Source organism: Lynx canadensis, chromosome B1 (genome assembly GCF_007474595.2).
Source record: "Lynx canadensis isolate LIC74 chromosome B1, mLynCan4.pri.v2, whole genome shotgun sequence".
NCBI lineage: Eukaryota > Metazoa > Chordata > Mammalia > Carnivora > Felidae > Lynx > Lynx canadensis.
In genome coordinates, this window is record NC_044306.2 from 34,663,325 (window position 1) to 34,734,630 (window position 71,306).

Sequence of the window (71,306 nt, forward strand, 5' to 3'; positions counted from 1 at the left end):
AGAGAGAGAGAGAGAAAGAGAGAGACAGAGCATGAGCAGGGGAGGGGCAGAGAGAGAGGGAGACACACAATCCAAAGCAGGCTCCAGGCTCTCAGCTGTCAGCACAGAGCCTGACGCAGGGCTCGAACTCACACTGCGAGATCATGACGTGAGCCGAGGTCGGACGCTCAACTGACTGAGCCATCCAGGTGCCCCTGAGCATTTTTAATATGTCACGTCAATACCACATTTTATTATAGTTGTTTTACTGTCTTCCTACTAGATTGCAAGTCCCTTGGAGCAAGTACAGCATATTTTCATCTTTGTATATTATGCCTGGTATATAATCAATGCTTAATAAATATTTATAAAGTTATTATGTGCAGTGCTAATAAACATTTTAGCATTGTCTGCTATTGGTACTCCCCATTATATATCTCTTCCTTCCAGATTGAGTTTATTCCTATCCAGTGGTTCTTAACTCTGATTCATAATAGAATCGCTTTTAGCAAGAGATTTTAGTTTAGTTTAGTTTAGCTTATTTATTTATTTTGAGAAAGAGAGCAAGAGAGAAGAGGGGAGGGGCAGAGAGAGGAAGAGACAGAATCCTAAGCAGGTTTCACGCCGTCAGCAAGGAGCCTGTCATGGGGCTTGAACTCACAAACCGTGAGATGATGACCTGAGCCAAGATAAAGAGTTGGATACTTAACGAACTGAGCCACCCAGGTGCCCCTAGGAAGAGATTTTAAAATATATGTTCAGTCTATAGAAAAGATTGTCAATATGATTAGAAAATAGAATATCTCAGCACAGAAATGGCAAGTATAAAACAAGAATCAAAAGGAAGATTTAGAATTGATAATTCCATTATCTGAAATGAAAAATTTAGTTGGATGTTATTAACAGTTTGAACATTGTAGAAGAAAGAATGACTGAACTTGAAGAGAGATCAATAGGAACCATTCAATCTGAAGAACAGAGGCAAAAAAGAATTGAGAGATAATAAGGAACAGAGTCTTGGTGACCTGGTGTGTGGGGGGGGGGGGCCATATCATGCAATATATGTGAATTTGGAGACTTAGAAGAAATGGCTTAACAAATGAGAAAAAATTGGCTGCAATTTTATCAAATGTAGTGAAAAACATCAATTTACATATTCAAATAGCTCAGAAAACCCCAAAGAAAGATAAATATAAAGAAAATACCACCTGTGCACATCATAGTCAATGACAAAGAGAAAACTTTGTGCATGAAAAAAATTTTTTTGCATTCAGAAGAATGAAAACTGACTAAAAAAAACCCTGAAGCCCAGAATCTTCAAAGTGGTAAAAACAAAACAAAACAAAACCCTATTGCCCCATTATTCATTTACGTCCAGTGAAAATATCCTTTAAGAAAAAAGCAAGGGGCACCTGGGTGGCTCAGTTGGTTAAGTGTCAGACTCTGATTTCAGCTTAGGTCATGATCTCACAGTTGTGAGATCAAGTCCCACATCAGGCTCTGCACTAGGCACGAAGCCTGCTTGATATTCTCTCTTTCCTTCTCTCTTTGCCCCTTCCCTGCTTGCACATGCACTCTCTCACTCTCACTAAATGCATACATACATACATACATATATACATATCTATGTGTGTGTGTGTATATATTCATACATATATATATATATATATATATATATATATATATATGAAAAAAAGTAAAATGAAAAATTATGGCAGATCATATTTTCCAAATATGGCCATAACAATAAATGTAACTAGAATAAACACTAATTACATGATTGAAATTCTCTGAAAAAAAAATAGCAAGCTGAAATTATAAGCTGTCTAAAACATACACACTTTAAATGCAGAGTCCCAGATAGATTGAAAGTAAAAGATGGGAAATGATATACAGTGCAACCAGTAAGCATAAGAAAGCTTGGTGTGGCTATCTTAATGCCAAATAAAGTAGATTCAATATAGGGCCTATGTTAGCAAAGGTAAAGAGGGATAAATACTCATAAAAGGGTCAATTCATCAGAATGACGTAGCACTCAATATGTATGTGCTTAATAACAGAGTAAAGACGTGAAGCAGAAATTGACAGAATTAGTGGCAGAAATAGACAAATCTACAGTCACAGAGATTTTTAATACCCCTTGCACAACAATTCATAAAACAACTTGTCAGAAAAAAGATCAGTAAAGTCATAGATGTGAAGAATTCATCAATCACCTTGATCCCACTAGCATTTATGGAGCACTATACCCAACAACTGTAGAATGTTTATTCTTTTTGAATGCACATAGTACGTTCACTAAGGTAAGCCATATTTAGACTATAAAGCAAGTCTCAAGTTTTAAAGAATTAAAATTGTACCACAGTACATTCTCTGATTGCAATGGAACTGAATTAGAAATCAGTAGCACTAAGATATAAATAAAAGACCAGCATATTTGGAGTTTAAAGAGCATACTTCTAAATAATCCCTTGGGTCAAAGAAGAAACTTACATGGAAATTAGAAAGTATTTCCAACTGAATGATAATGATAATGTAATGTATTAAAATTTATGAGAAGCAGCTAGAGCAAGTCTTACAGAGTGTGAATGTTTAAATTAGTAAAGAAAGGAATATAATCAGTTATCTAGTTTGCTACTTAAAAAGCTAGAAAAAGAAGAGCAAAGTAAGCCTAAGATAAGTAGAAGAAAAGTAATAAAGAGAAGAAATCTATGAAGTAAAAAACAGAATAAACTGAAAAACAGAGAAAATTAACATAGGTAGCATAGTTATTTGAAAGATTAATAAAATTTATAAATCTCTAACAAAATTCATCAAGGGAAAATACAAATTACCAAAATCAGAATTAAAAAAAAAGGATATCACTATGATTATTAAAGATAACAAGGGAATAGTGTGAACAACTCTATGCCAATATATTTGACAACTTAGATAACGAATTCCTTTCAAAACTTCACTTGTCAAAATAGACACATAAAGAAATAGAAGATGTGAATACCACCACTTCTATTACAGTATTTGAATTTGTTATTAAAAATTTACCCCCACCGTCTCTCTCACACACACTCCTCCAAACAAAAACAACAAACTTCTAGGTCTAGCTGGTGGCATTGGTGAATGCTGTCAAACGTTTAATGAAAGCAAGGAAGAAATAATACCAATCTTATACAACTCTCAAGAAAATTGAGCTTATTTTGTAAGGCCAACATAACTCTGATACCTAAACCTTACAAAGACATTAGAGAAAGAGAAAAGTATAGACCAATATCCCTCACAAAAGATACACAAAAAAATCCTTAGGAAAGTGTCATCAAATCAAATTTAGCAATATGTATAAAGGACATATTGGCAAGTGAAAATCTCTCCATCCATGTCATCCCAAATGGCAAAACTTCATTTTTTATGACCAAATTAATATTTCATTGTATATATATGTATATACACCACATCTTCTTTATTCACTCATCATTGATGTAAATCCATCAATTTGATTTATCATTTTAGTAAAGGACGCAAGTCATATAATAGCTCAATAGATTAAGAAAAATATCTGGCAGTAATCAAGACAATGCTATATTGATACACATAATAGATCAATGGAACAGAATACAGAGTCCAGGAATGGACCGTATAGATGGTCAATTGAATTTCAACAAAGGTGGTAAGACTATTCAATGGGGAAAGAAAGTTTTTCAATAAATGATGTTGGAACAACTGGATAAATGTATGAAGACAAACGAACTTGAACTCCTACTATCCTGGGACACACAAAACTGATATGAGTGGAGCTGGAAGCTTCCTTGGGTTCCCTTCTCTCCTACCCCCTACCCACCCCTTAAATCACTCTGTGAGCATTACAAAAGCAGGATCTAGACTTGTGTGGCTTTGAGAATACTGGACCCCACCACCCCCACCAACTTGGGCCCAGCAGAGCGCTGAGTGGGGACAACTGGTAGAGACTGACCCATGAGGGGACTCCCCTTCTTGGCCCACTGAGTTTCATATGGCAGTTAGTCACCAGCAGTTCTACATTCCAAGAGCTTTAAACAGTCTAACAGGGAAGGAAATCCAGAAGAAAGGCGGAAGTGGGTTTTTCCAGTTTAAGCAGGTGCTGTAAGGTTGAGATGAGAACATGAAAACCTGAAAGACGGATGATGGACCTGGAAGTACCCAAATGTGCAGAGTGGTGATTGGGGAGATGTGAAAGCCTACTGGCCATCTGAATTCCTAACCCACAAGTCATTGCCTCTGTGTCCATTCCAATCACCCATCTGCTTTATGCCAGGCAACTCCTATTGAGATACTAAGATCAAGCCTCTGACTGAGAAGCCTCACACTGGGACAGAGCTGCAAAGTGACTCTGGATAAGTGACATCCATGCACCTGGTCAATGAGGAGCAGAAGCTGAGAGTGAGCAGAAAATGGTAGAGGAAGGGAGGAAGTTCAGGGTTTATGGGGTCTAGAACAGGAAGGGCCTTGAATGCTGACCTTGAGCCTAATTTCCCTGCTCAGACCAGAAGGTGCAGCACCTCCAGTTGGCCCCACACTGACTGGGTAATACCAACTGGTGTGAAAGTAGGTGAGGCCAATGGGCTCCTGGCATTCACATAGAACCCACAGAGAACAGTGCATGGGGATAGAGGCAGCTCCTGACTGCCAGGTGCCTGATGGCTGAGTGGCTGGGACAAAGAACACTCCTTAAAGGCTTGGAGCAGTGGGGACTCAGAGCACACTGACAGCCTTGGACACCCAGGGAAAGGTGAGTCCAGATGCCATTGCGAACTCAGGAGGGTGGGGGGCAGGCCTCCACATTGGGGCGCCAGGACCGTTGTCTTCCTTGTTTTCAGTGTCCTGCTGCTGGTGAGCCCCCACCGTGGTTCCTGGCCCAGGAAGGTGGGCCTGGTGGCCAGGAGCTGGCAGGGGGAGTGGGGGACATGGTGTGGTGGCAGTGCTTGCCCCAGTCATCAGCAGCAAAGGCGAATCAGGGCAGGACCAATAGTGGGCAGACCCTGGGGAACAGCCTTCTGGGCAGCAGAACCTACCTGGACCCATAGAGAGAAGAACTAACACCGCCCCCCCCCCCCCCCCCCGCCCTGTATCCTGGTCCCAAGCAGGTCTGGCTGCCCCAGAATGAATTCCGGAATCCAGGAAGACTCCACTGTGTGAAAGGTGAAATAAAATGGACTCCCTTATGTCAAGGGGCTTTAAAATGGAGTTAGAAGGCCTTTCAGGAGATGCACCTCCTTATAATCCTTAGTAGGTAGAACCATGAATTTTTTAACTGGAGCAAATTGCAAAGATTCCAAGGATTCTGCAAGAACACCTACAACTTGTTATAGTAAAGGACTTTTGCTTATTGATAGCCCTAGGAACCAATTATGTTTAGCCAAGATTAGCTTTCTGGCACCAACACTGTAGCTGTGGCCCAAGGGTGCAAGATTCAGCCACTCCCTGCTAACAAAATCCAAAGGCAGAGAGACCGGGAGTGGTGAAACAAGAAAGGAATTTATTTCAGTGAGACCCAACACTAGGAAGGTAGTGACTAGTGTCCCCAAAACAGTCCCCAAAGTGCTTAAAATTCTGTAAAGAAAATGTGGGACAAAGGTTAGTGGATATGTTCATGTCTGTGGTAAAGGTCAAGTCCATCACTTTCTTGGAGTCAATCACATGGAGTCTTTATTGCTTGAGGGGTAGATTGGTTTTTGTCATGGGATGCTTAGCCAGTGGGGTCTTTTGCCTGAGTTAGAAGATAAGCTGGGGCAGAAAAAGATAAGCTGGAAAGAATTTAATCAATTAGAAAGTACAGACAGAGGTAAAAATGGAGTTAGTGGAAGTCCTTTCAACACAATAAAAATTCTTGTAGGCAACAAACACAACTTTTTCTGTTTGTCTTTAGAAACCCCTAATTTTTGCTCCCTAGTGGGACATTATTGGGTTGTTACCCAAATATGTGTACCCCGAATGGCAATTCTTTGATCCTAAATAAATTCTTTTGCTTAAATTATTGCTTCTTGACAATTTTAGGTTGACATTAGCAAGACTTGATGTGGCCTTTCTCTTCCTTTCCCTTTCCTTTCTTCTTTATGCCTCTGTTTTGTGAAAATTAATAAAGGGAAACCTCACTAAAATGGAGTCAGGAGGTTCAGCCAGAAAAACTCTCATGCCCTACCACTCCTCCTTAACTGCAGACTCAACAGGAAGAGACAGACCTTGAAGTGGATAGTAGTTCACTATTCCAGTAGGAGGATGGAAGGCAGCCCACCAGCCTAGCCAATGAGAGCCACAACTGATGGACAGCCACTATACTTTCAGCTCCCAGTTTACTCCAGTAGTCTTTGCATTTATAAGAACTTTCCCAACTTCCTGCTTTCCTCTATAAAAGAGCATTCTCCAACTTTGTTGGGGGAAGCTGCCTATGGTTTTACCCTGGCTTTCTTGTTCTGGATTGCAATTATCTGTTATCCTCAAATAAACCCAGCTTTTGCTGGTAAAATAGCTAATAGTTTTATATTTAAGGTTAACAGTTTAAATTCTAAAACATGCAAACTGTGTCTATTTTTCCAATCAATTTTTACAGAAAAGCAACTTTCCCACCTACTTTTGATTCAGTTCCCCTGAGTGGCCACTGTGAGCAATTTACCGATTTTTTTCCAGTCACTTCCATCCATAGGAATGCATACAGGGCTCACAAGGTAAACCACCAATAATCATACAGCAGGACCCAAGATCTATCTTAGTTTAGGAGGCTGGTGTGAAGCTCTTGTTTTGATTTTGATTTTGATTTTGATTTTGAGAATGCAACTGGTAAGGATGTGCATCCTGAAGACACTTATTATGGAAATATATGCATACTTGGAATTATTTTCCAAGTTAGTGGAAACTCCAGCCAATTACCCTTTTCAAGGTTACTTTTATGTTAAAAAAAAAAAAAAAGATAAACCCAAATCAAGGTTATAGAAATCATAAAATTGTAAATGTTTTCATTGAATAAATCAGCAAAAAATTCAGAAAAGCAGTAATATTTCAGAATTTATTTTTAAAATATCAGTTTATATTAGGTAGGGCCTGTGTTTACACTGCATGATGAATGGCTTATTTTAGTAAAGCTGTATTACTCCAGGATAAATGTAAGGATGACCTATGTAGACAAGGTCAAAAATCTGGATTTGATGGTTTGGGGAATGTAAGCCCAAACACGCCTGTTAGCCTCCCATAAGTCTTGCCTTTTTCTATGCATTTAAGATGCACTTCTTAAAGCTAATAACAAATTACATTAGCTGTTTTATGTCAGTACATTCATATTTATCTTCATTTTTTAAACAGTGGTATTTTATTGCGTGATAGAACCAAAGATTATTTTATTCTTCCCTTTTATGCATAGCTGCTTAGATTATACACTGGTTTTGGTTTTGCTAATTCCAACGTCATGATAGTAATTACACTTGTATTGATATGAAAAATGATTTTAGGATTTTGTTTTTATATCGGTAAATTCTTCTCCAAAAGAAAGTTGTTCCAGTTTTACACTCACATCACACATGCATAAGTGTAAGCATCCAGATCGAGGAAGCACCGAGAGCCCCCAACAAATTTAACCCAAGGGGGTCCACACCAAGACACATCATTAAAATGGCAAAAGTAGTGATAAAGAATTTTAAAAGCAGCAAAGGAAACAGTTACATACAAGGGAAACCCCATAGGGCTATCAGCTGATTTTTCAGCAGAAACTTTGCAGGCCAGAGGGAGTGGCATGATATTCAAAGTACTGAAAGGAAGAAAAGCCACAATCAAGAATACCCAGCAAGGTTATCCTTCAGAATAAAGGAGAGATAGGGTTTCCCAGACAAACAAAAGTTAAAGGAGTTCATCACCACTGAACCAACCTTACAAGAAATGTTAAAGGGACTTATTTGAGTGGAAACAAAAGTTCATAATCAGGAGTAAGAAAGCTATAAAAGGAAAAAAATTCATAGGTAAGTGCAAATATATAATGCAAGTAGTAGATTAATCACTTATAAAACTAATATGGAAGTTAAAGCACAAAAGCAGTAAATTCAATTATATCTACAAAAGTCAGTCAAGGGATCCACAAAATAAAAAGAAGTAAAGTGTGACATTATATACATAAAATATGATGGGGGAGTAATAAAATTTAGTGCTTTTAGAATGGGCTCAAACTTAAGTGACATCAATTAATATAGACTGCTATACATTATATATGAATCTAATCTAACCACAAACTCAAAACCTATAATAGATATGCAAAAATCGAGGAGAAAGGAATCCAAGCACAATAAAGGAAGCCATCAAACCACAAGGGAAGAGAGAAGAAAGAGAAGAAGAAAGGAACAGAAGAACTACAAAAGCAACCATAATACAAGTAACAAAATGGCAGTAAGTATATACCTCTCAATAATTACTTTAAGTGTGGATAGACTAAATGCTCCAATCAAAAGGCATAGAAGGACTGAAATGGATTAAAAAGCAAAACCCATCTATGTGCTGTCTCCAAGAGACTCACTTCAGACCTAAAGGCCCATGTGGATTGAAAGTGAAGGGTTGGAAAAATATTTGCCATGCAAATGAATGTGAAAAGAAAGCCAGGGTAGGGGCGCCTGGGTGGCTCGGTCGGTTAAGCGTCTGACTTCAGCTCAGGTCATGATCTCACGGTCTGTGAGTTCAAGCCTCACGTCGGGCTCTGTGCCGACAGCTCAGAGCTTGGAGCCTGTTTCAGATTCTGTGTCTCCCTCTCTCTCTGCCCCTCCCCTGTTCATGCTCTGTCTCTCTCTGTCTCAAAAATAAAATAAAATAAAATAAAATAAAATAAAATAAAATAAAATAAAATAAAATAATAAAATAAAACGTTAAAAAAAAAAAAAAGCCAGGGTAGCAGTACTTGCAACAGACAAAACAGACATTAAAACAAAGACTGTAATGAGACAAAGAAGGACACTACATAATGATAAAGGGAACAATCCAACAAAAAGTTGTAACAATTGTAAATATTTATGAACCCAATTTGGAAGCACCCAAATACGTGTAACTACCATTAACAGACATAAAGGAAGGAATTGACAGTAATACAATAATAGTAGGGAACTTTAACACCCTACTTACATCAGGGGATAGATCATCCAGGCAGAAAATCAACAAGAAACAGTAGCTTTGAATGACACATTGGACCGGGTGGACCTAACAGCTATATCAGAACATTTTGTCCCAAAACAGTGGAATACACATTCTTTTCAAGTACACATGGAACATTTTTCAGAATAGATCACGTTAAGCCACAGAATAACTCTCAATTTTAAAAAAAGGAATGCATAATTGTGCCTGATTCCTTTTACCCTTGTTACACTAAACTTTCATTCTTTGCTAGTCTAAGAGGTACAAAATGATGCACTACCGTTGTGGTTTTGATTCCTTGGTGCTAACAGAGGTTTACAAGGATCCATGAGATTTCTGGGAGAAGATGATCAAGATACCTTGATTAGGTGGCGGGGGAGTGGAATCCCAGTCGTTCACCTGAACTATGTCACCTGGGGCCAGTTACTGGCCACAGCTCTACCTGTAATGAGATGTCACCCATGTCCTGGGGCTGTTGGAAGGATTACATCAGTTGGGACCCAATGCTGAGCTCTTTCCTAACCCTGCGTCTTTACTCTGCATGTGCTAGAATGGTCCCACTTCTATTCTAGGTCTTTTCCTTCCAGCTCCCTCTCTCTATGACAGTAGGAATTGTGAGCTTCAGAGGCTCAGAAGCTCAGTTAGGCTGAATGGGCTCTGATATTGGAGCTGGACACAGTGGCCCTGCTCTGCTCCTTTCCAGCTTTGGGAGCCTGGTGTGGCCCTGCTTCTTCAAGTGTAGAATGGGGAGGAGAAGAAAGCCTGCAGGGCCCTTTGTTAACTGCTGAGGGCTGTGTGGGCACTTCTGTGAGGCTGTGTGGGAGTTCAAATCACATCCTCAGGGAGGTGTCAGTCACTATGATGTTGACAGGGTCACAGGACCACATGGTTTCCACCCCGGCAGTGGCTGCCACCTGCTTGTATTGGCCCCTTGGTATGGGCTCCCTGAGGTGGAGGCAGGAGCTTCTGAAAAGCTTCTGAGGGCTGCAGATGACTGGCCACCAATTATGGCAGCTTAAAAGTCTCACAGTCTGATGACAGTTAACTAGAGAACCAGGAAAGCAAGTGGTTTAATTCAGTCAGAGTTTGAAGCCCTGAGAACCAGAGGAGCCAATATGTAGAGTCTAGTTTAGATTGAAGGCCTAAGGACCAGAAGTTCCAAGAGCAGGAGAAGACGGACATCACAGCTTTAGCAGTCAGGACCTCGAAAGATTACATGATGCTCACCCACTTTGGGAGGGCAAACTGCTTCACTGAACCACCAATTCAAATGTCAGTTTTGTATGGAAACACCCTCACAGACACACACAGAAATAGTATTTAGCTGAATATCTGGACACACTGTGATCCAGTCAAGATGACACATAAAATTAACCATCAGAGTGTGGTTTTCTTTATATTGCGGTTGGTTGGATTTCTTAGACCTTTGGCTTTATAATTTATATCCAATTTGGAAAATTTTTGACCATTATTTCCTCAAATATTTTGCCCATTTTTTCTCTTTACTGGGTCTCCAATTGCATGTATGTTAAATCCTTGATACTATTTCAGAGCTAATATAGGATCTGTTCGTTTTTCCCTTATTTTTTCCCTTTGTTTCATTTTGGGTCTTCCTATTGCTCTGTCTACAAACTCACTGACATTATGCAGTATCTAATTTGCTGTTAATCCCGTTCAGTGTATCTTTAATTACAGACACTGTACTTTTTTAATATCTAGAAGTTTCATTGATGTTTTTAATACCAGCCATTTCCTCCTGATCGTATTCAGGAGATTTAATACACTGAAGAATATTAAAAGATTTAGATTAGCTGTTTTAAGTTCTTCATTTAAATTCCATTATTTCTCTTATTTTTCTTGATTGTTTCTATTGATTGAATTTTTCCTGTTTATGGAGATATTTTTTTGCCATTTTTGATGTCTGGTAATTTTTTATTAAATAGTAGACATTGTTAAATTTACTTTGTTGGGAATTGAACTTTGTAGTATTCATTTAAAGAGTGTTGCGTATTATTGTCATCAAAATTAAGAAAACTGAGTATCAGTTGGATCATCTGATACTGCCTTTTAAACTTTATGGCTTGGGATACAGTTACCTTACTTGGGCTAATTTTAACTACTAAGACTCTAATAATAAACTTCTGATAACCAGCTGGCATCCCTTTATGCAGTTCATCCATTCTGATGAATGGGAGCAAAAACAATTCCAAGACCTGGGCAAGCCTCAACCCTTGTCCAGCCTGCTGATTTCTTTTTTTTTTTTTTTTTTTTTTTAATTTTTTTTTTTCAACGTTTATTTATTTTTGGGACAGAGAGAGACAGAGCATGAACGGGGGAGGGGCAGAGAGAGAGGGAGACACAGAATCGGAAACAGGCTCCAGGCTCTGAGCCGTCGGCACAGAGCCCGACGCGGGGCTCGAACTCACGGACCGCGAGATCGTGACCTGGCTGAAGTCGGACGCTTAACCGACTGCGCCACCCAGGCGCCCCCAGCCTGCTGATTTCTGATGGTCTCTTCTCTGCCTGGGTGGGTCCCTGTCATGCATGCACAGATGAGCACACATCCAGACACTGGACATCTGCAGAACACTTTCTGTTCAGCATCTTCTCCAGCCCTCTGCACTGCATTCAGCCTCTTGGAACTCCTGCCTGTGTCTCCTCAACAGAAGTCACAGGGCTCCCTTTGGGTCCCCTCCCTGTGCTGCAGCCTGGAAACTTTCCTTAGGGATTGCAACAAGGCCATCCCTAGGCTCACCTTCTTTGTTTCCTAAGAGAAGGTGTTCTTATTAACCCGCCAAGCAGCTAACAAGCCCTTTACTCAGGGAAAGTCTGGGCCCTTGGGGAGGGAAACAAATGACCCATGTTTATCCTAGTCCTGGGAGCTCACAGTGTGGTGGAGGAGATGAGATCAAGGACCTAAATAACTAAAGGAAAATAGCATGGGGTCTCGTCATCCTCACCTTATCCCATCTCCAGAGAGGCTGCGATGGTGTTGGGGAATGTTATTCACCTGTATTTGGACTCTGACAGAGTTGTTGCAAGATCCCAGGTTATAATATTGCTGGCCTGGAGGATGTGATTTTAATTAAAGTCAACCTTGTGGCTAATGTTTATACCAGTCACAACATGTACTTACAAACAGCACTTAACATGTGCCAAGCTCTGTTTTTCTGCCTCCCTCTCTTATACATACACTGAACCATGAGCCCACGTCTACAGGTTGGCACAGTCGATCTCTGGCTACACCCTCGGTCTCCAGAAGCAGAGATAACCACAAACTAGAATGGCTTATCCTCTACTCTGCCCATTACTTTGACTTCTCTCTTGTCTGATCCTGTTCCTGTGGACTTTCCCCTCTATGTCCACTAGTGTCCCTACACCCGTGGCATTGTCACCTCTGCCTGGGCAACCCCTCCAAGCCCTTTTCACTGTTGTCAACCTTGTTATCTGTGTGTCTGCCTCAGCTCCCTGTGACCTGGATCTTTCGTAAGGAAAGGAAGGCCCATGTCATGTCACTGATGCTCCTTCTACAGTGTTGATCACCAGGCTCAAGACATGCCTTCCCCAGGTGAGTGGGTGGCTTGGGCTCTAATTCTCTGTACTGACACTGACATGATCTTGTCCTGTTGTAGAGTATATTTAATGTGGGTGGTGGGAAATATGACAGGTAGGTTGAGGATAGAAAAGAAGTCACTGAATATCATCCAGAGGAACTGCCCAGATCCATGAGCTCCAGGAGCCAGGTGTCAACTTTTCAGTGGGTGAGCCCTGATCACACTAGCACCATTACAGATATTTGTTTATAAAAATAAAATTGTTTGCTCTTTGGATGGGGGACGAGATGTGTGAACTCAGATGTGCCCTGAGGAGCATTTGGTACATGTCTTAGTGGTTAGGGTAAGTGTTTAGGTTGTATCAGCCTGAAAAGGAAAGTGGCAGGTGACACTGATGTGAGGGAAACAATTATGATAACACTGGCAGGGGATGAATTGAGTTCAGTAGCCCAGGTTTCCTAACCTGAGAGGTGGCAGAGGTCATTAACAAAGTCAAAGAGCACCTGGGTGGCTCTGTCAGCTGAGCATCCAACTTCAGCTCAGATCATGATCTCACAGTTTGTGGGCTGAAGCCCCCACATTGGGTTCTCTGCTGTCAGCATGGAGCCCACTTGTCTCCCTCTCTCTCTGCACCTCCTGCACTCACGCTCTCTCTCTCTCAAAAATAAACAAAAAAACAAAGTCAAAGAGTAAATTGGTAGAAAAGGGCTTAAGAATTAGGACTATGAATGTGATTTTGGAGACAGTAGTAGCATTTCATTGCCAGAAGACTGATTGAAGGTTTCAGGTCGAACAATGACAACAAATGGAAATGTACATGTTGAGAAAGGAAGAAAGATCACCAGAAATAGAAAATATGAACCAAATGTAAAGGACTGTTATATCCTCTTAATTTCTTAAAAATATATACAAATATTGTTACATTGTTTGTGTGGTTTATAACATGTATATAGGCAATTCCTAGAACAGCTACTGCAAAAAGAATGGGAAGCAGTAATGAATTGATCTATCTTGTAAGTCTCTTACTTTTTACACTAATATTATGCTATGAAATTCAGCAATGAAAAGGCATGAAGTATTAAAATACAGAACAACATGTATGAATTTCAAAATAATAATTTGGAGTGAAAGAAAACAGAGAGAAAGGAATACATCCTCTCTGATTCCACCTATGTGAAAATCTACAAACTTCAAACTATTCTATTGTGACAGAAAGTAGATCAATAGTTCCCTGGGTCCAAAAGGGTCAGGGCAGAAGGGAGGATTATCAACGGGCAAGAGGAAACTTTAGGGGTGATGACATGGTCATTAGGCTGATTGTGGTGGCATTTCACAGATGCATATGTCAAAATCTATCAAATTGTGTAATTTAATGATGTGCAGTTTATCATATGTCAATTATTCCTCAATAATCTCTTTTTAAGAGCCTGTCAATAGACTGAAAACAATTAAGGTCGTGTATTTTACTACCTATACCAATTGTATATTCATGATGGAAATATGTATAGTGGCACCTGGTTGGCTCAGTTGTAGAGCATGCAACTCTTAATCTCAGGGTCATGAGTTCAAGCCCCAACTGGGTATGGAGCCTACTTAAAATTAAAAAAAAAAAATAGAGATGATGAAAATATGTATAGATGAAAAGCCAATACACATACAAAATGGAATTCTAAAAAATAATTAACATCAAAGTATGCAGGGAAGGAGGAACATGGCGGGGGGGAAAGACTGGACAAACAAAACAAATGGTAACTTATACAGCTATTTCAACCATATTAATTTTTATGTTTACTATAAATCCCATAAACACTGCAATTCAAAAGTAGAAGAGGTTGGAGGAATGAGAGTGAGACCAACTACATAATGTCAATTAGAGATGCAATTTTTTTTAAGTTTTTATTTATTTTGAGAGAAAGAGTGAGCAGGGGAGGGGGAGAGAGAGAGGAGAGAGCAAGAATCCCAAGCAGGCTCTGTGAGTGCAGAGCCCAATGGGAGCTCAATTCAGGACTCGAATTCACTAACCGTGAGATCACAATCTGAGCTGAAGTTGGATGCTTAACCTTAACCAACTGAGCCACCCAGGCATCCCTAAAGACACAATCTAAAAGCATGACACAGATATATTGAAAATAGAAGGATGGAAGAAGATATACCATTCAAATAGTAGAGGTAAGAAATCTGCTGTGGCCATCTTAATGTCAGATGAAGTTGACTTCAAGACAAAGAATATCCTGAGAAAAAAAGAAGGAACTTTATTTGTCCTAATGGAAGGGGAGGCAGAGGGTGTGGACACTGAAGCCAAATGCGTGGGGAGATTCCCTGAATGGAGCCCATGGAAGTTTTCTACAGAGAGCTACTTTCTCCCTGAGGTAAAGTCATTTGCTGAGACTGAAAAGCAGTGAGGAGGTGCTGGAGGAGAAGAGTAAGTGTGAAATGGTTTTTACAAAGCAGGAGAGTAAGGGGTCTGGGGACTCAGTGGCTCCAGAGCAGCAACAGGCCCATGTGTGGTTGCTGCATGTGTGGTGGTGTTTTGTTTTTGTTTTGTTTTTAATTGAGAGATCATTGACACATGACATTATATTAGGTTCAGGTGTATGACATAATGATTTGATATTTGTGTATATTGTGAAATGATCGCCACAATAAGTCTAGTTATCATCCATCACCACACATAGTAACAATTTTTTTCTTGTGATGAGAACTTTTAAGGTCTACTCTCTTAGCAACTTTGAAATATGCAATATTGTATTATTAACTATAGTCACACTGCTGTACATTACACCATCAGGACTTATTTTATAACTGGAAGTTTATATCTTTTGACCATCTTCACCCATTTCATCCATCCCCCATGGCTACCACACTTCTGGCTACCACAAATCTGTTTGCTGTGTCTGTAAGTTTGTTTTGTTTTGTTTTTTAAGATTCCACATATAAGTGAGATCACATGGTGTTGGTCTTTCTCTGACTTATTTTGTTTATCATAATGCCCTCAAAGTCCAGCCATGTGATCACAAATGGCAGGATTTATATATATACATGATATGTATACAAGATAATATACGTACCTCAATTTCGTATTCATTCATCAGTGAATAAGCACTTAAGTTGCCTCCATGTCTTGGCTATTGTAAATAATGTTACAGCAAACATGGGTGTGCATATGTCTTTTCAACTTAGCATTTTCCTTTTCTTTGGAGAAATATCCAGAAGTGGGATTGCTGGATTATATGTTGCTTCTATTTTTAACTTTTAAAGGAAATTCCATACTGTTTTCCATAGTGACTGCACCAATTTACAGTCCCACCAGCAGTACACAAGGGTTTTCTTTTTTTCTCCACTTCCTTGCCAGTTCTTGTTATTTCTTGTTTTTTGTTTGTTTGTTTGTTTGTTTTTATAATAGCCATTCTAACAGGTGTAAGGTGATACCTTATTGTGGTTTTGATTTGCATTTCTATTAGTGATGTTGAGTATCTTTTCATGTCTCTGTTGGTCTCTGTCTTTGGAAAAATGGTGGTTCAGATGCTCTACTTTTTATTTTACTTTTTGAGAGGGAGAGAGGGCGTAAGTGAGCGAGGGTCAGAGATAAAGAGAGAGGGAGAGAGACAGAGGTAGAGAGGGAAAGAGAGAGAGAGAAGCGGGGCTCACCCAGGGCTTGTGTTTTACCCAAAGCAGGACTCTTGCTCACCCAATGTGGGGCTTATCTGTCTACTTTTTAATTGGATTGTTTGTATTTTTGCTATTGAGTTGTATGTGTTCTTTATATATTTTGGGTAATAACCCTATATCAGATATATGATTTGCAAGTATCTTTTCCCACTTGGTAGGTTGCCTTTTCATTTTCTTGATAGTTTCCTTTACTGTGAAGAAGCTTTTTAGTTTGATGTAGTCCCACTTATTTATTTTTGCTCTTGTTGCCTTTGCTTTTGGTGTCAGATTCAAAAACTAATCACCAAGACCTATGTCAAGGAGCTTACCACCTATGTTTTCTTTAGGAGTTTTATGACTTCAGGTATTATGTTCAAAGTCTTTAATCCACTTTGAGTTAATGTTTGTGTATGGTATGAGATAGTGATCAAGTTTCATTCTTTTGTATATGGCTGTCCAGTTTTCCCAATATTATTTATTAGAGACTGCCCTTTCTCCGTTGTATGTTCTTGGCTCCTTTGTAGTAAATTAATTGATCTTATATGTTTGGGTTTATTTCTGGGTTCTCTGTTCCATTCCATTGGTCCATGTTTTTATGCCATATCTGTTTTTATACCAATACCATACCATTTTGATTTCTATAGTTTTGCAAGAGTGAATTTTTTGTAATATTAACAAGACTAATTCATCAAGGAGTCATAATAATCATATATGTATATGTAACTCATACAGTTTCAAACTACATGAAGGAAAAATCTACAGAATGAAAGGGAGATTATAACACCCCTTTATAAGCAATTGATAGAATGATTACATGAAAACTCATTGAGTCATAAGAAATCTAAACATTATAAAGCATGTTGATTTAATTAACATTCATAGAGCACATTTGCAGTATCTACTTTAGATTCATTCTTTTCTAGTGAACATGGTACATTGGCTAAGATATACCACGTCCTGGGCTATAAAACAAGTCTAAATTAAATGTAAGCGCATGAAATCATACAAGCACCATTCTCTAACTCAATGAAACTAAAGTGGAAATGAGTAACAATATCTAAGAAGACCCCCAAAATTTGTATATCAAGCAACACACTTTTAAATTATCCATGATTCAAAGAAGAAAAGGAACTTTAAAAACTCCTCTCAATAAATGCCAATGAAAATATAACACATCAAAATATGTCAGATGCTGTGAAAACCAGCAATCAGATTAAAATGTATAGCTTTCAGTGCCTTTATTAAAGGGACAGAGTGTTGGGGCAACAGAGTATGATTACTAATGGTTTCTTTTGGGTGTTAAAGAATATTCCAGAATTGATTCTAGTGATGGTTGTGTAACTCTCTAGATATAACAATTGAAATGTATACTTTAAATGAGTGATTTATATAAAGAATCATAATTATTAATTGTGTGAATTATATCTCACTAAACCTGTTAAGAAGAAAGGAAGAAATATATAAAATCTGTGACCTCAAGATCAGCATTAATCAGCCATAGAGATAAATATAAATATAAACCAAGTGAAGTAACAAGCATAGAAATCAGTGAAATAGAATATTCTGACACTGATTACCAGGAGTTGGTGCAGACTCCACAGGTTAAGGGCTTGGTCCCACATGACCATCCCCACTTCAGACATCAATCACAAGCAGTGGGCTCCCACGTGATCCACACTTTTGTCTGACTTGGCTGTAAATTGGGGGTTCCCATGACCCTCTCCTCAGATTCAATAATTTACCATAACAGCTTAAATAACTCTGGGAAACATGTTTATCGATTTATTATAAAGGATACAAATGAGTAGACAGATAAAGTACATTGGGTGAGGTCCAGAAGAGTCCAGAGTGCAGGAGCTTCTGTCCCTGTGGAGTTGATATGTACCACCCTCATAGCACATGGATGTGTTCACCAACCTGGAAGCTCTCTGAACCCCATACTCTTGGGATTTTATGGAGGCTTACTCACACAGTGCACTGTCAATTATTATCTCAATCTCTACCCCTCTCACTTTCCCCAGAGAATGGGGGTGAGAGGCTGAAAGTTTCAAACTTCTAATCATGGCTTGGTCTTTCAGTGACCAGCTTTCACCCAGAAGCTGTCCTGGAGCCCACCTAGAGTGGCCTCATCAGAAAAAAAGACACTCCTATCGCCCCCATCACTGAGGAAGTCATAAAAGTTCCAGGATCTCTGTTTCAGGAACTAGGGGTAGAGACTATACACACACACACACAACCACATGCTTCCATTATGCCACAGATACAAACAATAAAAAATACTACTGACAAAATGGAAAGTTGGTTTTCTGAAAGATCATCAAAAGTAATAAACTTCTAACTAGACTAACAAAGGAAAAAAGAACACAAAATTCCAGTATCAGGAATTAATGATTAATGTCACAACAAATTCTGCATCCATTAAAATGATATCAAGGGGATCTAGGGCACCTGGCTGGTTCAGTTGGTGAAATGTGCAACTCTTGATCTTGGGGTGGTGAATTTGACCCCCATATTGGGCATAGAGATTACTTAAAAATAAAATCTTAAAAAGGGGGGTCTTACAAAGAAATTCATGCCAATAAATGAGACAACTTGGATAAAGTGTATAAATTCTTTGAAAAATACTACTTAGCAAAATGGACACAAAATGAAAATATAATCTGAATTATCTTGTACCTAGTTATGAATTGGGATTCATTATTTAAAAACTTACCACAAAGAAAACTGTAGGCCTGGGCTGTTTCACTGGTAAATTCTATAAATATTTATGGAAGAAGTAACACTAATCTTACACAAATTCTTTCAGAAAATATAGGAGTTCTTCAGTGGTTTATGAAGCCAGCACAGCCCTAATGCCAAAACCTGACAAAACATTTCAAAAGAAGAAATATACTAATTAATATCCCTCCTGAAATTAGATGCAAACATCCTGAACCAAAGTGAACTAAATTCAGCAATATTTAAATAAGATAACATGTCAGCCAACTGGGGTTAATCGCAGGAATAAGTGTTGGATTAACATTTGAAAAATTAATCAGTGTTTTTCACTATATTAACAGTATAAGAGGAAAAATTATATGAATAGATGAAAGGATGCAGAAAAAGCATTTAACAACATTGAATCCCCCGTTCATGCTAAATGCTCCTATTATGTTAGGACATCTGATAAAGACCATTTTCTCATGCAGTCATATGGCAGATTAGGATAAGATGGAGCATGAGGCAATTTTCTGAAATAATGCTTATGTACCATGACCTCATAGGGCATTTGGGCTACACACACGATTGCATTTTTCAAAGCTCTTTGAGTGGTGCCCTTAAGAACTGGGCATTTCTCTCTTTGTAAGTTTTACCATGAAGAAAACTATCAACAAATATTGAACCCTAGTTATTGAAATATATGATGAAGTATTAAGAGAAATGTACTGATATCTACAACTGAGTTTCATTAGCTGAATGGGCAGAGGGATGGATATGGAAAGAAATATGGAGTAAAGCAGATTTGGCAAAATCTTGGTTATAGAATCTAGGTGGCAAATATATGGGAGTTCATTATATGTCTTTAAACTCTACTGAATTCTTGAAAATGTTCATAATAAAATACTGAGGGAAAGAGTCTGAGGAGGAGAACCGGGAAAGACAGGAGGGAAGAGCATTATGGGAGAGGAGAAAGGAGACCCCGCATTCCATGGACTCAGAGGAGGCTCAGCCTGGAACAGGGAGGACATGAGGGGCACACGGGAGCTTAGATGTCACCAAATGCTTGGCAGGCTTTATGTGGGAGAGGTCTGCATTTTACCTTGTTTAGATACAGTCGATTGAACTGGGCTCAAAATAAGCTGTTGTTTTTTTTTTAACTTTTTCTTTTCTTTTCCTTCCTTTCTTTCTTTCTTTCTTTCTTTCTTTCTTTCTTTTTCTTTCTTTCTCTCATTTAATTTAACTTTCTAATTTAAAACACTCTCATGTTAAAGGAAAGTTCCAAGACCCTGACCCAATTTCCTGTGTTGCTATTTTCTCTTTTTCTGTATGACTCTTTGGTATTTTATGAGACACTGGCAAGCTCCTTTGGGGTGAGCTTGTCAGGTTAAAGTCAGAAGTTCGTTACTTAACATGTGATCCCATATCCCATATCCCAAATAAATATATTTGTTTGTTTGTTTGTTTTTAAGTAGGCTCCATGCTCAGTGTGGGGCTTGAACTCATGACCCTGAGATCAAGGGTCACATGCTCTACTGACTGAGCCCACTAGGTTCCCCTCTATGTCCTGATTTTTAAAAAGTGTGCTCATAATATAACCCTTAAATGTAAATATGTGTGTGTGTGTGTGTGTTGTGTGTGTGTGTGTGCAAGAGAGAGAAAGAGGAAATGAATTCACACATAAGGTCAAATAAAACAAAAGGAACAAAATAATGTTGTCTCTAATTGAGGACATCACATGTGGTTTCATATTCTTATAAAAACTTTCCTTGCCCATGTTTTCTGGAATAAATACATTTTATTGTATTACAAGAGAAAAAAATACTGGAAAAATTTTTCTGGTGTGAAGTTAACTTGTTAGCACCGAAGGCCAAGGGACAAACATGAATACAAAAGAAAGAGAGTATAGAGCAGGAGGAAAGGTCCCAGTCTGTTTGCTTTTTTTGGCTGGGGTGGAGAGAATGTGAGAAGCATCCCAAGAGGGAGGAGAGTCTGGCTGCCACTCATGCCTGTCTTTACCTTGTCCCCACAGGCCCTAACTTCCTCAGCCATTCTGCAGGGCAAGACAGAGTTCACCAGCAATTAGCTGCCCCACAGAGACGAGAGCCCAGCCCCTGGGAGGGGTTGTGTCCAGCAGGTACTTTGGAAGACTGATTTCCAAGCCTTACCCTGCCCTTGTCTTCATGTCCCTCTGGTCTTCTGTTGCCTGCAGGTCCTGGTCCTTTATTTCCCTGGTGTTTATTGGATGTCTCCTGTGTGCCAGGCACTGTGTTAGTGGAAGACATGGGGCCCCTGCTTTCTGGAACTCTCCTTCTGGGGTGGCATCCAGACAGACAGAAGAATGTGTCAGTTAAGACATACTAGGAACCCCAAGAATAATTGGGTGACGGATGGGACAGAGACTAGGAACCCCAAGGATAATTGGGTGATGGATGGGACAGAGACAGATGGGAATGGTGACTTTGATACAGAGCCACTGTCTCTGGTGCAGGGAGCCAGGGAGAGGTCCTAAGAGGGCCCCCAGGAACTATTGCCCCTGAGTGCAGGGACTGGGCTTCTTTGAGCAAAGCTGGAGGGCAGCTGGGGTGAGTGGAGGGTGAAGAAGTCAGAAGGACAGGTAGAGGCAGATGACATATCCTGGACACCATGTAGGGAGCATGGGTTTTATTTTTTGAGTGAAATATTAAAGAAAGTAAAACATCTGAATGTTTTATATGGATTACATATTGAAATGATACTATGTTGGTTATTTTAGGTTAAAAAATATATTGTTCAAATTAATTTGACCTCTCTCTTTGTACTCTTTTAGAGTGGTAACTATGAATTCGAATTTAATGTGTAGCCTATAATGTACTTGTGTTGGCAGTGCTGGTCTAATGTACATGGTAGATGGAGGATCAAAAAGACCATGGTCAAGTGCAGGAGAGTTGCTTGTTCAGATTCCACTGGCGACCAAAAGCTGAGTGCCCAACCAGCACTGCCAGCCTCCGGGAATCCTGTGGGGATTCATTCACCAGCTTCCCCTCCTTCCCGGACCCATGCATCAGAAGAGAAGAGAGATTGTAACACATGCACACAAGGAGTGGGTTTTACCAATTGTTCGAATACTCCCTTTTCTGCATGCCCTGCAAATATGTCACTCAGGCACAGAACCTGTGGGCCCCATGCCCAGAGGTGGATGCAAGATGGTGATTGCATGGCAGTCATGGCCAACCTGAAACCTGGATTCCAACTGGGTCTCCATCATGCCCTGTTATACAGTGATGCATTAGGTCCATAAAATACAATAAAAACAGAAATTACTTTTATAACGCATGCCTCCTGGTAGGGAAATCTTCTAGAACATCAGCTGGACAGAGCTCATCATTGGAGCTGTATAGGTGCAGCTAGGCCTGGCCAAGTGGAAAAGTGCTAGGTTTGAGCCATGAGGTGGGCCTGGGCCTGGGCCAGGCCCCACTTAGCCCCATGCCTTGTGCTCGGGGCTCTCTCTGCCTTCACAGCCCAGGGCCCTGTGCCTCTCCAGTAGGGCTGGGCTTGGGGAAGCCACCCAAGGGCTCGTTTCCAGCTGGAGCCCCATCTCTTGCTACCGCTCCTGTGATCTAACAGATTCTTCACCCCAATCCTGATGTAATAAATAATGAAGAGTCGTACTTTTTATACATCTGTTAGTGACAGGTGAGTGGTGGCTGTCCTTTGTGTGCCCCATGTATGTTGCTGCAGAAAATGGCTCCCTCAAATTACTTGGTCAACTGAGTCAAGCTGAGTGGAAGAGGGTTTGAGTGGTGATGAAGGATTGAGGGTCGTGAGGGAAACATATCACCAAATATTTATCCCTTGTCTCTAGATGAGACGGTTAAATCCATGCAGCAGGACCACAGGCATGGAGTGTCCATGCAAACCTGGTTACTCTTCTTGGAAAAGATTCTCCTGAGTTCTGTCAGAAGTGCCTCACTAGGTGAGATGTGGGGGCCTCGGGGGCTCTTAACCCACAGAAGACCCGAGTTTCCTTGTACCCCTTTCTCCATCCTGGTTTCATGCAGCCCTGCCATCCCCTCAGCACCTCCCTGTTCCCTGAGCCTGCAGTGGTCCCTGTCTGTCCATTTTTTTTTTTTTTTTTGCATGGCCCCACACTGCCCCCAGCACTGGCACCTTCCCACACCTCCTCAGCACCTTTTCCTCCTGGCCAGTTGAGTTTTCCACTGGGCACAGTAGACCGCTTCTTAGGGCACTTGATGATTTATTTCTTTTTGAAATATGAAGCAAAAAATTGAATAGAGTATGACCTGGTTTATGTTCATCTTTATTTCAATTCAATCATAAGATTCATTTTTAATACTTCATTATTCAAGAGAAGGCCGACAAGGACAAACGTGGCCACAGCCTACAAAGTCATAGTAGGACTAAGCTTGTAGCTCCCAAAGTTTCCTCATCCCAGGCCCCCTTCCCTCTTTAAGATGCGTCTCTTCCCCACTTTTTGGATTCAGGGGCAAAGTGTAATTGTTCTTCTCTGACACTGCATTTCTGGCTGTGATTGTAGGAACAGTCAACGGGTGGGGGACAAGAAATTCCTGCACTAAGACTGACTGGAGGATGGGGTTCAGCTTGGGAACAAAGGGGCTTCTGATCCCTGACCTGGAGAGATTCCCCTTCACAGGGGCCCCCCTACAGCCCAGGGAAGCTCCATGTAGGTCTTGAAAGGAAGCCCAGCTCCTGAAGGTGCAACTCTGAACACTTAACAGGGCCCTAGGGATTGAAGCGCGCAGGCCCAGATCCCTCCCCACCCAAACAGGGGGAGTGAGGGGACCTGGCCCTCCAGGCTGTTCTTCCCCCACTCTCTTGTCAGGGACACTGGGCCCCTGGAGCTTGCTCCCCCTTCCTCCTCAGCTTTCCAGCCTTCCCTTGCGGATCCCCTCCCTGTGCCTGTACCCAGGTGCCCGATGGGATGGTCCAGGACAGTCCCTGCACCCTCAGGAGCAACCTCAAGTGTGTCAATCAAGAGTCCAGTACCTGGCCCGTGGGGAGCCAGTGACCACTGGCCTGAGGCTGCCCACCACCCTGTCTCAGGTTCACGCTCACCTTAGCTCCCCGACCACATCCAGGATGGCAAGCTGGTTCCTCAGGTCTTCAGGGCCCCCAGCTGGGACAGAGAGGTAGTCAGTATCTTGAATGAGTGGCAAGAGTCAGGAGGAAAGGGTCGGGGGCTTATACAGCTTTGGTCAGAGCAGAAACCAACAGAGATTTTGTGTTTATTTTCACTTCATCCCTCCCCCCCTTTTCTCTCCCCTCCCTAAGCGTTCACCAGAGTTGGAATGCCCCTCCCTGTCACCAGGTCCCAGGGGCTCCTTGTTCAGTGTCTGAGGCCCCAGCCCATACCATGTCCTCCTACCATCCTTGTGGAGAGAGATGAGGCAGAGAGGGCCCTCCCCTCTGCTAAGGTGAATGCCCCCTGTCTTCTAGGCTGTGAAGTGGACCCCAAGTGCACAGACAGAGTGAGTTAGTTTCTCCAGGACCCGTTGGCATGAGACTGTCAGGATCTGCTTGCTGCCCACAATAAGGTCCTGGGTGGATGCAGGCCTCATCTGTCCTGCACTGACCCTGGCTCTCTAAAGTGGCCTGGGGGCTCTGGCTGGCTGTATGAGGGCACCTGGCCCATTGGGACCAGCCCCCAGGCCAGTTGGCCATGCTGAGCCATGTCCTTCCTCGTGCTTGTGAAACACCTTCACCCTACAGCCCTGCACTCTGGAGCATGGAAGGTGTCAGGCAGGGGTGCTGAGCGTCCCTTAGCACAGGTTCAGAGTGTGGTGTCAGCTCTGTGCATAGGTGCCGGTGCAGTCCTGGGACCTCCCTCTCACGATCCATGTAGTTTCCCTCCTTTGAGGACCTGTTGCTCCCACAGGCTGTCCTACCCTCTGACTCTTACGACATTCTGCTTTCTCACTCCATAACCCATCTATCCTCCCAGATGGGCAATCAGCCCTGCCTTAGGGCAGGATTATCTGTTGACCTTGACTCCCCCAGGGCCTCCTGCTCAGGTGAGGCCCAGGCAGTGTGGCCTGATTTTCTGCTGATGGGATGCCCATAAGGAATGCAGAACAGCAGGCTCACCAGTAGGGGGAGCTCATTAGGTTCCACTCCTGGGTCTAGGCTTGACTGCACATCATCTGTCCTTTCTGAAATGTGTCCCAACTCACTGTCTCTGTGGCTTTCACCCAACCTAGGCTGAAACTCATCTCTGATGACTTTGCAAACTTGTGTTCTTTAATTCCTGGAACCTACTCATGCGGCAGAGGGACCTCCAGGACAATGAGATCCCTGCGGCCAGGGCTCTTACTTTAGGCCATGCAGGGTACCTTGTATGAAATGCTGGTGACCTGGCTCAACAAAACCAGGCAGGATGTTTCAATCAACACCCTACTGCAGAGAATCCAGGACTGCCTGGTAGGCCCCAGAAAGTGCATCTATGAAGAAGGCGGGACAGGCTCTGCCGTGTCCTGAGTGGAAAGACTTTTTAAGAATCTGAGCTTCCCTTTTTGCCTTTTCTACTTGAAGGGGAAGTATAAGTGGACACCAACCTGGAAGAAAGAGCAGATACTTGATGAATACTTGAAGAAATTGTAATTCAAAACCATATAGCTCTTCACAAGAGACTCTTTTTAAAATGTTTATTTATTTTTGAGACAGAGAGAGAGAAAGCAGGCTAGTGCATGTGCACCAGCAGGGGAAGAGCAGAGAGTAAGAGAGAGAGAATCCCAAGCAGGCTCTGCACCATCAGCACAGAGCCCAGCACAAAGCCCAACTTGGGGCTCTAACCCACGGGCTGTGAGATCATGATCTGAGTCGAAATTAAGAGTTGGATGCTTAACCAACTGGACCACCCAAGAGTCCCCACAAGAGACTCTTAATGATAGAGAACAAACTAAGGGTTGATGGAGGGGAGGTGAGTGGAAGATAGGCTATATGGATGATGGGTACTAAGGAATGCACTTGTTGTGATGAGCACTGGGTGTTGTATGGAAGTGATGAATTATTGAATTCTACTTCTGAAACCAATATTGTACTGTATGCTAACTAAAATTTAAATTAAAACAAACAAACCATACAGCTCTTGGAATATTCTAGAACTTTTTCAATGTGCTTGGAATAATTTTTATGAAATGTTGAGTGTGATAAGTGAACTGTGGTAATGTGTACAGTAAGATTCTATGTGGATTATAGTTATAGGCATACCTTATTCTACCATGTTTCCCTTTATTGCACTTAAAAGATATTTCATTTTTTACAAACTGAAGTTTTGTGGCAACCCTGAGTTGAGCAAGTCTATTGGTACCAGTTTTTCAACAGCATTTTCTGACTTTGTATCTCTGTGTCACATTTTGATAACTCTTGCAATACTTAAAACCTTTTCATTATTACTAATTTTGTTATAGTGATCTATGATCAGTAATGTTTGATGTTATTACTGTAATTATTTTGGGGTGCCACGAATTGCACTCATATAAGATTGTGAACTCAATTAGTAAATGGTGTGTGTCTTCTGACTGGTCCACCAGCTAGCCATTCCCCAATCTGTCTTCCTCTCCTTGAACTTCCATATTCCCTGACTTACAGCATTATTGAAATTAAGCCAATTAATAACCCCAAAATGACCTCTAAGTGTTGAAGTGAAAGTGTCAGTCACATGTCTCTCACTTTAAATCAAAAGCTAGAAATGATTAAGCTTAGTGAGGAAGGCACGTCGAAAGCTGAGATAGACCAAAAGCTGGGCCTCTCGCACCGAGCAGTTAGCCAGGTTGTGAATGCAAAGGAAAAGTTCTTGAAGGAAATTAAAAGTGCTTTCCGGTGAACACACGAATGATAAGACAGCAAAGCAGCCCTGTTGCTGTTACTGAGAAAATGTGGGTGGTCTGCGTAGAAGATCAAACCAGCCACAACATTCTGTTAAACCAAAGCCTAATCCAGCACACCCTGACTCTCTTCAATTCCGTGAAGGCTGAGAGAGGTGAGGAAGCTGCAGGAGAAAAGTCTGAGGCTGGCAGAGGTTGGTTGACGAGGTCTGAGGACAGAAGCTATCTCCGTGACATCAAGGTGCAAGGCGAAGCAGCAGGAGCTGATGTGGAAGCTGCCGCAGGTTCTCCAGAAGATCCGGCTCAGATAATTCATGAGGATGGTGACACTGAACAACAGGTTTACAACGTAGTGAAGCAGCCTCTGTTGGAAGAAGATGCCACCTAGGACTTTCACAGCTACAGAGGCAAAGTCAATGCCTGGCTTCAAAGCTTCAGAGGACAGGCAGCTGGTGACTTCAAGTGAAGCCAGTGCTCATTTACTATTCTGGAAGGCCGAGGGCCCATAAGGATGATGCTAAATCCATCCACTCTGCCTGTGCTCTGTACATGGAACAACAAAGCCTGAATGACCACACTTCTGCTCACTGAGTGTTGTAAGTCCACTGCTCGCTGACAGTGCACGGGTCACCCATGAGCGCTGATGGAGATGGACGACGAGGTGAACGTGGTCTTTGTGCTTGCTCACACAGCATCCATTCTGCAGCCCATGGGTCAAGGAGTCATTTCAACTTTCAAGTCTTATTATTTAAGAAATGCATGTTGTAAGGCTATGGCTGCCGCAGACAGGGATTCCTCTGATGGATCTGGGCAAAGTAAATTGAAACCTTCTGGAAAGGAGTCACCATTGTAGGTGCCATTAAGATCATTCGTGACTCACGGGAAGAGGTCAAAATAGCAACATGAACAGAAGTTTGGAAGAATTCGATCGCAGCCCCCATGGAGGACCGTGAGGGCTTCCGGACTGTGGTGGCGGAGGTGTCTGTGGGTGTGTGTCGGGGGGAACGGCGAGAGAGCCGGGACTGGAAGAGGAGCCTGGATATGGCACTGAATTGCCGCCGTCTCGTGAGCAGACTTGAACGGATGAGGAGTTACTCCTTCTGGATGAGCAAAGACTATGGTTTCTTGAGGTGGGAGCTACTCCTGGTGGAGATGCTGTGAAGATGCTTGAAATGACAACAGAGAGGTCAGAACATGACATAAACTCAGTCGATAGAGCAGCGGCAGGGTTGGAGAGGCTTGACTCCAATTTTGAAAGAAGTTTTGTTGTGAGTAAAGTGCTATGAAACAGCATCGCGGGCTGCAGGGAAATCGGAAGACTCGATCAACACGGCAAATTTCATTGTATTATTTTCAGGAATTGCCGCAGCCACCCCGACCTTCAGCAACCACCGCCCTGATCAGTCGGCAGCCACCGACATAGGGTCAAGACCCTCCACCGGCAAAAAGATTATGACTCGCTGGAAGCGTGGATGATGGTTAGCATTTTTTAGCAATAAGGTATTTTTTAATGAATACATCGTTTTGGACATAATGCTATTGCACATTTCAATACACTACAGTATAGTGTAGACATAACTTTGGATGCACTGGGAAACCAAATAATTCGACTCGCTTTATTGTGATCGTCACTTTATCAGGGTGGTCTGGAAGCGAACCTGCAGTATCTCCAAGGAATGCCCGCTCAAGTTTGCATGTGCGCTGCAAGTTGTTTTAGGGTGGCATTCTTTTCAATTCGTGGCACTTTGTCCTCCTAACAGCGTTGCACGTTTTACTTGCATTTATTATATTGTAAGATGCAGTCATGTCGGATGTGTGCATTTATGTGTAACTATTAAGGCTACAAGATGTGTATCTTCCGTTTTTATATTTTTGTATAGATTTATATGAGCATAAAGAACCTTTTGAAATGTACTCATTAGTTGGATTGCCCAAGTCACCTGAATGGGAGGAGGCCACCATGAAATGAGGAGGAATACAAAGGGGGAAGATGAAAAAGCCCACTTCTAGGGATGGCACTGGTGGGTTCGGTGCTCCCTCATACCCAGTTAGCGCTTTCCAGGATTAGACAACCAGAAACTTCTAAAGTGCCCACTCTTTTCAACATGATACTTTTGTGGCTGTATGAGTATTTATGTTATTGCTAGGCAGATGTGTCCAAGTAAGGAGAGTGAGGGGAAGTGGTATCCACGTGTAGCCCTGTGTTTGGGTGCTCCCAAACACACTGAGGGCAGTCAGGCGTGGGCCTCCTCACCTATGGATGGGGTGGGGGCAGGGGATGTGTTAGATCTGAGTGGCAAATAGGTTCTATGTCATGTGTCACTGCACATCACAGGAGTAACCCTTCAGCCCCATTTTCCTTCTCCAGTCCTTCCAGCATATCTATATTCCAGTCGTGGCGGGATAATGTTATAGAGGTCATGCTCGGGGCTCTTGTTTTTTTCCATTTCAAAGGTCTGTGTGTCCCCAGACTGGTATGGCTGGACCCAAACTGGAATCGCCTGAACGTCTGGGTACTTTCAGGGTCTCGGTGTTCTAGTAGAGTTCTGTGGGGGCACAACCCTCACGGCCTTGCTGTTTGTCTCTCTCCCACTTCCTTCCAGAGGCCCCGCCCTGTCCCTTCCCTTTCCTGGAAGACATGAGTGTTTCCTGCCTCTGCTGTCCCTTCTGTGTGGGGCACTGTATCTTCAGGAGGAGCCAGGAATCTTTGTCAGTCAAGGTTCAGCTCACCTGTCCCTTTCCCAAGAGGACTTGAGCGCCCATCCAAAGGATTAGCCTCATCAGTGTTTGTCATGCTTACTCATTTAAGGTAAGCTGTGTCAGAGGACGAAGCCGATCCAGTCCAAATGGCACTTGGCGCTCAATAGGCACTTGATACGTGTTTCATTAGTGATTGGTGTTCTTTCGTGCTTCTCTCCAGTGGAAGGTGCCACCTTTGAAGAGGTTGTTGGACAATATCAAACAATACAAGGAAGGCCATTAGGTACAAAATACTCATGTATTTATGAATTCATGACCAAATTAAATATGAAACCTTATATAAAAAGAGGTGTGTGTGTTTTTTCTCCCCCACCCTCCCAGTCTCCACTAAAGCAGCTTTGAGTGACACAAGTACAGGGGTGTGTTCTTGTGACTTGCCCTTCCTGTCTCCCGGGGGGGACTGGAATTAAGCCCCTCCTCCCTCCCTTCCCCCTGGGAGGACACTAGCCCTGGTCTGGCTCCCCCAAGCCTCCCCAGGTGGCATCTCTGGCTTGCCCCTGGGCCTGCTGGGTTCCCACAGAGCAGCTAGGAAGAGGCAGCGGGTCCCTGAGGGGTGAGCCCACCCTGGTTGCTGGGGTGGTCCTGTGGCTCCTCTGCTGTGGGCTTCCTGCACCTCCTGGGCCACCCTGACTTTCCCTCCCCTTGGCCTTCCTGCATCCTCATCAGTGGGCCACACTGCTCAGCCCTGCAAGCTCGCAGACACCCATTTCCCCTCCCCTCGGACGTGAGGTCTCTGTCCTCCCTCTCATCAAGAGTTCCTGGGAGGCCCCGGGCCCCACCTCTGGCTCCCTTCTCCAAGAGCCAAGGTGCAGAGTTGCACCCCCCTTGCACACTCCCTCCTGCCCCTGCTCATTGGCTCATCAAGTCAACCTCGCCCTGAAGCCAAGGGTGAGAACTCAGCAGGCAGGAGCACAGGTCTGGCTTGCCAGCCAGCCAGCCTAGAGAAGGGGAGGCAGCCACGGCTCTGGAGAAGTCTGCAGCTCAGACAACAGAGGTCACGGCCACTCCAGACCTGCCACGTCCTGCTCCTTCTCCTGATGACTTACCATCAGATCTCTAGGTCTTGGCACCACAAAGCTGTTGCAGGCTTTTCCTCGGTTTCTGGGTTTGCTTGATCCCAGACCTAAAGCCAGGGTCTTGCTGGTGGAGCCCACCCCAGGGTTCCACCCATCATCAGCGGGACTCTGGCTTTTAAGTCTAAAAATGGTGTGGGGGGTGAAATATGGGTCAGGATCACAAAATAGGGAGAGGTCAATTGTGGCCCAGCTTTTCCCCATGGAGCTGCAAGCTGCTGTCTTAACCCCCACAATCCTCCAGTCTTGCCCCTCTCTTCCTGGGACTGACCTTGCTTTGCCCCCTCCTTCCCTTTTACCCCAAACCACTGCTAAGTGAGGTTATGTCCTATGCTCCTTCATTACAGGGACTCCTATTCTCCAAGTTGGTGTCCTTTCCCTTGACCTTTGACCCCCAACACATTCACATCCTGTGAAGTCACTCTCTGAAGTCGAGGGGGATAACTGATTCTCAAGATGGGCAAAGTAGGGGTCCAATGCCACGTTTGAGCCCTGAGACCACCCCGCCCCTGCCCCTGAAGCCTCAATCCCAGCATGTTAAGTCAGAACTTCTGCTGTCCTCTGAGCAAGCCTGCAGGGCCAGGGCATCCTCAGTCACAGCCGGTGACAAGTCCTTGCCTGACAGGCACTGAATCAATTCCACAACCTAAACTTCTATGTCATCAAACATGGAGGCCCCTGTGCATAAGCTATACAGGATCTTCTTGTATTTTTCTTCCTTTGAGGGAATAGAGAGGCTAAAGTGTTTTGGTGGGTGGTGATTTTGTTGTTGTTTGGGGGTTTGTTTGTTTTTTTGTTTTTGCTAATTTGGCCCCACCGTGCTAAGAAGCCATGCTAACCAGAGGCAGGAGGAGGAGCCCAGGAGAGCCTGGGGTTGCTGCGCCCAGACCCCACCACCCACGTTCTCCTCTCCCCCTGTCCCAGCTGTTTCCTTTGGCTCCCACCTCAGGATCTGAGTGGGGAGGGATGGGGGAGGGAGTTTCCCACTGCACCAAGAGGCACGGCTCCGAGGCCTGAAGCTCTGAACAGTCTCTGCCATCCTTTATCAGGCCCAGACGCCTACCGCCTAGGGAGGGCGGGATGGCTGCAGAGTGCAAGCCTTCCACCTGTGGCCTCGGCAGCTGCACCCCAGGATGTGGAAGCCTGGAGTTGGGCTGAAGGCTTAATTTCTACCCTGACTTCTCCAGTGAGGATCTGAGTAGGCGCCATGCGGAAATGCCCACAAAACATCTGCAACCCTCAGGTCCATTGATGGAAAAAAGTGGCCAAGAGAGACAGGACCTTCCCTGCGCGCTGCCGCGTCCTGGGAGGGGGCCACCTCCGCAGACCAAGACACATAGCCTCATGGCCGGGAGAGTTTCGCTCGGGTGCCAGCGTTCTCCAACCCAGAGTCAGATGCCAGAGCTCTCCATTCCTTCCCTGCTCCCCACCTCCCAGCAATCGTCCGCCTCCTGCCCTGTTTGGAACTGGGGACCCCCGCAGGGGTCCCTGTCCTGATCCACAAGGCCCCCCTCCTCTCTTGCTGAGCTGTGTTGGCTGGTGAGAACAGCCCTGCCCTTAGGGTCCTGGTTACGCGGGTCCCCTTGTCCCTGGGAGGTGGAGGGGGCGATGCAGAAGAGCAGAGGGGCGAAGGCGAGTGGGGAGAACAGCAGCGGGATCAGGAGAGGGTGGCAGCGTCTCAGACCACAGCCGAGGAGGAAGATGGGGACGACGAGGAGGCCGCAGAAGAGGACGGTGAGGACGGACTGTTCCAGAACAGCCACCGCCGCTTGGGCTGCCGTTTCAGGTGGAGATAGTCCTCCTTCTCACGTTCCTTCCGTGCCCGCTGGTAGTGATCTTCTTCCTTTAGGTACCAGACAGGCGGCCACCGGTGCTTCTCAAAATACTCCTGGTTTTCTGGAGCAGAACAGTAGGGCCGTAGTTAGAGGGCAGGAGAAGGGGAGAGAGGAGGGCTGGGGCATGGAGGGTGTCCAAGGGATGCCCGCAGCGGCCCCCACACTGCCATGGGGACTTGCAGCGGCCCCCATCCAGGTATCAGCCCTGCCTTCAGAGCCCCCAGTGCAGGTGCAGGGCTTCCTGAAGAAAGTCAATGCCAGCAGTGGGGCCGACAGCGTTGGGAAAAGGTCCTTCCACTATGCTGCACTTTAAAGGCAGAGGGCACACCCAGATGGGCTTCACATGCCCTGGCAATGAACTAGGCTGGGACGGAGCACGAGGAGGGAGGAGGGCAGCAGGGTGCTGGGCATGGCACAGGCAGTTGGTGGAGCTGGGTTCTGAGGGAAGCATCGGGAGGGAGGGCTGCAGGAGTACAAAGAGGGTCAGCCTTTAAAGGAAAGGCTAGGCTGAGGGGTTCAGACTGATCCTGGAAGGCGTGAGGGGGCATGCAAGGTTTAGACCAGGGCAGTGATGTGGTTGGAGCTGTGCCCTACACAGAAAATGCCACAAGGGTGCAAAGGAGAGACCAAGGGTAGGAGGACGGGAGGGTGCAGGGACAGCCTGGCAGCAGGGAGGAGGGCACCACAGCGTGGAGGGTGCCCAGTGGAGACCTGAAGAAATGGCTGGCAGGAACCTGGGGAGGCCAAAACATCTCTCCCCGGGGCTCGGGCAATTCCTTTCAGGCGCCAGGACTTCGAGACATTCATTAAGCAGAGGTAGGACCGCAGGGACCTCAGAGGATACCAGGACCTGTGTTGTCCAAGCTGTGCCCTTTCTAAGTTGTGAAATCAACGTGGTGGGTCATGAGCAGCATTTAAAAACAATTTGTATAGTTTTTTATATGTGTACCAGCTCCCAACATAAAATGCATTTCTTATTGTGGAGTCTTGTCTGAAAAATACCAACTCTGGAAAAAAAAAAAATCAAGTCTGAAATACCAAAATACCAAAACAACTAAAAAACACACAAAAAAACCCAAGTCTGAAAAACACCAAAAGTCCAACACCCTCTTTGTACTCGTGAGAAATAGAAGCCCAGAGAAGTTAAGTGAATTGCTCGACGTCCCCAGCTGCCCTGCCCTTTGCCTGGGCTTCCCTCTGCTTGGCTGGATACACCTTTGCAGGCTGCTCCCCACCCGCAAGGTCAAGTTCAGCCCAAGGATCTTTGGCAGCCGTCAGATGCCCTCGGGTCGAGTCAGAGATCTGGACCCAGGTTGAAGCCCCTTCAGCAGACGGGTGGAGCAAAGGTCCTGTGGGAGATGCTTACCTGGGGACATGGCCTTCATGTCTCGCGGGAACTTGCGGCACACGTTGTTGTAATTGGTGCAGATGTGGTGAAGACACCAGTCCGCCAACTGGTACGCACAGTGGAACTGGGGACAAACAGGAGAGCATCTGTGCTGGAACCCCAGGGCAGGGTCTGCACAGACACCTAGTGCTGTCTTCAGAGACACAGCTTTGGTGTAGACAGGCAATGGCCCTGCAGTTGTAAAGGGCCCATCTCGAGAGGCAAACCCACGCAAAAGTGTAAGAAAACATTTACTTTGCTCTTTGGCACCACCACCACCATCACGTCACCTCTGTCCTGCCCCCAGCATCCAGGACATCCACAGCTGTGTGTGGTGCCTTCCTACCGTGTCCGTCCTCCTTAGATCCCACCCCAGAGATGCCCCCCTCCTCCCGTCAGGGACCAAAGCAGTCTCCACTAAGGTGTAGACACCCAGGCTTAGAGAGCTGACCTTCCCAGCTGCATCTAAATGCCTCACAGCCACAACTCCAACTTCATCAACTAACTTCTGGTGGTAGAATTTTACACTCAGAGGGCCGATGTGGGAGATTTCGCTTGTTTGCATGGGGATGAGGAGGTGGGCAGCTAATATTAGAGGAAGGGTCCTCAATGACCGAAGGCAGGCTGAAACCATGTCTACACGTGAGACTGGGCTTCCTTCCCCTGCCTTATGGTTGCACGATGCCTCAGTCCCTTCCCGCCATGGCCAGCCTCTCCTCTCGGCATGTCAGAGTGTATCCTCTTGCAGGAAGGATGAGACGGGCTCTGCCGAATCAGGGAACCAAGTCTAAAAATGGGCTCCCTTCCTGCCCACCGCCTCCCAGGCTTCCCCAGTCGCTGCCAATGAGCATACAGAGCCCAGAGTCAAGAATGTTGGAGAGATCCCTTCCCCAGCCGTCATACCTGAGCCAGTTCGAGGAACACAAGGACATCTCCATCAATGTCCACCATCATCTGAGTTGCTTCCATCAGCCCGGTCACTGTGTACTGCTCTGTGACACACACAGCCAGGAATTAGCCGAAGAACCACATGAATGGATATGTACTCATTTATACCCCCCGGCAGGGACCCCACTGCAGGGCAAAGAGAGATGAGGCCAGGTGGAAGTCCCAACAGGCCGAGAAAGGCCATAGCCAATTTAAGTCTGCTCCCACCAGTGAGGAAATTGGGATTACAGCAAGACTTTCCCAGTGCAGTGCGGATGGGGAGTGAAGGTGGATGTCAGGATCATGTAAGAGAATTGTTCAAACTACGTATGTCGCACCCAGTAGTCTGATATATGTAGGGTAAAAGCCCCCAGTGGAACCAGCCATTGACACGGACGGGAGACGGCAGTAAGTCTCAGAGTTCTCTCTTTTGCCAAGAACTACAAATTAGAACTATGGATTAAACCTAAGTGTTTGTATTAATTTAGATTTTAGAACAAATTGTGTACTAACCTTACATTTTATGTTAAAACATTTACATTGAAAAAGTAAACACTATTAATCCTGAAGTTTAACTGTATCAGTATAGACTCATGAGGTATCTTTAAAATATACTTCCCAGCTCAGTCCATGGAAAAAACCTAGAAACAAGAGCTCGAAATGATACATTGGTAATGGGCATCCCTCATGCACAGATTATAGCCTGGAAATACCATTTCCTATAAGAAGCAGACTTCTTAGAGAAATGGCTGATTCCAGGTCCAGGGCAGGAAATGTACAAAACGAACCTGGAACATCTTGTCATTCCACATAACCAGAAAGCTCACTCCGATGCCAACTTGAAGAGATCCCTGCTGGCAAAAGGTGCGGTGCAGTACTTTAGCGTTAATAAAGTAACTGCAATTATTTGAAACCGATCAAGTACATTCAAATCTAAAAGTTGGTAATAATCCTTCAAAATAAAAACTAACGGGGCACTCTCCAAAGGTGATGGGAACCAAATGTATCTTGAAATCTGGTCAGTGAAGAGGAAACAGTCAAACATACACCTGCCCCTCCTGTATGAAACCATACTACTCGGAAAAAGTAGGAGGGAAGCTTCTCTCCTTTTAGAAGGATTCCAACAGATAAAGAAGGAATGCCTGAATTGGAATATTACCATTTCACAACACCTAATAAATCAGCGGACCCATTGACACTCAGTGGCTGCTAACATCGCAAAAAGAGAGAGAGCTTCTTGATGAGAAACAGAAATGGGGCACCTGGCTGGCTCAGTCAGTGGAGCATGTGACTCTTGATCTTGGGGTTGTGAGTTCGAACGCCACGTTGGGTGTAGAGATTACTTAAAAATAAAATCTTAACAAACAGACAAAACAAAAACAACCTATGAAGTAGTCTTAGCAAAAGAAAATTGAATACGAATCTGATCTAGCCTGTAGAACCAATGACCAATCAGTGAAATCTAGATTTTCTAGAACATCAGTGGGCTTTTCCCAATAGATAAGTTGCAAGGGGGGAAAAAAATCATGGACAAGGAACCTCTAGATTAGAAGAAACTTAAAAGGCATATAAAAAATAAGACCATGCTATAGTGTTTAAGGGTGCACACTTAGAAGATAAAACTATGAAGAGTAAGGCAGTGAGGCCATAAAAAATACCCTACAAAAGACTGATAGGTAAAGTGTTACTCCTGAGGAGGGAGAAGGACCCGGCACTCGGGTGGACAGGCAGGGGGCTTCTGCTGTGGCTGGCAAGGGCCTAGCTCCTGATATGGGTCATTTGAGTCTATAATAATTCATGAAGCTAAACATATAGTTCATGTATTTGTGTTATACTGAACAATAAGAAGTTTTAAGCTTGAATTAATAACTTCATAGAAAGCATACTTCATGAAACATAAAGCATCACCAACTGTACCACATTCAACACTTGCTGCTAATCCGTGACAAGTACATACACAACACATGCTTGTATGTTTTGTAGTGTTTATGGGCCATTTCCCAGGACGAGTCATTCAACGGTATTTTCTACAAGCCTTTCCATGTGGCAGTGCAGTGTAACATTTTTGATGGCTCACTTGTTTCTGATTGCCCACCATGATAAGGCAAACTTACAGAAATATCTTTACACATATTTTGCCTTTGGGTCATTTCTTTGGAGATAGTCTTTCAAAAAAGTTGAATTACTCGGTCCAAGAGTTCGGGAGCTGTCTGTGCTCTGTGAAGACCACACCTCTTTTCACAGGCAGTCCTGGTGGACTTACTGTTTCAGCTGTGATCTTTAGAAGCCTCTCTCTTGCTCCCCACCCGAAAGCCCTCTGTGTCTCCAACTAGGCTCCCAACTAACATTCCAATTCTTTTTTTTTTTTTTAACGTTTATTTATCATTGAGAGACAGAGAGAGACAGACCATGAGCAGGGGAGGGGCAGAGAGAGAGGGAGACACAGAATCTGAAGCAGGCTCCAGGCTCTGAACTGTCAGCACAGAGCCCGATGTGGGGCTCGAACTCACGAACCGCGAGATCATGACCTGAGCCGAAGTCGGACGCTTAACCGACTGAGCCACCCAGGCGCCCCTAACATTCCAATTCTGATCGGCGACTTCTTCCTTCTTCCTACGACCAAGCCCCATCTTATTTATAACTAATTTCTCATCACGGTTTTGCCGTTTTCCTCATCTGTAAGTCCCAGTCTTCATCACCTGTACAGTGCCCCAGCAGCTCTAATGCTAGGTCCTTCCCTTAGTCTCAGCTCAATATCTTAGGCCCTGCTCTCTGCCCCCTGACCTGCCCAAGAACATGAACCCCGATATCAACACCAGCACAGGCACCAACACCAACACCAACACAGCACAAATGCCAGTTCCAACCTCAACGGGAGCCTTCTGCCTGCTTGCATCACTGGCCCCAGACCCCCTTCATCTGGACCATTCCTGTCCTGCAGCCCCTGGGCCCCCAACAGCCTGCTGCTCAGTGTCCCTGTTGCCTCAGGCCCTGCTCCATCCCGAGGACCTCTGCATTTGGCCTTCTCTAAAAGCTGAGCTCTCATGATCTTTTCAAGGAACTAGGCAGGTCAATGTTTATTGTCTGTTTCTGGAAGAAGAACCAGAAAGCGAAGGTGGAAGAGAAGGAGGAGGAAGAGAAGAAGGAAGAGAAGAGAAAAGAAAGAAGGCAGAGGAGGAGGAGAAGGACCCAAGAGGGGATGGGGAGTGAGGAACTGCGTTCTATTCCTCTTGACTTGAGCTTGCCAGAGTGAGACCCAGCTGGGAGAACACCAGGCGCTGTCATCTGCCGGAGACAAGACGGTTGGGCCCAAAACCCTTCGCGGAGAGCCTACAACGTGACACCACCAAGCACGTCTCTCTCACTTCTTTACATCTGTGTCCTCTCCAAACCCCAATACGCATCGACATATTTCACTGGGTGTAAACACATTCCCTTGGTGCTAGCAGCCTGTCCCTTGGGAGGAGACAGGTGAGAGAAGAAATAATGACTTCTGGGGGTTTCCCTGGCTTCTCCCCCAGGGAGATCCTCACGTACCTGTGAGGGCAACCAAGTGTGGCAGGCAGAGGCGGTTGGCCAAGATGATGAGCTTCATGTCGTCCAGGTCGGGACTGGAGGTGAACATGCCTGTGTAGAGGTATTCCAGCACTGCCCTCATGCAGCTCTTGCTTGTGTAAGGAAACACCACCTGCAGGGGGAAGGAAGACAGAGAGCCTCAGTGAGGTCCAGCTTTTGGGAAGGAGGAACTCAGGTCTGAGAAACTCAAAAGGCCCTGGTCCTCACGGGCCGGGCTCCCCCAGACTGGCCAGCCATCCCGCTGCTGCCCCTGTACCGACTCGGGAAGCCCTCAAAGGCCTGCATCCCAGAGCAAAACCCTGCATGGAGCCCATGTGCTGACAGCACCAGTGAGCAGGGCTCTGACAGCTTTTAACGGGACCTAGATTCTCACTGGCATGCTTCCAAAGCCATGCTGGCTTGGAAGGTGTTTGAAGGAATCCTTCCTTTCACCTGAACCCACACCCCAGCCCCTCCTGGCCTTGCAGAGGGCAGTGCGAGTGGGATCGGCTTCTCTCTGGCTGCCTGAAGAGGCTGCTTTGGGCCCCTGGGATCTCTTCAGAGCAGTGCTGCAACAAAAACTGCTTTCTCATCAGGCACAAGTCTCCCCAGGCGGCGTGCAAATCGTCTGGAGCTTTGAAGCTGCTTCTATGGTACCCAGAAGTGCGCAGGGCTGGCCGCCCCTGGGGCTCCGGGGAGCGCCTGGTCTCACACTCACAGAAGCCAATCCCACTCACACTTCAAGGTTCAGAGACCAACTCACATCTCAATCCCTCCACTTAGCCTTCCGGAAGGGCTTCCTTCCCAGAAATGTTAAGAAATTCCTATTCTGTGTCACAGGATGCTATGCTGTGTTAGTCCTAGCGCAGTCTTTCGCTCAAGTGTTTGGTGAGCTCTACTGAGGGACCAGTGTGGATGGGGGGTAGGGTGGGGTGGGGACGATTTGGCGCAAGTGCAAGACCCGGTCCCCACACTTGAAAGAAATCCCAGACCAGTCGAGAAAACTGTGTGGATACTCCGAACCTCGTGCGGTTGCACAAACTTGTACCTTGTTAACTGCGAGGCTGAGTGATGGACAATTAACGGTACGGGAGCTTAAAGAAAATAGAGAAGGGGCTCCTGGGTGGCTGAGTCGGTGAAGCGTCCAACTTTGGCTCAGGTCATGATCTCACCGTTTGTGAGTTCGAGCCCCACATGGGCTCTCTGCTGTCAAGACGGAGCCTGCTTCAGTTTCTCTGTCCCCCCCCTCTCTGCCCCTCCCCTGCTCTCTCACACGCGTGCTCTCTCCCTCTTCTCTCTCAAAAATAAAAAAATAAACCTTAAAAAAAATAATGGATTCATTTTAGGACACACAGAACTTTTTCCAGTTGGTTCACATGTGTTAGGGAGAAAGCAAAATACAATGTATAGAGCCAAGGAATTGGAAGTCTCAAAGTCCGAACCTCTCCTTTCTACTTATGTAACTTTGTACCAGACTCTGAACTCCTCAAGGGCCTCACTTTCCCTATAAAGTGGGAACACTATGCCATATGTGTGAGGTGATACAGGAGATAATGTATCAAAAGTGCCTTCTAAACCATAGAGTGAAGATGTTACTATAATTCTTGGCTATGGGAACCATCTCATCATAAACGTCTCTGGAGTTGGTCACTCAGCGGTTAGCAAGCACACAGTCGGTGCTGAAGAAAGTACCAATAAATAGCAGCTGCCTCAGGTGCGAAGTGTGTAGGTCTGGCTCTCCCTCCCACCCAGTCCCATCCTGGCCTTACCTCCCTGGTGGAACTCTCCACAAATGGCCCCCCAAACATGGCAGCCATCCAGTCACAGCTGGAAATCAACAGGGGCTTATGGGCGCTGATGGTGCCATCATCCAGGATGAAAGTCACATCTGTCCAGGAGGAGAAGAGGCATCACGTGAGGATGTGGTGAAAGAATGTGGGACAACCAACCCCAAAGATTGCCACCGTGCCCAGACAACCCACTTCCTTCCGAAGCCACGGCTGTGGAGTGCTACGTGACCAAGCTCTCAGGCTTAGGGGACTAGGCTTCAGGAGCAGAGCCACCACAGCTCCAGGACATCAGCAGCTGAGATGAATGACTCAGAATGCTAATCAGACCAACCTGGACTCTTGAGAAGGCAAACTAGAGGGAACTTCCCTGCCTTCTGGCAGTCAGTTCCTAAGCACAATCCGTACCTGAGAAGGTGCCCTTTGCCAAGCACTCCTTAACCCGGTTGGTCCGACGGACATGGAAGGCCTTAGTGATCTCTTGGTTCATGAAGGCCTCATTGTTGAGAATGTTGGCCACCATCATGCGTAAATCAAAGACCTCAAGCAGTTCAGCAATGTGGGCGATGTGCATGAGGTCCCGCTCGTTCTCATCCAGCTCCCCGGTGTACAGGTACTTGAGAACAGCCCGGAAGGGCCCCGGCTGGATGGAGTTGTCCATTTTTACCACCACCATCAGCCGGGATTTGTAGGTCAGAGGATCTTCAGCCATCTCTTCCTGGATGCTTACAAAAGCTCGGCTCCAGGAAGACAGTACTCGACCCCTCCCTGGCAGATACCCTGTTCCATTGCCCCGCAAGATCCCATCGCTGGTTGAGGCGCGGAGCCCAGCAGGACCCGAGCCCCCGCCCTCCTCCACGCTCTCGCATACGTCAAAGCTGGCCGCCCGAAGCAGGAAGTCCCGGCCATGGTGGTGGTGGTGGTGATGGTGGTAGTGGTGATCAGGATGACCCCGGTGGTCCTCTGGGCGGGGGCCCCCTGGCCCCGAGGGGCCCCCCAGCTCCCCCTCACTCAGGTCCATGAGGAACAGGTCGTAGAACTTGGAGGAGGAGGTGGAGAGGTAGATCTTGTGGGCAAAGATGCGCACCCGCTCCTGCAGCACCAGTATGACATCCGCGCACAGCGGGTCCTCCAGGAGGTGGGCGGGGCACTCCTCGCTGCTGGAGGGGGGATCTGGCACCACGATGATGGGGGGAGGCGGCTTGGGAGGCAAGAAGGGCGCCTGCAGCAGAGGCCGCTGCACATTGCGGAGGTGGGATTTCCAGAACTGCAGGTGCCGGCGGGAGATGAGTGCGGCGCGGATGGCGTTGTCAAAGACGTCCTTGATGCCGAACTGGGCCACCACGCTGGTCTCGTAGTAGGGGATGCCCAGCTCCTTGGCTACCTCCCGACCCTTCTCTGGGGGAAGGATCTCATTGGGCTTGATGGGCCTGGGAGGTTCAAGAAGGAAAACTAAACATGTTGGTGGGGGAAGAGAGGAGGGGCGGGGCAGGGAGAGGCAGCTCTCCAGAGCCTGCCTGTTCTCCAGGGGGCTGGAGATTCTCTACACAAGATCTGTCTCTGCCCCACTCCTGCCCTTTCCTCCTCTGTCTAGTCAAATCTTACTAGTCCTTCAAGTCCCCTTCCAATCCCCTCTTCTTGCAGGACTTCTGCCAGAGCCCCCGTCCCACCCGCTGCCAGAAACTTCTGGCAATGAGCATGCAATGTTCCACATTGGTTTTTAACATGTTCAAACATCGAGTTCATCTCTCAGCATGATCATAAGTCCCTTTCATGCAAAGACTACCTCTTTTTCACCTTCTCTCCCATAGTGCTTAGCCCAGTATTACCCACACAAGGTATAAGAGATGAATGAATAAATGAATGGATGGATGAATGAATGAATAAATGAATGGGAACTCTTTCTGGCCCCCTATATGGCTTGCTTCAAACGGAGGGTAAGGTGTGAGGCTGAGTGGATTCCATCAGAGCTGAACTTGGAGCCATGGAGATGCACCCCCTCCCTCTGTCTTCCTCTTCCCCCTCCCTGGGCACCCACACCCCTCACCTAGCCAAGGGTCGCCTGGCCCTATTGACAGCCTCCAGGTCAGCATAGCGCAGGTCCAGCTGGCAGCCCACCAAGATGACAGGTGCTCGGGGGCAGAAGTGCTTGATTTCTGGGTACCACATGGTCTTGACATGGTGGAGGGAATTGGGGTTGGCAATGGAGAAGCACAGAACCACCACATCGGATCTGGGGGCGGCAGAGTGAGGTTATGGGTAGAGAAAGCTAGTGGTAGGTTACCTGCTCCTGGAAAAAGGGAGAACACACAACCCACCCCACCGCTATGCTACAGTCCCACATCTGCCATATGTATCTGCTCACATGACTTTACACAGAATGCTTAGCATTTTAGAGCTTTCAAAAACCCTCGTTTTGACCTCACAGCTATCTTACAGTTTAGAAATTACCATTTCACAAACCATGGCTGAGAAAATCATTTAGAACAGTTCCCCTAATTGCTCATAGTCACAGAGCTGATAGGTAGCAGGGCTCAGAGTCTAACCTGGCCTCCTGACTCCAAACCCAGCTCCTTCCACCACCCCGGGCTGCCTCCCCTGTGAGGGTTTGCCATGCTGTTTTCTCTGCTCCCTCCTCCCAGGTTAAATTTCACAGTGTTGCTCCCTCCTTGGGAAAGCAGAGAAAACCTACCCACTTGGCTTCCTGTAGGCAACCAGAGGCCTTACCTACCTCCCATAAGCAAAGCGGCGGTCTTTGTGGTGGTCTCCAAAGGTGTCCCAGAGGCGGAGGGAGACGCTGACATCATCTACCACATCTCTGGAGCGTTCCAGGACCTGTGGGGTGGGCCAGGGGAGAGGAGTGGGAATCGAGGGCAATAGTTCTAGGGGCCCCCACAAGTCAGCTCAGGCTGGTGCCAACTCAGCCCTGAGGGTCCCAGACAGCATGGGGGTGGAGGGACAGAGCTAATACCTCTGTCTGTGTGTCCTGCCCAGCACTATATCCAGGGGCTACCTCTGCAGACTCAATGGCAAGAGCGGCCTCTAAGCCGGCCAGCCGGGAAGGGACTCTAAGAGGGCCGACTGTCATGGTGTGGAAGGGGGCCTGCCCCATTCCCAGCTTTAGCTGCAAATAACAAGCCTCTGATTTTAGTCTTGGCCAACAGCTTCTCTCTTCCTCTCTGCCCTCAGCCCTCCAACGCCTCCCTCCCCTCAGTGCTCCCCATTACTGGGGGCTGTGATTATACAAGATGCTGCGTCCCAGGCAAAGCTTGGGTCTTAGGCACCAGCCTGGCCACACAAACCCCAGATGGTTAAGGATCCCTTCGCTGGGGTGGGCTCACCTCAGACCTTTCTCCAGGGGCTCCTTCCTCTTCAGCTGCCTCCACCCCATCCCCGGGGGCCTCCGTGAGCTGAGCACAGGCCCGGCCGAGTTTGGAGACACTGAGCCATGGTTTGGGAAGAAGCCCAGATACGCAGGGTGGGACCCCCAGCCAAGTGGTTGCAGCCTTACCTCCTGGCACACCCGATACTGGTCGATGGCCCAAACCGTGGGCACATGGGTGGCAAGCAGCTGGTACTGGGTGAGCGTGGCATTGCAGGCCCGGGCACAGATGAGCCTGGTCTTGCCCACCGCGTTGTCTCCCACCACAACGCACTTGATGGTCTCTACGTTTGGCCTTTCATAATCCATGTCAGAATCCATTAATTGGGACCTGAGGAACAGGAGCATAGTGGTCAAGGTGGCTCCACACACCAGCCCCCTGAGGGCCAGGGCCAGCGGCTCTCCTCAGCCGGGACCGGCCCCTCTGCCAGCATTTGAGCAGAGAGGGAGAGAAAGGAGCAGGCAGCCATCTGGGCAATAGTTCTGTGGGGCCTAAGAAACGGGGGGCCCATTCAGGCCGAGAGGAGTGGTTCCACCACATGAACCACTGGTCTGCCTCCTGTTGCCACCATCCTCCCGCTGGGCTCCTGGCTGGGGGAGGCCTGTGAGAGAACCCTAGGCAGAACCTGCCTCGGGCCTGTCCCCACTCTCCCAGGAAGAGGAGAGTCCGCCTGGGAAGCGCACTCATCATCCGCTCTCCTCCTCTAGGCAGCAGAACAACAAACAGCTGAGAGAGGCAGAGTCCAGGCCAGGTCCCCACCCCTTCCCAGCATGCCTGAGGGTAGGGCCACTTTAAAATTTAATGGACTTGTCAAAGCTGGGTGGCAGCTCTCCTGGCCTCCACTTTTGCCTGTCTCCCTCCCTGGTGGTAGATTTTCAAACCCTGGCTTGTCTGTGGCTCCCCTTCAACGCTAGTCCTCAGCCTCTTTCAGGGAGATGCCAGAGTTTTTCTTCCCAGTCCCTCTGGGTTGAAGAGGCTCCTGGACGCACCTGGGCAGCCCGTGGGCCTCCCCTCCCCTCCTCTGGGCCTGTCATGTTGCCTGGATGGCTCGCGCGGCTGCAGGCCCAGTTTTGAGATGGCAGAGGGGATAAACATGGGCCTGTGACTGTATACTCCATGGTCAGGGGGCCTGGCCACCCGTACTCAGGTGTGCCCTGTAAGCACCTGCAGGCAGCCTCAGGGAAAGGGAGATACACCCCCTTCCACACTCCCCATTCCTAGAGAGGAGGGCTCTCAGGCTGGAAGCCCCCAGACAGCTGGCGCTCCTGGAAGGGTGCTCGCTCAGTTGGCTGCATGGGTGATGGGACTGCTGGGAGATGCAGAGGACCAGAAACTTGGACCGGAATGTCCAAGCAAATGCTTGCCTCGGTTTCCTTCTGTGTTGGGCACAGAGGGAGGGCTTATCCACCCACAGAGAGGGATGGCTCAAATTAACAAACAGAATGCCCTTTGGTAGTCGAAGTGTCATATCAGTGTTTAAAAGCTGTCACCAGGAAGGGCCCCTCAGCTTGAGGGCTTAGGGGGCTTTGGGTGGCAGTCGCCCAGTGGTATCTACTCTCCTGAAAGGGGAGAGGGGAGGGGGATGGGGTTGGGCAAGGCAGGCATTATTAGGAAACTCAGTTTCACCTAGGTCACTGGCCTGCTCACAGTCCCTGGGTGCACGAAGTCAGCCGGGGGCTGGAGCACACTGGAGGACTCCTTCCTAGGCCAAGGAAGGCTGAGCTCATAAGAGTCCTGGAGGCAGTCCAGGTGCCCTCACTGCTGAGCCATCCAGCAAGAGAGCAAGGCCACCAGCAGCAACAAAGCAGCTCCATTCCTGCCGGGCTGTAACTGGATGCCAGCCTGCAGGAATGCAGAACTGAAATATCCAAGTAACGATGGCAACTGGGATTTGCGCGAGTAGATACATCTCAGCAACCTAAGCAAAAAGTGCAGCAAGGACTTTTCAATGAGACAAGCACCCCCTCCTTCTTGGAATTTTACAGGAACTGGACTCTAAACAACAAGGGGTCTCCATGCAGTCCCTCCCCGCTCTCCAGAGCAGGATTCCTCCTGCCTCCTCTACCCACCTCACCCTCCTCAGGGGCAGCCGTTATTCTAACCACCACCTTGCCTCCGCCCTGCTCTCTCCTGAGCTGAGGACCAGGAACCCCACTTTGATGGTTCCTGGTCTCAAGTCAGACAACTGGGAAGGAATCATCCGGGCTGTAGTTTCTGTTCCATAAATTGAAGAACAAAACTGACCGAATCCCAAATACAAATACGATTAGCTGTAGGAGACTAAAACCCACTAGCCCATAGAACTTCCTTCTCAAATTTAGGTTCTGATGCCATGTGGGTGTGTAAGCAGAAGGGGGGATGGGGAGGCATGGAAGAGGGGCATCAGTTCTTCAATTCAGGAGCATCTGGAAGGCGAGGAGGATGCCAGAACACCAGCAGAGCAATGCAAGTTCAAAATCAGAGAGTTTATGATAAAAATACCCCTGCACACCTCATGCACCTCGAGGGTTAAGTAGGGGACAGCCAACCAACAAGTAGGAGAGGAACACTGCTGTGACTTTAGACAGCAGACCTGCTGGGTGCTACTCAGGCTGGACAGCCTCTCCTCATCCCTTCTTCAGCCGCTCTGCAGCCTTCCCCTGCTTGTCCTTGGACCTCCTCCTTATTTTTACCATTTTCACCCACTCCACCCCTGTCCTGACTGCGGGACTTCATTTCTAGGAAACTTCATACCTAGGAAAGGGCAAATCACTTCACTTCTCTAGGCATCAGTCTGCCCTTCTGGAAAATGGGTATGAGGGCTTTGGAAGAAAGTTTCCCAAATCGTGGTGAGTTCGTGCCAAGAGAGTCTGGGCAGAAAGGAGGTATTTGTCTTCTTATGTAATCTGGTATTATATAATGCTAGATTACATATCTATATATGTAATTCTCTCTCTTTTTAAGATACAGACTGGCCCAATTAAGCCAGCAGACAAAACTCTTAGTCGAATCAGGCCCGTCTTAAAGGCGGATCCTGCACTGGAGACAGCATGCCAAAGCCACCAGTAATGTAATTTTTTTTGCTCTAGAATATTGCTACTTTACTGTACCATTGCTGATGTATGATGATACAACCCATTCAATGAGCTTCTCAATTTCCGTTTCCCTGGCACTCTCCTTCAATGACTCTAGACTTTTCCACATCCTCATTCTTTCCGAGCCTCTAGACTAACCACCATAAACTATGGCTTCCTTGCCATCCAGCCCTGGGTATCACAACCCCCAATTCATTCCTCTCCTTCAGTGATCCCAGAATCACATAGATACTCCCTCCCCACCCTGTCCCATGATCCCTGTCCCTCTCTCCACAAACAGCCTCCTATCCACTGTTCTCCTAGATCTTTGTACTCAGGCCAGGCCAAAAGGCAAGGTGTGCTCAGATTAGCTACAACCCTCAGCGGCTCCCAGTCCCACCCCCACACCCCTACACACACTCTTTGCAGAGCCCAGAAAAGCCCCCCTTTCCCTCCCACAGCTGATAGGAGGCTTGTTCATCTGTAGCTGCCCTAGTCTGGTTGTCAAGGAAACAACAGAATCTCCCTGGGAGCCTGGCTTGTCTCCTAGCAACCAATATCCCACATCCTGCATCTTACAAAATGCAAAAGGGAGGAATATCCTGAAAATGAAGGTAAAAATCGAGGAGGATGGATAGGAAGGGAGAATCGGGAAGAGAAGACCAGAGAGGGTGGCCTTGGAATTAAAAGAGGCTGCCAGTGGGTTGCTGACATTGTAATATCGGGAAAGGTGGGGAGATGAATCCCTCCTGCAGATCCAATGGGCAGCAAGACTCAAAGGGATCTTGAATGATCGTATTAACAAAAACTGCAAACCTAAACACATGAAAAAGCCTTCTCCGACATCAACAAACAACGCTAAGCATCTCTCCCATAGTTTGCCAGAACTCTGATGCACAGACTGCAATGGAGTTGGGTTGAAAGAAACATGTCCGGAACGGCGAGCAAAACATCCAAATTCCATTGGTTTTTAACAGAAACATTTCCACCACTCTGGACCTTTTTTCCTGACACGCTGCTCTGCACACACACACGAAATAAAAATAATTTATTTTAAAAATGGGGAGAGGGGAAGGCCACGACACGCCAAGGCAATCAAGTCATCCGCCTTTCCCTAGAAAAGCCCGGAAAAGGTTAGTCCCACGCCCCCCGAGACCCCAACAGCCAAAGCTATACCGAAGGGGAGAAGGGGAGCGGAGGGAATGTCAGAAGGGAAGCAGATAGGGCCGGGAGGGCACAGGAGGGCGAAGCGGCGCGTTTCCAGGTAGCTTGCAACCCGGCCATAACAGAAATTAATCATTTACTTACACCACTACATGTGACGGGGTAATTTCTAGTGTAAGGAACACATCTCTTCCTGCTAAGCACGCTCATTTTAGTGAAATGTCTGGGGGTCACTCCGCGCGTGCAAGTTAGGACGATGCCGGCGCCGCCGCCGCCGCGCTGCTGCTGCTGCTGCTGCTGCTGCTGCTGCTGCTGCTGCTGCTGCTACAGGCTCCGGGCCCGGGTCGCGCTAGATCAGAAACTCTGACAGAGCAGCCCAGGCCGGACGGCGGGCCGGGAGCGGCCGCGCGCGCGGCACTGCAGCCATTGCCTCTTCCGGATCAGCATCTCCCCGCGCCCCGGGCGCCCAATGTCATGGAGGCACGCCGGAGTGGGCTGTGCGCGGCCGCTCAGACCTCGGGCGGTTGGGCCGCGCCGCCGCCGCGGGTCCTCTGGCTGCGGAGGCTGGAAGCGACGCGCAGTTGAGGAGAGGGGCGAGGCCGCCGCCGCTACGCGCCCGGCCCGCTCCGAAGGCGCGGCCGCGAAGACGCCTAGCGCTGCAGTCCCGGGGACCGCTCACGACCTCCTTTTTTCATTCACAAAAAAAGGAAAGGGAAAAAAAAAAAAAAAAGAAAGGGAGGAAGAGAAGGGGGAAAAAAATCGCACCCAGGGCGACGGCCGTGACAGGCTCCGCCCACCGCGGAGCTCGGTTGGTGGAAAGGGGTCTGGGGGCGGGGAGGGGGCGGGGAAAGAAGGGGATTGGGTGCCCTGCGGTCCCGCCCCCGGCCCCGCCCCGCGGGGGCCTCTCTCTCCCTCCCGCCCTCCCTCCCTTCCCCCCGCCCGGAGGCACGCGGCTGGGAGGGTCTCGGCTCACCACCGGTGGCGGTCTCCTCCCTCTACCTGGCAAGGGGCAATACCTCGCTGGACTCCCACGGGGTTTTCCCCTTTCCTCCGGGAGGCTGACAAAGAACTCTGAGACGCATCTTAGCCCTGGAAGGGATGCCGGTTAGGGAAGGGGAACTTGACATATTTTCCTTGTCCCTTAAACCCAGGCCTCCACCCCTTGCCCCTGGGGAGAGGAACACAGCGTTTCCATACAGGCCCTACTCTGGCTTGAGAGTTTTCCTGGCACTTGAGGGCCTTCCTCCCTTGATCACCACCGTGCAGCTAAAGCCTGTGCCTCCGAGTGCTGTGGCACATGAGTTTTAGAGTGGGTCACTGTATCGCCTGTATCTTTTCCCATCGAGATCTTCTCCTCCTCTTCAGCAGTCTCTGCTTCCATCCCACCCCCATCCTATTGCCACCTAGAGTTTACCAGTATCTTCTGACCTCTTAAAAGAAATGCCATGAAGACACTAGCCCCAGAGAAGTGCCTAAGACACCTTTGAGTTCTCCGTCTCGATTTACTCCTCTGTAAAACAAAGAGATTATAAGGGGTGACATCTGTAATATGAGCAGTCCCCAAAGGAAGTTTATATGTTCAAGGCTGGTTTGATTATGATGATCTTGACTACTGGTAATTACAGCAGCCAGCTCAGTCCAGTTTGATCCATCTTGTCATAACCTCTGGACAATTTTTAAAGTCGAGACTGACATGCCTCCCACCTGACCCCCTCCAACTTGTGCTCTGAGAATGCAAATCCACTTTAATACTAGTTTATGCAAGATATGATCAGGAAGAGAAATCCATTGCCAAAAAAAAAAAAGCCGAATAAAACATGAATTTTGTATTCTCTGAAGCATGCTTTCCATCCATGAATGCATATAATTGGAAGCAGCCCATTAAGGTATTTTTGATAAATGTGCTTTCTGGCCTGGTCCATGTTCATTCAATAAGTGCCTGATTGGTGGGGGATGCTACCCCTGCTCCTTTTGAATCCACCCAGAGCTGGAGAAGAGGTTAAGAATGACTGAGGGTGCCGCTTGACCCCTCTAGTGAGGATTCAGTCTCCATACGAACAGAAAGTATTGGTTGGAATACACGCGTTGGAAAGAAACTTAACCATGTACAGGTGTGTTCTTCCCACATGTTTGGCATTGAAGAGCCTCAGCCCATCTTCTGTGTGCTAGAGGTCCCTGCCCCAGAGGACAGCCTAGCATGACATCTCTGTGTGGGTGCCACAGAGGCCATGGCCTCTCCCACTGACACCCGCTTGCCCCCACCCAGCTCCAGAGCGCCAGCCTGTTGGCTTCACGTTTCACACAACACAGAAGGAAAACAGAACTGCCCTCTGCCCAAAACCATGGGCGCCTAGGCCTGCCTGTATGGAGCCAATGCCTCCTCCCTCTTTGGGAAAAGAGCCAGCTGAGCCTGCGAACGCCCCTGCCCAACCGGGCTACCCTGTGGGGGTTCAAAGGTGTAAGGCTGGCCAATGAAATTGCACCCCCTGTTCCCATTTGGCAAACTGCCTCAGGCAGAGCCAGGGTCTCCCGCTGAGGGACAACAACTTAATTCCCTGTCTTGCTTTTTGCACACAATCTTCTTTCTCATCTTTTCTTGAAATGAGAGTCCTCCCTGATAGCATCACCTCTCCAGCATTCCCAGTCAGAGGCTCCTCCAACATTCCCTTCCCTCACCAAAGCCCTCTTATGACTCCTTCTTCCCAGTGACGTAAACCCCTTGAGCCTGTCCCCACAAGGCACCCTCTCCAACTAGCCCCATAACCACCCTCCTCAAGGACATCACGAGCTGCCATTTTCTGAAGCTGGTGAGCAGGAGGCCCAGTCTGGGGAGAACACTCTCCTTCTTGGTTCTCAAGAAGGCACCCATGCAGCAGGCTCTCAGCCAACGCCACAAGCCCTCCTCTCTCTGTGGCTCTGAAGCGCCTCTTCAGTGCCAGCCCAAGCTCTGCAGACCCTGCTTGGTGCGTCCTCCTCCACCCTGCACGTTCCATTTGTTTCACAGGCAGCTCCAGCCTTTCTACGGTTTGTAGGCTACTGGTCTCTCTTCTCTCTACCCTCTCCTGGAACACTCAACCCTCTGCAAAGCCCACCCCACAGGCCTTCTGACATAAAATCTGCCCCCCTCCCCAGCAGTGTGCAGTCTGGGCCACATGGCATTGCCACCCTGTGTTTGGGACCAGCTGAGAGCAAAAACAGAGGCATCTCAACATGCAGAGCTGGTCAGGGTGAATGAGCCAAATCTGGAAAGTCTAGAGTCTCTCAGCCTCCTTGCCCAGGGCTCAGGGGACACCACCAGGTACTCACAAGAGACAGAACCCTTCTGCACCTTTGCTCAAACAGTTCTCTCAGCCTGAACACTGTTCTCCTTCCCATCCCTCCACCTGGATAATGCTTACTCATCCTTCAAGCCTCAGCCTAGATGTCACTTCTTCCAGAAAGCCTACCATGAATACTCCCTAAAAGTCTGCAAGGTTCCCTCCCCTTCTTCTGTGCTCCCCTAATAATACCAATCACAATGTTCTATCATTGGGTCTCTCTCTCTCCCTCACAGTACTGAGAACTGTTTAGAGAAGGGACCATGCTTGTTCAAGAGCTTCCTTCTTGCTGGTCTGGCAACTAGTATGTAATAGGAACTCAATAAATGCTTGATGGATGAACGAATGTTTGGGCGGGGAACCTGATGAGGAGGAACTTGACACCACCCAGTGGCTACTCACATGCTGTCCAGAGAGGTCTTCCACAGCTTGTACTGGCCTTGTCTTTGGGTAGCCATTGCTCTGTGTTCCCTCCGGGCTCCTGCCTGGGCTGGACAGAAGTGAATGGGGCAGCCCAGGGGAAGACTGTGAGAGAAGTAATAAATAGCTGTAAGTTACCCAAAGTAGTGCCCAGGTCAGTCAGCCCAAAACAGAGGATCTACTCAGGGCAGGAGTGTGGCTCCTTCTGTTCAGGCCCACTGGGCTAAGACACTCAGCCTGGAGGCCAAGACAGAGGCCACCCCAGGGAATCAAGAGGCTCCTTGAGGGACAAGAACTGGGTTCATGGTCCATCCCATGCTGCGCATTCTGAACTGGTTTTGGTGATTTGAAAAGAGCAGTCCGTTGTCCACTAGGAGGCCTGGATTCTGTCCTCACACAGCTATGCGACGTTAGACAGTTGCCTCCTGTCTCTGAATCTGTTTTCTCATGTACAAGGGTTGGGTCAGGTTCATCCAGCAATGATATCTAATAAGGGCTCCTAGCATGGAAGACCTATGTTTTATTAGCCATCCTTCTTCCTGAAGAAGCTCCTGACCCAAATTGGATTCAGCAAAATATCAGCTGATGGCCACAAAGGCTTAGAACGGAAGAGGGAAATATTTGGGGGCGGAGCGAGGAGGGAGGAATTGGAAACATAGTAAGAGGCAGAGATTCCCACTTTCAGCTTCCTTAAATGGTCAGTCACAATCTTGGGAACAGTTCAGCCAAAGAAAATTCTAGAATTTTAGGAGAGATAAGGAATAATCTAGGGAGGGCTTGGAGAGGCCAGTTGGATACCTCTGGAAGCAGGTTAAAGGGTAATGGGGGGGCATGTCTGTGACAGTCCTCCAGGGACAGGGGACAATAAGGTAAAAGCTAAGGCAAGAGAAGGCTCCCCACCAAGCCCAGTAAGGGCAAGGATGTGGACAGTAGGATCCCCAAGAGTCCCAAATAAAAAAAAACCAAAGTAGAGGAGCAGCCATTGCAGTAATTTGTGCCAACCTTGGTTCTAGTCTCCCCTTTACCAGAAATTGGCTGTGTGACTTTGGGCAAGGAACCTAATCTCTCTAGTTTCCCATTGGAATAATGTTACTTGCCAGAAGACAGGGGATGGCCAGGTGATCTTCTCATGGCCCCTTCCAGGTCTGAGATCAGAGATTCTGTGATCCCTCTAACTCTTCCTTCATTTCTGCTTGCTCCCCGTCACAGACTTATGCTCAGTATCCCTGTGTAAAGGGGGACTCGGGAGGTAGGTGAGAGATAGGCTAGATGGGTGATGGGCATTAAGGGGGGCACTTGTGATGAGCACTGGGTGTTGTATGTGAGTGATGAATCACTAAATTCTACTTCTGAAGCCAATATTGCATTGTATATTAACTAAAGTTTAAAAATAAAGAGAGAGAGAGAGAAGGGATGGGAAGGGATAAAGCGGGACTCAACCCCCATTTGTGCCTATGCTACCTAGGTCCCCTATGGTGATCAGACAGCACAGAGGGTGTGGAATTCTGACAGTCTAACCTACCAGGGTTGGAAAATCCATGCCCACCTTGGCCCTGGTGCCCAGTGGGTCTCCTGAGAAAATGAACAAACAGGTGAGGCAGTGAAAGGAACACAAGTGAGAATTCTGCTTGGGATCTTCAAAGCACACCCAGCCCCTTGCAACCTTCCTACACCACAGTGTGGGTGCTGGTGGGGCTGCTCAAACCAGGAGCTGAAGAATCTACTCCCAGTCTGGCCTGGCCAGGCTGCAGCCAGCCCCTGCTGGCAGACAGCTGAGCATGCACACCCCTCTGCCCACTCACCCAAGCCCCTCCACCCTAGCCGTGCCTCCTAGGAAGCCAGAGCTGGCTGAGGCCTCCACACAGCATAGACTGCAGCTTTGAAGCAGCTCTTTGCTCAGCAGAGAAACCTGAGCACTTGTTGGCTTATATGCTTTAAGAGCTGCAAATACTACCACCACTAATGCCACTGGGGAAATGCATGATCCACCCCAAGTCTCCTGGGGTGTTGATTTCTCAGGACAGTACACCAGAAGCCACCACTAGATAGGCCTCCAGCAGAAAGAAGCTACATGGTGTTACTACTGTCCTGCTTCATAGGCAGAAAAGTTAGAAGTGGGGGGCAAAAATGCACCCCCTAGCCTGTGCATCCAAGGGCCAAGATCCTTCACTTCAAGCAGGCTGCAGACCTTCTGAGAGAGGACAGGCTCGTTCCTGGAGCCCCGCAGAGCTGCAAGTGAGAAGATCTGAGGAGGCTGATCACCCCAAAATAGACTTGTTTCTTTTCACAACTTTTTCATGAGGCATTGGCATCTCTTGCAAGCATGGAAAAAAAATAGCCTCAACTGTTAACAAATAAAGATTATAAAAAGCCCCAACTGTTCCCCATGGGTTTCCATGTGGCTGCGGTGTTCTAGAGGGGGGCAGGGAGGAGGCTGAGAGGGAGGCCAGGGGAGATGGGCGTCCAGGAGCCCCCTATCTCCTTTCCTCTGACCCACTTTTCTCCCTGGGTAGCTAATTCTTCTAGAGCTCATAGGGATAACAATCCATGTGAGAGATGGAAAAGATTTCTGTTGACCTGCAGAGGTGGTCCACTGTGCATGTGTATTATTGTTTATTTACCGCTTCCAGACAAAAGAATGCACGGCATGGAACAGGGAATCTTAAAAACTAAGAAGAGGACAGGGTTTGTTTAGTAAATACTTAGGAGGCTCAGTATTCTCAGCTTAGTCTGAACTTGGACCCCACCCTGGGCATGGCAGCACGTCAGTAACCAGACAGGAGTTTGGGGGCCGTAGCTGCTTTTGAACCAGGTTAAAGGATTGTGTGGGGCTTCCCCAGAAGGGTCCTGGCGCTCACCCACACTCTGGGTTCCCCTTGCAAGGCTCCAGGCCGGACCTTGCAGAGCACCCATGCACCCTCTCTCCTAGCCCTGGAGCCTTCTCTTTTTACTTGAACCTCCAACAACAGAAGAAGGGAAATGGTGTAAAAGACACTGGAATGGAGTCTGGAACTGGGTCCCCGTCCCCTAGGAGTTCTCAGGAAAATCAGGTAGTTGACCTGGATGATATCTAAGGAGCCTCTGGCCCTGACTTCCTGTAACCAGAGGGAGAGAATTCCCCCAGCTCCCAAAGCTCCACGTCCTCCACAAAGTCTGGGATCAGCCAAAGACCTACCCTACCCACCGTTATGGCATTCTTTCTCTTCTCCTCTCCTCCTTACCTCTTGTTCTTCCCTTCCTTTGCCTCCCCTATTCTTCCCTCTCCCTTCCCCCCACCTCCTCCGCAGAAATTTCTATAAAAATATCCTCACATGGCTCTGGCTAGGTCAAAGATAGGAGGACAGCCAGCTGGCGAACAGGCAATGCACCAGGGACCCTCATGGGCATTATTCAGCTTTGGATGGTTCCCCAGAACAGGCATCTGGGGAACGCTGGGCAGAGCTTTCCTGAGGTGGTGACAGTGGTGAGGGACCAGCAGGGCAACTGCATTGTGTCTGGACTCCTCTGGACCCAAAAGTCTTCTCTCGGGCTCCACCAGCCAGAGTTAGTAGCCAGCTACCCTGGGAAATTGCAGCCCCTTCCAGGGTCATGGTTGAATAAGGGGGTGGCTACGGGACAGAGTCCAGTGTCACCGCTGTCAGTCAAAGCATTGCACCACAGGGCGTGGCCATTCCTAGCTTAGTAGCCCCTCAGGGCAAGGCATGAAGTGAGGTGGGGTGGGGCCTGACACAGAGACAGAGGGTGAAGGAGGTGGTGCTCCGAGTTGGAAGCTTCCCACAGAAGCTTCAGTCCTTTAGATAGCCGGTGGCATGGGTTCCTGGGCAGATGGGAGGGTGTGGCCGGTTGCTGCTATGCAGCCCCCTGGAAACAGTCTAGGGCACCTCAAAGGCCACTGAATGCATGCCTCAGCTTAGGCTGGTAGTTTGGACAGTTCACCCCCGCTTCCGCTGCCTTTCTCCCAGCCCACCTTCTTCTTTCTCCTAGAGGACGTGTGCTAAGAGCTGTCCGGCACTTGAGCTGTGGGTGGAATTCTTGGGCTGGAGGCAGCCCCCAAAGGAGACTCTTGTGCTGCCATCTCCACACCCCGACAGGAAAGCCTTTAAGGTGGCCAAGCGGCTCGAGCAGACTTTGGCTCACAGCCAAACCATCCATCTTGTACACGTGGAACTGAGGACCGTGGAGCCGTGGTCCCAGGAGGGATCAGAGTGCCGACCACACTCAGCCTCTGCGCGGGCCGACCAGTGGCCACGCTGCAGCCAGAGGTGGCATGGGCCACTAACAGCCTTGCCAGGCCGAAGGCACATGACCGGCTCATGCAACCCAAGTTACATCGCCTGCTTACCCTGAGACTCTGGGGCAAAACTGAGGTTTGTCTGCTCACTCATTCACTTATCTTTTGTTCTGTTGATCACACGCGTGTTAAACTCCTACTAGTGCCACGCTGGTGATTGGGAGGACTATAAAATGATAATGATGCCATCCTGGCCATCAAGATGCTTAAGCTTATCATAATAATCAGAATTTATCAAAAGTTTATTATATGCCCAGTATTGGGCTAACATACTACTTCATTTACACTTCAAAACAATCCTCTGAGGAGGTACTATTAGTGTTTATTTTTTTTTGAGAGAGAGAGAGAGAGAGAGAGAGAGAGAGAGAGAGAGAGAGTAAGCGGGGGAGGGGCAGAGACAGAGGGAGACCCAGAATCCAAAGCAGGCACCAAGCTCCGAGCTGTCAGCACAGAGCCTGAGGCGGGGCTCGAACTCAAGAACTGGAAGATCATGACCTGAGAGGAAGTTGGACATTCAATAGACTGAGCCACCCGGGCGCCCCACTGAGGAGGTACTATTATCCCTACTTGGTAGATGAAAGAAACTGGAGCTTCAAGAAGCGATGTGACAGTCCATGGTCGCAACGCAGGCAGGCCCAGAGCCTCTTGGAGGAGATAGCACAGCCCCTGAGCCCCCACCACCCCCATGCTCTGATTTTAGAGCATTAATAGGTTGTTCTTAATTCACAGCAAAATAACTATCTTACAGTTGGGAAAACCGAGCCAGAGCAGAAAACAAGCTCTGTGCAAAGTCACACAGGGAGTTTACGGTTATGTCAGGCTCAGTGCTGTCGCCCTTTCCTCAGACTTTGTCTCTGTGGGCCTCTGTTTACTCGTGTATGAGACCAGGTGGTTCTGGTGGATGATCCCCACCGATTTTGAGATTCTGACTGTGTGATCTTATTAGGTGACATGTTTTCTGCCATCAGAGAGGATCGTTGTAGGGAGACAGAAGGCGGAGGAGCAGTAATGGACCAGCTGAGGCTTGCCTCAGAGCCTTCCCAGCCCACGTTCGCCCCACAACCCCTGCCCCAGAGGGAGTCGAGAATGTGGGAATGTTTCATGCCTCAAGGCATGGGCTTTTTAACTCAGTGATGGAATATATATATATATATATATATATATATATATATTTCATATATGTCAGAGAAACTGACAGGGCTTCACAGCTGGAGGGAAAGAAATATGCCCTAGAAGTGAAGGCACAAGGAGGAGACATACAATTAGAGCCCAGGGCAAAGGTCACCTGTAAACAGGGGGAGCTGGAGCCTTAAATGGTCCCTTCACAGAGCCCCCCTCGGCTGGGCTCTGTCCAGGGCTGTGCTGTTCACCTTCCCTAGGGCCCACGGCCGCCCACCTCTCAGCATCGGCCCCTTGTCTGAGCTACCAAGCGGGACATCCTCAGGCCCCAAGAAGCCTGTCTCAGCCCCGTCCCTTCCTAAAGCAAAAGGAGCTCCCTTACTCGGCCACTCCTTTGCAAGGAGGTGGAGGCTGGCTGGGGGATCTCGGCTGCCCTGGAAGGCCTTCCTTGCGCAAGTCTGAGTACTTGGCCAGGTGTGACTAGAAAGAAGGGCCAGACTGGGCTGGCGAGGGCAAGAGAGGGCGAGGGTTAGAGTTAAGGATGCTGCTGCATTTCTTTTTGGAGAAATGGATCCCGCTGCCTGAAGGATCAGGCAGCTCCTGGGGTGGGGAGGGAAGATCAAGGGGCTGGACAGGGCCCTGGGGTGAGCAGTGAGGAAAAGCCAGGGGCAGGAAAACCAGCAGAGGGGGGCATCCCTGGTATTGCGAGGGGCCCCTCAGACTGGAGAGGGGCAGAGGTAGAGCGGGCCTGAGGGCTGAGGTGGCCCCAGAAGCGCAGGCTTTATTTACTGTGCTCCACCCTGGCCACTGGCAGCTTGGAGTCGGACGAAAAGGGCTCTTGGAGGAGGAGAGACCCCTGCACCCCTTCCCTCCTGGCTAGGTTCCAAGGAGAGAGTGAAAGCCAAGTGTGCCCTGGCTCATGGCACCTGTAGACACTGCCCCTTGATGCTCCCGCTGCATGTGGAATCGCACGCTCCCCACACACAAAATTGCTGCTCCACAGTCAAGAGGCTGTGTTAAGTCTCTTAGTTAAGACACCTGATTCCTTAACCCACCCTCCCCCTGCCTCCACATCTCCCTCCTCCTGAGGAGAGCCCATTCTGAGAACTGCTCATTGTGCTGCGTTCTGGAAGGCACCAGGTGAGGACAGGGGGAGCAGCCAGAGCTGGAGTTCCTCTCCCCTAGGCACAGAGAAAGGGCCCAGGGGTGGTCTCGGGATGGCGGGGCGTGAGCCACAGACTTACCTGCTGCCTTTCCTCTGGGGCCCAGCTGGCCTATCACTATTCCCTGTCCGGAAGCAGTGTCCTGGGCCAGGTCAGGGGGAGGGAACGCATGAGGAAACAATACACGGATTTTAAGGGCTGGGATCCAAAGCCCAGCCTATGGGGAGCCAGGTAAGGGTCATGGTTACTGTATCCAGGGGTGGGACTAGTAGGCTGGCCTCCCGGTCACTTCCCTCCTCATCCAGGTCTGTGTGGAGTCCAGAGATAAGCCACCTGGGCAGGAGGCCCCACTCCCATCTTTGGACAGACGAGCATTCTTGGTATCTGGGCCCAGCCCCTGACCCCCAGGGCCCTTATTTGATCTGCCTTCGGGCTCTCATTCTGAGTATGGTCCTGGCTTCTCCTCCTCCCTGGTGACTCACTTGGCTTTGGAATTTCACTCACTGTTTTTTTCTGACGCACATCCTGGGAGCCTGGCCTAAAGCCAGGGAACAGCGCTGTTGCTTCAACCCTACCGGTGATTAATTCTGGCAACCTGAGCTGGAGGCTGTATAGAGGGAAGCGAGGCTGGAGAAGCAAGATGGGAGTTGGGGGTGTTGCTGGGCAGTAAGCCTTTCTTCCTGCTTCTGCTCATTTGCACTCAGGTAGAGATCAAACAACAGAAAAGCTATTAGCTTGTAGTGTCAGATGTACCCGGCTGGCCAGCCACGGCACTAAAGAAGATTGAGCAATTAGACTGGCCACCGTGCTTTTTGGAATCGATTTCTGGACCTCAGTTTACCCTTTTGTGAGTCTTAAAGGTTGATAGCCCCTAACTTTGAACGCTAAGAACAATGGCCTTATAACTCGGTTGGTGGAGCTCTCACCATGGCTGGGACTCTGTTATCTTCCTGTTTTGACTTTGATGGGAGGAGTGGGTTTTGGCTGGGATTGTGGAGAGGGCTGGGATTCATTTCCAGGTCTGCCATCACCTCTACTTGTCCCCATCAGATGCCTCAGCAGGAAAGGGAGAGGATCACCATGGCCTCTGGGTCTCTGGTGCAAGCTTCGGTAGCATACATTGGTCCCCTGGGTTCTGTGTGATATCCTCACTCCTCCAGAAGCTGGTTGCTTTTCCCATCCCCTCCCCAGACTGTTCTCGATCTCTTACCTTCCACAGCTGCCCAGGGCTCAAGGATTCACAGTCCCACTGTGTCCCTTCCGGCTCCTCTCCTGAGAAGTAAAGGGATCTGTGCCAATCAGATCAGCTGACCCCGGGGAGCCTGTATATAGGGCAGGGCTGGGGGACACCCTCAATGTATTTAGGGAACAAAGGTCTCACCCCTTTGTCGAGCCTCAAAGAGTGACTGCAGTGAAAAGAGCCAAGGGCCAGGTCAAGGGGGTTTGGCCTGTCAGCAAAGATGTCACCTGGGGTTCTGGTGGACACCCTTCTCGCTGCTGGGGTAAATCTTGTTTATAGGGGGCGCAAAAAAAACATGCTTTTGGCACTACTCAGCCTCGCTGGGGGGACCATGACCATTTGGGAAGATGTGAAGAAGTAAAGGGTGGGGTTAGGAAATAAGTCTGTACCTTGATACCCATACCGATGATTATAATCAGAATATTTTTTTCAAATTAAAAGCACTGTTAATAAGACAATACATCATGACCAGATAAGTTTAAGAGTTTAGAATCCCAAGTCAGACTGAGTTCAAACCAAAGGAGTTCCACATACAGGTTTTGGATATCCCATATATTACATTCTATAGTCATTAATATTTTTAAATGATATAATATATGGTGCATTAAAAATCACACATATCCAAGTTATAATAAGGACCCAAACAACTGTGAACCCCTTACTTGACTTAAAAAGTCTAACCCAACACTGAACGGTTGAAGCCACACGTGTGTGACGCCTCATTCCCACTTTGAATCTCTCCACACGGGGACCCCTATTCTGCATCTGGTGTTTGACATTTCCCTGAAGATTTAAAATATTTCCTATCATGTTGTGTGGACATCCCTAAAGATATACTGTTTGGTTTGCTTGTTCTTAAGCCTTGAGAAATGATATACTGTCTGTGCATCATCTTGTTGGACTTGACTTTTCTCAGCTTTATGTTACGAAGATATGGTCACCCTGATGTGTGTGGCCATGGTGCCTTCATTTTCACACCAGTGTGAATTCCCAGGGCAATGGCATGTTATTCTCCTGTCCAGTTTTTTGCTATTATGAAAACTACTCCTTTGAATATTCTCGTGTTTGTTCACGTTCATATGTTCAAATATTTCTCATTGGGTAGGTACCTAGAAATGGAATTGGTAGGCGATGGGGTACGTGCATGCTCAACTTGACACGATTGCACTGAAGTGTCTTCCCAAATGGCTAGAACACCTGCAGTGTAGAAGGGTTCCAACCGCTCCTAATTCTCATCTCCACCTGATTTTTCAGATTTAAACTTTGGACTCTCTGTGGGGTGCCTAATGGTATCTCAGCAGTAATATTCTGTGTTTCTCTGATTACTAAAAAGGTCCAGTGTGTATCTTCGTTGGTTTTGGTACATTTGTGTTTCTTCTGTGAGGTGCCTGTTCATGTCCTTTGCCCATTTTTTTGACACTGTCATTTTCTTATCATCAGCAATTTGTATGAGTTATTTACATAGTCTGGAACTAACATTTTTCAGTTATATGAAAAATATTATATATTATATATTAACATATATTTTTAAGTATCATGTATTTTAATATACAAAAAATATTTCTAGTTTTTCAGCTATACATGCAACAAATATTTTCTCCAGGAGTGTGGCTTATTATATGACTTTCTTTATGATGGCTTTTGATGAACATACATTTTAATTATATCGCAGTTTATCAAGTTTTTCTTTCATGGGTAGTATATTTTGTCTTAACAAACCCTTCCTTATCCTAAGGTGATAAATATAGTTTTCTATATTTTTCCTCAAACACGTTAAGCTTGTCTTTCCTGTTTAGATCTTTCTCTTGTAATTGATATTTATCAGTTGGGGTTTTTGCTAAGAAAAAAGCCCCAGTACTTTATTTTAAAAATATTTCTTTGGGGCGCTTGGGTGGCTCAGTCAGTTAAGCGTCCGACTTTGGCTCAAGTCATGATCTCACAGTTCATGAGTTCTAGCCCCTTGTCAGGCTCTGTGCTAACAGCTCAGAGCCTGGAGCCTGCTTCAGATTCTGTGTCTCCTTCTCTCTGCCCCTCCCCCACTTGTGCTCTGTTTCTCTCTCTCAAAAACAAATAAATTAATTAACTAAACATTAAAAATATTTCTTTGGATTAACAATAATTAACAAGGGCTCATTAATAAATAGTGATAATTACAGAAAACTTGAAAAATATGAAAAATTGAGATTTTTTTTGCCACCAATTGATACAGATATCTAAACTACATAATCGGTATATAACACCATTCATAGAGCATTATCCTCTTTTAAAAAAATTTTTTTATTAATATTTATTCATTTTTTTGAGAGTGAGAGAGACAGAGCATGAGCAGGGGAGGGACAGAGAGAGAGGGAGGCACGGAATCTGAAGCAGGCTCCAGGCTCTGAGCCCTCAGCACAGAGCCTGATGCGGGACATAAACTCACATACCGTGAGATCATGACCTGAGCTGAAGTCAGATGCTTAATCGACTGAGCCACCCAGGCGCCCCGTTATCCTTTTCTAAATCTTATTTTTCCTGACTTTATAGGTTCGTAGTAGAACATTTAGAAGTAGAAAATAAATAAAGAAAAATGAGTGTGTGTTTCACACTCCTCTGAAATTGTTCAGTGTGCCTCCCAAACACCCAACCTGGTTCTTCAGGAGCAGAGGTCTCCACTGGCAAGATCATGGCCATGACCCTGCCCATGGCAGACTCTTCAGGTGCATCATCCTTGGTCAGGAAGAGACTCATGTGCATCCCCTGGAATAAGGATATCAAGAAGGGGCCCCTATGCCCCAACAGAATTCCAAACGGGCCCACTCCAATTCCAAAAAAAAAAAAAAAACCCCGTGAAATGAGTTATTAAATGATAAATAAGTCATGCCTGCACCAAAACCCTTTTTTCCTTGAGGTAGAAAGTAAAAAGATAGTTATGATCACTATCACCAACACCAATTGTTTCTCCCCCACATTTTACTTATACTTTACTATCGCCATATTATCAGCCCCAGAGTTTCAGCTCTTTGTAAAGAAAGCTATCCGAACTCTATCTCATTGGGTTGGTATAAAAGTAGTCTACAAATTAGTGCAAACGTGTCTACCTGGTGTCTGTATACCCACCACGGAGGGGGCAGGGAGAGCTAATCAGTCGAACCAATCACCATACTCATTATTGTTTTTCAACAATGTTTGTTTGTTTATTTTGAGAGAGAGAGAGCACAAGCCAATGAGGGGCAGAGAGAGAGGGAGAGAAAGAATTCCAAGCAGGGCTCCGGGCTGTCAGCACAGATCCCCACCCGGGGATGGATCTCACAAACTGTGAGCCAAAATCAAGAGTCGGACACTTAACCGACTGAGCCACCCAGGCACCCTGGTGGTACTCACTATTTCTAAACTGAAGCCAGAAGGTGCCTCGCAATCCACAAGAAAGATGGTGCCTGTACCAATGGACTGGAGTTTGCACAAAATCTAGAGTCTAGTTTGTGAGGTAGTTAGTTCCACCTTGGTACATCAAAAAGACTTGAGAATGAAGGAGAGGCAGGAAGGGGTAACGGACGGCTGGAAAGAAGATACTGGAGCAGAGCCTTGCGCCAACAGATGGAAAGGCCAGAAGACCGGGGAGAGGTTTCAAAACAGGCATTGCCATCTTGCCCAGGCCCCCCCTGGGCCCGAATGATGGAAACGAAGGTAAGAGCCGCGAGCCAGCAGCCTCTGACTTCTTCCTGCCTATGGGTTAGGTGAAATGCTGAGAGAACAGAGCTGGGGATCACTGGGAGCAATGGAAGGTTTCTCTGTTCCAGTTTGGCTGCACAAATGCTCAGGCAGGCTCAAGTGATTAGCCTCTCCAACGACGGACATCACCTTCGACTGGGGCCTTTGGGAACCCGGTTGGGAGGCCTGGGGTTGAGAGAGTGGGCAGAAGCGTGAGCTGTACCTGAGCACGAAGTGGTCCAGACTTTGGGCTGCCTGGGCTGAGCAGCACAGTGCTGCTGGAGCTGGAGCTCAGCTGACTGGGCTCAGGGCCAAGCTCGGGCCCTAAACTCCTCTGGAGAACCTGGCGCTTTCCTATAAGCACATGCCAGCCAGAGCATGCCTACTGCTCGTTCTGCAGACCCTGGAGAGCAGATAAGAACTGCTTCAGCGGCAGGTAGGAGGAGAAAGGGGCTGCATGGTCGGTACCTACCTTTGGTCCCTTTCCATCCTCGCCTCCCCCCTCCCCGCTCCCCCCTGGTGCCCCCCTACCTTACAGGAAGAGCCTGCACCAGCTGCAGCTGTGAATTCCTGGCAGGGACAGTGGCTAATTCGAATGAATCGGGCTGGCAAAAGACTCAGCTCTCAAAACCAGCCTACTTGGAACAATCTCGAAGGGCCAGCCCTAGTGAGGAGAGCATCTCAAGGCTCCATGGAAGCAAAGAAGAGGGTGGGGGTGGGGAGGTCACTGCATCTCAGGAGGCTTCCGCTGGAGAATGAGCTCCCGGTAGGGTAACTCGCCAGACTTGTGGCGCTCTTTCTTTTAGTGGGCTATCCAGTTAAAAGTACGTGTCAGCACAACCAGAGTTAAAAAGATGGTTCGCTCGTATCCGTGGTTGAATCAGCTCCGGCCAACAAACATTTATTGTATTAGTTACGGCGGGCACCGTGCCAGGCACTGACAGTCAGCTTTTACAATAGGAAATGAGATTGTAACCAAGAAACATATTCTCCCAAGCAGACCTTTTGTGTATACTGCAGTCAAATTCTGAAAAATACATTTCTAAATTTCAGAGGAAAATCAGTAGATGGTTTAAAATGTGAACAATGTTTGGGGGCTTAAATCTCTGCAGATAAGGTATCACACTTGGAAGAAGGAGCAGCTGAGAGCAATTCTGTGTTTTCTTTTGATGACTTATGGCGACAAGGGAAAGTTAAAAATAGGTGACGTGAACCAATGTTATATGTTGTCTGGGGGTCATAGCTAGGGGATGAGATGCACTTAATGTAATTATGCAGAAGCACGAAGTTGTAACTTGGAATTTCTCAAGTATTTGGGGACATCACACAAAGCTGTTAGAAGATTGGATTCCTTGGAATTTGGAGCTCTGATTTTAAATATCCACAGAGTTTGTTTTTTAAAAAAACTTGGTATTGGACATTAGTTCAGACTTTCACTTTGAAGCTAGCTAGGATAACAATCAAAATTGTCCTGATGAAATGATCTGACCCTTCTGTTTTTTAGAATTATTAAGGAATTTGACGATTAAATGAATTCTTATTTCTCTTCACACTGGTAAGATAAATACACAATTTTTTCACTGTTTGTCCTCATAAATATTCTAATGTAACAACTGAGCATTTAAAACCAGAAGGATTTTCATTTACCAGCAAGAATTTTAGCAAAAAAAAAAAAAAATAGGCAAAGCACACGCAAATATAATTTTCTTTTTAAAAGGAAACAAATAGGGAAACAAACATTTTTTAAAAAGGCTTAACCTCAGTTATTTTTAAAAAGTACAAATCAGATAAATTTTTAATCTATCAAATCAGTAAGAATTTTTTAATGATAATACTCAACTCCCTCTGCTTGATGGAAGTGTAAGTTAGTACAATTCTGAAAAACAATCAGATTACATATGTGAGGGCCCACTCAGAACCCCTGAGTTGGTATAAAGATTATTTTAAGGTTATTTTGGGGGGTGGGGAGAAGAGAAAGCACAGGTAGAGGAGGGGCAGAGAGAGAGGAAGAGAGAGAATCCCAAGCAGGCTCCTCTCTACTAGCACAGGGTCCGAGGTGGGGCTCAAACCTATGAACCGCAAGATTGTGACCTGAGCCAAGATCAAAAGTGGGATGCCTAACTGACTGAGCCACCCAGGCACCCCTAAAGATTATTTTAAATAAAGATTATTTAATGCATGAAGACATTTGAGAGGCAACAGGTGAATAAAGAAGGCCTCTCAGGGGCACCTGGGTGGCTCAGTCAGTTAAGCATCTGACTTCAGCTCAGGTCGTGATCTCATGGCTCGTGAGTTCGAGCCCTGTGTCAGGTTCTGTGCTGACAGCTCAGAACCTGAAGCCTCCTTCTGATTCTGTGTCTCCTTCTCTCTCTGCACTTCCCCTCTAGTGTTCTGTCTCTCTCTCTTTCAAAAATAAATAAACGTTAAAAAAATTTTTAACAAAAAAAAAGAGAAGGCTTTCAGAGCTTCCTTTATCTGACAAAAAGCACCAGACTCTGGGAAATAAGTCTGCCATAAATTCTTTCTTCAGGGCAGACCTATTCCCAGAATATATCAAATAAAACCTACCCGAAATCTCTTTGCTGGGGGATTTGTATGGCCCTGAAGGAGACAGAAAGGCAACTCATACCTGATAGACAAACACCATCACAAACTTTCTTATCTCTGAAAGAGATTGTTCTGAAAATCCATTGTCTTTCTTAAAAAAACAAACAACAACAACAACCAAAAAATTTATTCTTCCTGTAGAAGCCTTTTCTCCTCCTTCCCTTTTCCCTAATAAGTTAGGTAGATAAGCCTTCAACTTTAACCACTTAACAAGCCAGCCACTTCATTTGTTGGTTCCCACGTGTACCCCAAAAAACCTCCCCCCCCCCTTACTCTGCCTTTTGTTGGTTTAATTTGCAGGCTTAGCAACTAAACCTAAAAGGCAGAGGGAAAGTATCTTTCCCCTCTTTTACATATGTATTAAGAGGCTCAAAAGAACACAATATACTTTGATCCAAGAGAACTCTAAGAAAACAAAATCTAGGGAAATAATCAGAAGTCAGGAAAAGATTTATGTGAAGGATGATCTAGTAAAAGTCCATGTCTCGTGGTTTTTTGGTTTGTAAACACCCATCTTCTCTCTGTGTTCTTATAACAGTGAAAGGGGGTGTTGATCTCTCTGGAGTCTCTTTTAGAGGGCCCAAGTGCCATTCCCAAGGGCTCCTAATCACCTCCCAAAGCAAATACCATCATGTTGAGAATGAGGTTTTTGGGCACTCAATCAGTTAAGCGTCTGACTTCCTCTCAGGTCATGATCTCACTGTTGTGAGTTCAAGCCCTGCATCTGACTCTGTGCTGACAGCTCAGGGCCTGGAACCTGCTTCAGATTCTGTGTCTCCTTCTCTCTCTGCCCCTCCCCCACCTCAAAAATAAATAAACATTAAAAAAATTTTTGAAAAAAAAGACAATGAGGTTTCAACATATGAATGGGGTGGTGGTGGGGGAAACATTCAGTCTAGAGCCCTAAGTGCCCTACAACAGGGGAGGTTTTAAAGAACTGGTGATATATTCATAAGATTAAATGTTTATTGCATACACACACACACACACACACACACACACACACACACCCCACAGGATGCCTGGTTGTTTATCGGCGTGATCTCAACTAATAAACAAAAAATCATACATGAGAAAAAGCATGGAAAGAGATATCACCAAATGTAAACTAGTTATTTCTGGATGTTGAAATGAAGGGCCTTAAATTTTTCTTTCTGTATATTTTAGTATTTTCCAGATTTAAAAAATAAGTATGTTAATACTTTTTATAGGGGATGGGGGCAGAAGCAAAAAAAAAAAAAGTAATTATTAACCAAAATAATAAACAAATCAGTTAATGTTGAGGGAGGAAAGGTAGCACAGAAAGAAGGAGACGTTTTGCCAAGTCTTTCTCTTCAGCTGTAAAATGTCACTAAAGCAATAAATGCGGGTAGTTTTTTCATAAGGTACAAACAGTATTTTAATTGTTTTATTGAATCCCATAGGCCAGTGATAAAAGAAAAGGTAATGTAACTCAAGTTGAAACACAAAGTTGCAAGTTGATGTGTTAAATAACTTGGTGCATAAAAGGCTAATAAAGTAGGCATACTAACATGGATATAGATCATGACAATAAATAAAGGATACAGGAAGTTTGGCAGTGAGTTGCTTATTGCAAATAGCTTTGAAACATGCTTTTCAAAGATAACAAAACATAAAAGGAAGTTAAATAAAAGGTATCTTCCTGGGTGGTTTAGTTGGCTAAGTGTCTGACTCTTGATCTCAGCTTAGGTCTTGCTCTCAGGGTTGTGAATTCACAGAGCTCTCATTGGGCTCTGTGCTGGGCGTGAACCCTACTTCAAAAAACCAAAAATCCAAAAAAAGATGTCTTCCATAATTTCAACATCAGAGTAGCAATTCTTTTCAGTTCTTCTATCTCCATGTTATTGCTTTTTATACATGTTTTGCTTTTTTATCAGTCTTAAAAGATACTAGATTTTTCTTCTTGATTCTAGCCTCATGTTGTATGGTATACGTAATATTTAAAAATTTTTTATTGTACATATTTTCAAACATACAGAAAAATTGAAAAGAAGTAGTTTAATAAATACTCATTCTCATTACCAAGATTTAACGATTGCTAACATTTTTCATGGGGGTTTTTTGGCCAAAACTTTTCAAAATAACTTGTGGATGTTGGGGAGGAACATCTTTGAGGTCCTTCTAGCTGGACTAAGATCAAATTGACCTGAGACAGATTAACAGGAGAAAATCCTTTTTTTTTTTTTCATATGCTTGGGGAATCCACACCAACACGGAATTTCAAAGACAGGCAGACAGAATGAGGTACTTGTCACCTGAACTTAGGAAAAGGGGCAGGGGTCTGGGACTTCAAAGGGAAGGAATGCAATTCACAGGAAGATGATAAAGAGTAAATGTTTGGTAAACAATGTTGGCTGGGGTGGTGGAGGGGGCAGGTCTGGGGGGGAACTCAGGCCACTCAGAAACAACTCACAGGACTTTGATCAAACAGGCCTTCCAAGGTTCCTCCCTGTCTAGAACACTTGGTTCACATCATAATGTAGTTCTCTATGGTGACAGCTCTCTTCCTCCACCTAAATTCTTTTTAGGCAGTTGAGGGGGAGGTAAAGAGATTTTCCTGAATCTGTTGAGTTTTGATTGCTTTTTTCTTTAATTTTTTAATGTTTTTATTTATTATTGAGAGACAGAGAGACACAGAGCATGAGCAGGGGAGAGGCCGAGAGATGGAGAGACCCAGAATCTGAAGCAGGCTCCAGGCTCTGAGCTGTCAGCACAGAGCCCGACGCGGGGCTCGAACTCACAAACTGTGAGATCATGACCTGAGCCAAAGTTGGATACCTAACCGACTGAGCCACCCAGGCGCCCCTGGTTTTGATTGCTTTTAACTCAAAATCATCTCCATGCTAAAGTGGCCCATCTTAGGGTAGCTGTCCTTGGCCCCTACATAGATGTTATGACACTTACTCTGAAATACTTTAACATGCATTCTCCTACATAAATAACCACAAAACCATCATCACCTTGAAGTAAATTAACAAAAATTCTTTCATATCATGTACTACCCAGTTGGTACTCATAATTCCTGAATTGTCTCCAAATATATTTTACAGCTTTTTTTTTTTTTAATCCATACCTTTTTAACAGTTGCCTAATATTATCACCAATGGATACACCATGATGGAATTAACCAGTTCTTCTGGAGTTAACGCATAACTGTCAAGGAGCTTCTTTCTTTGCAAATTTGTTCTTTCAACAAGTGTTTCTTGAGTGCCGGAATTATGGGGTAAAAGTCATTTTCCTGCCTTTGAGTAGCATGTTGTCGGTGCAAAAGGAGCCTTTATTTCTTCACTGGAACATTTCTAAATTAGCAGAAACAGGAGAAACTGAATCAAATAGTGAGAACTTGCATCTTGATATGTATTTTTTTCTTTAAAAAAAAAGAAGTGTTCTACTGATAATGCCATATCAACAGAAACAATGCTTCTGACATTTACCCCAACTGAAAATGACACTATTCCTTCTTGAGATTTCTCCCTCCCCCCACCCCATTATTTTTCTTTTTAGTATTTCATTGAGTAGAAAATGATATTGCCTGTTCTTTATTCCTTAATGAAGCAAAATGGATTTTTCTTCTCAAATCCCCCCACTGCCTCTACTTGGCTGTGCTTTCATGGTCCTTTCCTTTTGTCCTTTTGTCATGGCTTTCCCACCTCCCAGGCATCCTTGCCCCTGGAGAGAGGAGATCTTGCCCTGGGAGACCCGTTGGGTGGTCCGCAATCCTCTGCCTGCCACGGTCTCTGTCTCAGCCTGCAGAAAGTGTCTTACTGCCTCCACACTCCCACTCCAGGAGCCCCTTGGGGTAATGGGGGGGGGGGCAGGACTTGTCCTGTCCCAGGGAATGGGAAGAGAGATCAGAGGAAGGAAAGGGGCCGCCCAGCTGGAAGGATACTTTGGATTCAAGCCTCCTCAACCTGGCTCCGCCATTTTCTCCCACCCCCCACTTTGCTGTGTTCTCAGAGCATCCCACGTACCCTGTGTGAGGGATGGGCTTTGCCTGACCCTGCCTCTGTTCCTTTTCAGGGCTGTGTCCCTGCCTAGAATGTGCTACCCATTCTCTCCTCCATCCCCAGTTTTGCCAACCCTCAAAGCCAAAAACTCAAGCTTTAAAATTTCCTTTCACTTTGGCACTTGGCTCACACCTCAGCCACCTCGGCTGCCACAGCCTCTCTCTGTCCCTCCCCCTCCTCACCAAGGCCATCTACCAGCTCTCCCAGGGGAGTGGCCTCCCCACTTCCTTCGCTGCTTCCCAACTCTAGGGGGAGTCACCTGATCACTCAGGCGGGCGTGCGCGACCACTCAGCATCCTGAAGGGAGCCATTGGCTGACTGGATTGCAAGGGGTGTGGGCACAGGCCCAGCTGCACAGTACAAAGCCAGGATTCTTTCCCCGCAGTCCTGAGGGGATGCAACACCAGCATCTCGCCAGCTGGCTAGGGAAGTCCCCGTCGGTGTCCATTCTGCCTGTCAAAGGCAGACACATGTGGGGCACGTGGGAGACCAGGCGGACAGCAGCTCCCTGGGGTGGGGGCTGACGTGAGTGTGGAGGAGGCGGGCAGTTCTGCTTTGCATTTCTGAATGTGATGCATCAGTGGGACAACTGTTTGCAGATATGGGCCGGACCCTCAGGAGAGAGGAGGTGCCAGACAGGCAGGTTTGGGGATGCGCAGCGTGGTCAGAGCTTTAGACCGTGGAACTGGGCCTCTGCTTCTAGGAAGACAAAAAGAGGTGCAAGGGGGAAAACGATGGTGCAGGAGATACCCCCATTGAAGAGGGGCAAATGGGGCACTTAGCGAGTTAATCACTTCCGTTGTCATTTTCTCCACAGGCCCTCAAAGTGCAGGGGATGCCAAGTGGTACCTATTTGTGCACAGTGCCTGGGCCAGATGGCTCCCTGCAGCCCTTTCTCTCCCCCTGCTGGTCATGTGATTCAATTAGTAACAATTCCCTATGGAGGGGCTTGATGACCAATTACAACTCTACCGGGTGCGCTTCACAGGCCAGGACTCTTCCTGGCCTGGTAGATTCTGGGCCTGCAGGGAGCCTAAATTTTTCCCTGACCACTGTTGCAGTGACTAAGGTATTATCTTTTAGCAGGGCCTCAGGGGGACGCAAATCAGAGCTGTGAACTGGGGACGCAGCCCCATGGGGCTGCACTATTACAGGTGGACTCTCTGAGCCTAGAGTTTTCTGTAGCTTGATGCCGTGGTGAGATCCTTGAGCCACTTGAGTCTCAGCTCCAGAGCTGTGGGCACCAGCTTGTCTGGTTTTCTCACCCGTAACACTAAAAAAGCACAAAGAGCAAGCAGGCCACCCTGCACCCCGCAACTTGCCTCTGCCTTGTGACTGTGCTTAATATAGGTCAAATGAAAACAGCTCCCAAAATAGACCTTCTCTGAGAAGCAGCTGCGCTTGTGAAATGCTCCACAGAAAGGGAAAAGGTGTGGGTGACAGGGGAGTGTAGTTCTCCTCAGGTGTTATGTAACCTGGACCTGAAAATTGGGGCCAAATATCTGTGGAGAAAAATTGAGTGTGCCCCTGCCCCCGCCCCACCCCACCCCACCCCATCCCCCAGGCCCAGGAAGCAGCCCAACCCTTACATACATCAGCAAGCTCGCAAGGAGCTGGTTCTGTCCTGGGCAGCAAGGTCACCCCTCAAAGCATCACTCT

At 46.8% G+C, this 71,306-nt stretch overlaps 1 protein-coding gene and 1 long non-coding RNA gene across 4 annotated transcripts; one reads left to right on the forward strand and one right to left on the reverse strand.

Moving 5' to 3' along the window:
* The first annotated feature begins 8,333 nt into the window (after positions 1 to 8,333).
* On the forward strand, positions 8,334 to 29,961 carry LOC115511907. 2 transcript variants are annotated; one of them, XR_003968233.1, is made up of 3 exons: positions 8,334 to 8,373; positions 12,570 to 12,673; positions 29,452 to 29,961. It is a non-coding gene; the product is annotated as an uncharacterized LOC115511907 (long non-coding RNA). The 2 variants fall into 2 exon arrangements; XR_004343511.1 differs by lacking the exon at positions 29,452 to 29,961 and adding an exon at positions 21,037 to 21,735.
* Positions 29,962 to 31,483: 1,522 nt separating this feature from the next.
* Positions 31,484 to 48,451, reverse strand: RHOBTB2 (Rho related BTB domain containing 2). 2 transcript variants are annotated; one of them, XM_030312394.2, is made up of 10 exons: positions 47,917 to 48,451; positions 43,684 to 43,885; positions 42,904 to 43,007; positions 42,220 to 42,405; positions 40,581 to 41,602; positions 40,155 to 40,273; positions 38,368 to 38,518; positions 34,807 to 34,895; positions 33,883 to 33,988; positions 31,484 to 32,577 (listed from the first exon to the last, which is right to left on the reverse strand). In XM_030312394.2, exons 2-10 carry the CDS (start codon positions 43,873 to 43,875, stop codon positions 32,360 to 32,362), a joined length of 2,187 nt encoding a protein of 728 aa, XP_030168254.1. In that variant the 5' UTR covers positions 43,876 to 43,885; positions 47,917 to 48,451; the 3' UTR covers positions 31,484 to 32,359. The 2 variants fall into 2 exon arrangements, with proteins under 2 accessions (XP_030168254.1, XP_030168255.1); XM_030312395.2 differs by lacking the exons at positions 31,484 to 32,577; positions 33,883 to 33,988 and adding an exon at positions 33,999 to 34,668.
* Between the last annotated feature and the right edge of the window lie 22,855 nt (positions 48,452 to 71,306).

Bases quoted from the DNA above. Each gene is read 5' to 3' on its own strand.
- RHOBTB2 (XM_030312394.2), bottom strand. From the start codon at position 43,875: ATGGATTCTGACATGGATTATGAAAGGCCAAACGTAGAGACCATCAAG. The intron at 40,274-40,580 runs GTACGGATTGTG...CCTCCTGGACAG, and splicing joins GGCAAAGGGCACCTTCTCAG to ATGTGACTTTCATCCTGGAT. The intron at 32,578-33,882 runs GTAAGCATCTCC...GTTCTGCTCCAG, and splicing joins CATGAAGGCCATGTCCCCAG to AAAACCAGGAGTATTTTGAG.